A 72,089-nucleotide genomic window follows, 5' to 3' on the forward strand; every position below is an offset into this window, starting at 1 on the left:
AGTGAAAATAAAAGAAGAAACAGAAAGCCCTTGGAAATCCAAATCAGCACCTAGGCAGGAGCTCTAATTTAGTTTACTAGAATAAGCCTTCAAATACAAGTCTTGCTTTTCTCACCCATGTGGTCCTTGGTGTTACTGGAGAAAGACATAAATCATGCAAATACAACCCTTGCTCTTTATAGTCAGGTTATTCTGGAGTGTACATTTCTAGCGAATTTGGACATTTTAAGACTTCTTTTGGGCTAAAGTTGGGGATACGGTTCTTACCAGCTAATCCAGTACTTTTATAGTCCCATTTGGAACACAATTTAATCCATATCAAAGTCATTAACATAATAATATCTTTTTTTTTTTTTACTAATTTACTTAAATTACTTCATTGAATTCTCTTAAAAAGTTGATAGCCTTACACACATGACATGAAAAGCTCAGGGCAGATTAATTGTTTACTCAAGGTAACACACAGTGATAGAGCCAATTTTGAAATGAAGAATCTGTTGGTATTTATTTTACTTAATTTACAGTCTCTGCTGTTTCAAGCAACTGTAAGTATAGGATAAGCTCTTCTAAAGAAAATCTGAGATCTCTGTAGTCACACAGATTAGATCCAAACCCTAATGCCACTTCATTCTAGGTGTGGGTACTATGAACAAGCTTACATATTCATCCATTCGTTCATTATTTGCTTATGTCTTCACTCATTTATATATCTATTCCTTCATTCATATATTAAATAATATTTATTGAGCACCTACTATTTGTTTAAACATTTAAGCATCAGTTGATCATTCCAGTCAAAAAAATGGGGATGTTATTACCCATTTCACAATGTTTTCTTTTAAGAATTAAACAATCCAACATAAAATATTACATCTAATATTGTATCTTGCCAATAGTATACACTCAATAAATTATAAATATTTTATATGTATTTTTATTATACTCTGCACCCCTTTGCATTATTACGTGTATCTGATGAAGTGACTGGAGATAACAGTTTTAAGTCTAGTTGGGAAATGTCTTTACTCAGATAAATTGGAAAGAATGCAAGAAACTATGTATAACAATTGCCAGAAGAAAATACCAAATGGAGGATGAAAATGTAAATATCAGTCTGCTTTGCACACATATAAAGTAAATATTAGGTATCAATAAAAAGTATTTTTCTCAGATCCATAGGTATATATTATCTTCAAAACCAAGGATCAAAGTTTCAGAAAATTCTCTGTGAGAGAAAAGTCAATAGTTTAGAAAAAACTCTTTATGCAAAATAAATGTTAGGGAATCATTTCGTTATAGAATATTTGAAAAAGCGTACAAAATATATATATTTATATGTTTTTCCAAATAATAAAGATTAATATTGTGTGAATGACAATTTACGTATTTTATATTAAAACTAATCGGTGTGTTAAAATATACGGCCAGCTCTCTATATCCATGGGTTCTGCATTCACAGATTCAACCAAACACAGGTCTAAAATATATGGAAAAAAATTCCAGAAAGTTTCAAAAGCAGAACTTGAATTTGCCACACACTGGCAACCATTTACATAGCACTTACATTGTATGAGGTATTATAACTAATCTAGAGATAATTTAAAGTATATGGGAGAATGTGCATAGATTATATGCAAATACTACATACACCATTTTATATAAGGGACTTGGGGAATCCTTGGATTTTGGAATCTGCAGAAGGTTCTGAAACCAATCCCCAGTGGATACTAAGGGACAACTATTTCTATCTAGCTTCTCATGTGTAAACTCTTCAGAAATAAGTACCACTACCTTTTTTTAAGTATACAGTTTATCCTTGAAAAACACAGGAGTTAGACCACCTCAAGTTGAAAATCCACTTATAAATTTATAGTTGGCCCTCTGTATCTATGGTTTCATATCCTCTGATTCAACCAATCTCAGATTATGTAGAACTGTAATAGTATGTATTTATTGAAAAATATCCAGGTACAAATGGACCCATGCAGTTCAATCCCTTGTTGTTCAAGGGTCAAATGTATATAAAAGTTATAAACTATTTTCTCAGTTCTTCTTGATTGTGTACATTTCTCAGTTACATAATTAGGAACTTTTGACTTTTTAACTCAAGTTCCCTTAGTTATTCTTTCCATCATGACTCAGAGTGACTTTTTACCAGAAACCAGAGGAGCGCTATCCAAATAGTCCCATTACAAGTAATAATATGCCATGCAATACCTTTATATAAGAATGTCATGAATGAGAATTATGTGGCGGGGGGAGAATTAATATTTTTGGTCTAAATTAACCAGTACAATGTTTATATTAGTTTGAGCAAAATAGAAGCTCTATGGATTGTAGAGTCAGTCATCCAGTAAGCAATAATATCAATGAATATACTAATTGTCAGCTGAATATAAATATCAGAAGCAATCTCTTTACAACTTTGATTTTGTCACCCATGAGGTTATTTGTATATTCTGGAATTTTGTCAATAACTCTTGATCCAGGGGCTATAGATCTTGTAATATATAAATAAGCAAACACTTGCCTTGAAAATCCATTGACTTTTTCGTTCTTTTCAGTACATTGGTGTGCATGTCTTGGGGGCTGCAAATAAAGTTCAGGGATCAGTTTGACTTACTCTATTGTTTATTACAAAAAATATATTATTTGCTTTGTACCTCACTACAAACAATACCACCCTCTAGCTAGTCCTCCCCCTCTTCACATGAAAAATACTTTTGATTGAATATTAAAAGGTTTGGGGTTATAAACATCTATGATTCCTTATTTAATTATTTATTGTTTAAAAAATTATAAAAGGTCATGCAAAAATCAGGTTTTCTTATCTCCAAAGACAAGAGTTTATTTTTATTTTTTTTACACTCTAAACAAGAAGCTTTCTATCTGTCACTTATGAATATTCTTAGATACTGGAAATTCTGTGTGTTTTTCATATTTTATAATACATTATGTACAATAAAAACTTCCCTTCAAATATTCTAAAGAACAACATATTTAAATTAACACCATTCTAATTGTTTTTCAGTGTTCAACACTCAATACTATGATGATAACTGATTCCAAGAATACTTGTACACAAACCTCATAGCCTACAATGTATATGTTGCAAATAATGGTTCAAACAATTAAAATTAAACTCTCCAGTTCAATTATTGAAACCTCCTGTGCAGGGATAACTTTGACAATAATTGGCACTTGTCATGCCACCAATCCTCTCTGCTATTGAATGAATAATTACTGAGTGTCTGTCCATAGCAAGAGAAAAAAAATGTTGGATTCCTATGAGATATTCCTTTTTCAAAAAGCAATATAGAGGGCTTCCCTGGTGGCGCAGTGGTTGAGAGTCCGCCTGCCGATGCAGGGGACATGGGTTCGTGCCCCGGTCCGGGAAGATCCCACGTGCCGCGGAGCGGCTGGGCCCGTGAGCCATGGCCGCTGAGCCTGCGCGTCCGGAGCCTGTGCTCCGCAACGGGAGAGGCCACAACAGTGAGAGGTCCGCGTACCACAAAAACAAAAAAAACAATATAGAAATGCCACCTGAAATATATCTATAAAGTTGTGTTTGACTCTAACACCGGTGCTTGGAAAAGGAGGATAACATATGTTTAGCTTTAAATATTTCAGGGAAAGGAGTACTTGGATAGAGTGAGCTTGATTGGAAATGCTATGTTATCAACCATGACCCAGTGAAGTGTTTTACAAGAGGAATTTTTATTGTAGTAAGACTCTAGAGTGTTGAACCTTAACAGTAAATTGAATCGCTTACAAAGCCATGCCAGATGTTATTCATATCAGTTGCTAATTAAGCATACACTTCATTTAGAAGAACTTAATATTGAGTTATTAAAATGGGATGCTGTCAGTTTCAGAAATGATTGATGGCTAGAATTAGAAAGATTTAAGAGTTAGGTTTGAAGCAGTACCTAGAACATTTCTAGTGTGGATTTTTCAAGTTGGAAAATTATCAATAATCTTTTTTCATCATTCTACTAAACTTGCAGTAGGTACCTACTATATCCAAGACCTGATATAGGTATTATGATCTGAGATGGGTACTGATTCATGACTGAGTTATGGATCATGCTCTCAAAAAATCCAGATAAAAATTACATATATATCCACATGAAAATGCTGAGGCTGAATAAAATAAATACTATAAGAAAAGTGAACTACTGAGAAAAATCACTTGCTATTGAAACAAATGAACTTAATAATTTTGGTGTCAGTATCCATTTGGTTAGTCTTATAACATTTGGTCTTTTAAGATCTAGTCACATAAACCCAATGCAGGAAAAGTATTACTAAACATAGGATGATATTGAATAAAGGAAATGAGCTGGCCTGCAATAGAATCCCAGTACATTGTTTAAGATTTCCCGTATGTGAAATGTGTAAAGCTTGGGCTTGGAGAATAAGATGGTTAGATGAGATGATGAAGCCAGTCAGAAATGGATCTAAGTGACAAACTCAAATTTCAGATTTTACTTCATTGACGGTGTGGAACACTTAAGTTTTCTGAACAGAGGATGATACCTAAGGATCTAAGTTTTTCTCAATGAGCACTGGAAAATCCACTGTAGAAAAACTGATACAGTCCCATTATTGCAAAGATGGCCTTGAGTTTTGTGACAGCCACTAAGGGTATGCATTCCAATTAATTTCCAAGCTAACGATCTTCACCTCTTTAATACTAGGCTGTTATAGTATTAAAGTAAAGGGCTAGAGTATCCAAATTTTCAATAGAACCATTAGGACTTGACTAATACTTTTGGATCAAATTACAAATGAGTTGACCTAGAATCGCAGAACTCTTCTGTGGGATTTTATTTTTTTAAATAAGATCTTAATAAGACTTTGGTACCGAGGTAATGTCTCTAGATATAATAGAGCTTATTTTCATTTGCATTCAAATGAGAAATTTATACACTGCATATGCAACTTTTGAAATACTGACTTTTAAAAATTTAAGGAAGAAAGACAAAAAAAATCAGACCACAATTCAGTTTGCATTTCAGTGTATAAGCTCTAAGTGGTTTAAGTATCTCAGTTGAGAAGTCAAAGTTGACATGAAATAATAAAACGTTTCCTTATTTTCCCAGAGTTCTGAAGTGAAACTATAATTCATGGCTTTAAACTGAGAAGGCAATGTCCAGTTTTCCTTCTACTGTAACTAAAATGCTCTTAGCTTCAGCTCAGCCAATTTCCTGCTTCCTGGCATTGGAAATAAGGGCCAGATGGCCACCCAGAATTATCAACCCCCCATGGTGATGAATAAGTGACAGATTTGCTGAGTGATCAAACATAATTTAAAGTCTTTTAACCATTGAAATCCACAATATCATAGTGACAGACTCAATCATTAAAAAAAAATGCCAATAATTATCTGCTCTGTCCCCCACCTTCTCTCCACTGGACTAAATAAATGCTCAAACTTCCATTTGCTTAGGTATAAAACCTCTTTGCAAGTTTCAGGTATAAAATTCTTTATCACCTATCCAAAATGAGAAAGATACCATCCAGACCATAGGCAGGTAAATAAAATAGAGACTTGTGTGTCTTCCTGGAGGAGGCTAGATATCCCCACAGAGAGAAGTATCAAGAAATTGTGAATTCCCTACATAGTTAATAGAGTTTTGCACAAGATGCCAAGAGAACTCAAGGGGAAAATGTAATCTTTTAAAAAATGGTGTTGACAATGTTCATTGCAGCTCTATTTACAATAGCCAGGACATGGAAGCAACCTAAGTGTCCATCAATGGATGAATGGATAAAGAAGATGTGGCACATATATACAATGGAATATTACTCAGCCATAAAAAGAAATTGAGTTATTTGTAGTGAGGTGGATGGACCTAGAGTCTGTCATTCTGTCATACAGAGTGAAGTAAGTCAGAAAGAGAAAACCAAATACTGTATGCTAACACATATATATGGAATCTGAAAAAAAAAAAAAAAAGGTTCTGAAGAACCTAGGTGCAGGACAGGAATAAAGACACAGACATAGAGAATGGACTTGAGGACATGAGGGGGGGGGAAGGGTAAACTACGACGAAGTGAGAGCGTGGCACTGACGTATATACACTACCAAATGTAAAATAGCTAGCTAGTGGGAAGCAGCTACATAGCACAGGGAGATCAGCTCTGTGCTTTGTGACCACCTAGAGGGGTGGGATAGGGAGGGTGGGAGGGAGACACAAGAAGAAGGAGATATGGAGATATATGTATATAGCTGATTCACTTTGTTATACAGCAGAAACTAACACACCATTGTAAAGCAATTATACTCCAATAACGATGTTAAAAAATAAAAAAGGTGTTGAAACGATTGGATACCCATACGCAAAAAAATCTTGACCTTTTATTTTCTCTCTCTCTATATATATAATATATGTATATATATATAAGTATTTAAAAATTTATTAACATTTAATTTAAAAAGGTTTACACCTGTGACACACTAAGATATAGGAGTGCTACTTCTTAAAGAAGTTATTGTTGGGGCTTCCCTGGTGGCGCAGTGGTTGGGAGTCCGCCTGCCGATGCAGGGGACGCGGGTTCGTGCCCCGGTCCAGGAGGATCCCACATGCCGCGGAGCGGCTGGGCCTGTGAGCCATGGCCGCTGGGCCTGCGCGTCGGGAGCCTGTGCTCCACAGTGGGAGAGGCCACAGTGGGGAGGGACCTGCGTACCACAAAAAAAAAAAGAAAAGTTATCTTTTAGGGTTTGGTCTTTGTTTTAGAAGTTGTGGAGTTTGGGTATTTTTTGTTCAGTGCTATGAGAATTTGTATATTATACAAATGAAATAGATCATATACCTAAAATTAACAGTTAAACTATACAACTTCTAGAAGAGAATATAGGAGAAAACCCTTGTGACGTTTTAGACAAAAATTTCGTAGGACGCAAAAAGCAATAACCATAAAAACAAACAAACAAAAAATGTGGGTCCAGTTGCCTACAGGTTTATTTGTTTTTCTAGGACAATTTCTTCAGAGATTCATTACAGTTAATTTTAGTCTACAATATAGTTTTGACAAAACTTTCTATTTTGCTAAACTATGAAATCCCTGAGGGCAGAAACCAGTTTTTAGACATCTTGGTTGTTTTGGGACATCTAATACAGTGTCCATCGCTTTAAAAATAATAAATGTATACTAGAAAAAAAAACAGTAGACTAAGATTTCCTCCATTTATTTTATTGCAATTACTATAAAACATTAAATATTTATATATCTTTATACATATTAATAGATAATAACATATGTGTGTATTTATTTATATACCTGGAACCATACATCTTGTCATTGGAGTTCCATGGAACCAAGCCAGGACATTAGTTTCCTTTTATGGGAACTAGGGAGATCTCTTCTCAACCATAGATTTGCGCATCCATGGTTTTATATTAATATAGCAAAATCTTTAGTATGCAGCCTTTAATCCATATGATATTGAATATGTCTCTTCTTTTCTTCATGAGCAAATACTCAGAAAGATTTATTTACTCTACCACCTCATATATGTAGCGACTTACTGTGGCTAGAAAAGCACGACCTTCCACAGCAAGATCATCCATTCTTATGAATTCTAGATGGGTTGAAGCTGTAAGACTGTGAGAAAATCTGCTTTCTTGTAGGAGTTATTTATGATAATCCTCTTCCCATTTGATCCATTTACCCATAACAGTAAAGTTTATCATTGCCCTCATTTCTTGGACTGACCTTAAAGGCAGCAAGAAATGCACATATTCCTGAGACAAGAAAGGTTACCACGAACCCCACACTTCTATTCCCTTCTGGAGAGAATCATAGCAAACACCCTTCCTACTCTCTGCACAGGATCGTCTTGGGACATGTTTTAACTTTAAAATAATGATACATTTTCGGATAGTCCCTCAGGAGATGTCAGGAAAAGAGAAAGATAGAACTCTAGAGATAAGTACATTATTTCTTTACAAAGTTCTTAAATTATTAAAGTTTCATGGTGTGCTATTGCAAGAACAAACTTATCTCTGTAAACTGGATTAAAAGGATGTCACCTTCAAGCTTCCTCTCATTATTATTTGATGTGTGTTGAACACCGACAGGGAGCTTTGATAGCTTTAGAATCACCCTAAATTGTCAACATTACAGTTGAAGGGGGGAAAAAAAAGCAGTTCCTCTGGTTCTTAGTGGAGCTGGATTGGTTCTATGGAGGATTTGAAGGAATTTTGCTGTATACTACATAAAAAAGCTTTCTTGAGTGCCCTAATCTTGAACTAACCTATGATACTAACAATCTATATATAGTGCTTATTCAAAGATAATGCCCATTTTATATAACTGTGTGCCCACAATATTGTCTCTTCCTACATCCAGCTCTGCATCACCCTCCTCCCTACAGCTAAAGCCATGTGCTCCCATATCAAGGCTATCCCTAGGGTTCTTCCTAGTGTTGGGTACCTGCCACCTAATGAGAGGAAGAAGTTGCTTCCTCTTCTCTGTTAACTTGATGTTTTACTGTACTACGGTATCATGCTTATTACTGTATTGTCTATTTTGCACATTCTGTCTGTGATGCTGAAAGCCCAGTAGCATCACTTCCTTTACAGGAAAAAAAAAAAAAAAAAATATATATGTATATATATATATATATATATATATATATATATATATATACACATACATACATACATACGTATATCTCACCTTCACATCCACTAGTCTTCTTTCTTTTCCTCAAACGTACCATGCTTATTTTCACAGTTTCCTTTTCTTAGAATCCTCTTTTTTCAAAATGTTGAATATCTCATTCCTCTTTATTTTACAGGTCTTTTCCTCAGATAAGATACCCACACAGTATCTAACAGTAGATACCCAGCTAGTCACTATCTATAGCATAACGTCAATTATTTCTCGTTATAATACATATAAATGCTGGATGTTATGTATATATGTACAATTTTCATTTCCATACCAAGACCCAGTCACCACAATGTCATCTATGAAAGTAGAGACCTCATCAGTCTGTTCATACCTATTAAATCTAATGTTTAGGATAATGCCTAATATCCTATGGATATTTTATAAACGTTGATTAAATAAGAAAAGGAATAAGGAAAGAGTCTATAGAAATAGGCTTTCATTTTGATAATCCCACTATTGGTAGGAAGGGCATCCACAGTGTTGGTATCACTTCTCTCAGAGCAAACCTTATTTACTTCCCTCATAAAATAAGCAATTAGGACCCATTTACTCTTCACAAGGCACTGTGGAGCTTAAATTCTGCCCTTCTTAGGATCACACAGTCTAATCAAAGAAACAATACATGTTAATAACTGACTACTGCATAATATGTTAAAAGAGAAATACAAGTAAAGTCCATGGGATTTCATAGGTGGATGAATCTACCTCTGGTTGGGTGAATCAAAGAGGGTTTGTACAAGAAAGCATCCAAAATGCACTTAAAAACATGTAAAGGTGATTATGGCAATGATCCAGACAGAGAAAAGAGAGTACCTGAATGTCAGATCGGCAAACTATGATTGAAAGGGAAGTATTTAGGAGTGTAGGAAGAGCATGAATGTTATTGAAAGAAAGGATTAAAAAGTCAAGCTGTAATCTGCAGACCAAAGTTTCTTAAAATGGAATACCTGTATCCCTGAATTTATTGGGTATAAAATGACCCAAATGTTATATATTTCACATAAGCTTCAATTCATATTTTTTTCTATATCATAATTAATTTTAAATATATATTGGAAAGAAATGCAATGTGCATTTAAACATATATTAAATATGAAAATAAAACATGAGATTAAAAAAAAATGTCTAGACCATAGCAAGTTACTTTAGGATATTTTGGTGGAAAAAAAAATTTACAGTAATGCCAAGCAGCAGTCAGCACACTTGCTCACAGATCAAATCCATCTTTCTTGATTTTGTGAAAAAAACGTATTGGAATATATGCAAGCCCATTAATTTAGATATAGTCTATGACTGCTTTTGCATCACAATTGCAGATTTGAGCAGCTGTAATGGAGACCAGATTATATACTGCAAAACTTAAAGTATTTACTATCAGGCACTCTAAAGAAAAATTTTACTGTCCCTTGCTATTACCATTTAATGTTTTTCAGAAAGTAAAATGTAATTATAATAGTGATGTGGAACTTAATTGCATAGAAACATGGAATATGAGAGAAAAATAAATGCATTCCAGAAGCAAAGCAATAGATTAGCAAAAAATCGGAGTCCAAGATAATGTTACAAGGATCTGCAAAAAAAGTCATGGTAACAAAGTGGAACGGAAGGAATCAATACAAAAGAAAAACTTTAGCAATTGTAGAACCTCATACCAAATAAATAATGGCATGAAGAAAATGAAAATTGATTAAGTTCTAGAGCCTAAATTACTGATGGAAGCCAAAGTAGGAAACCCAGAATGATATGTTTGGAGAAAAAAAGCATGTAATAAAAATGTTTGATTGGAAATTTAAAAAGGGCCTTATTGTGGACAAATCCAATGGGCTTCCATTTGAGCTGAAAAATAAAAATCAGAAACAGATATGGAAAAACAACAATAGTTTACTTTGTTGTATGAATTATAACTCTGAGAGTTGCTAAGAAATAACTTGCAGAAAAATAGGGTGAAGGTAGAAAGTAACACTCAATTTAAGAGTAGGGAAAGAAGAAAATGTTGAGATAGATGTCTACATTCTTTTTGACTCTCTATTTTACCATCTAAAGAATGGGTCTTTTCTTTCATCAACATGCTTCTAGTAAGTGAGGTATCTCACACCATGGTGGGCATAAACTACTAAAATGAAAATCAATCCAAGACATTTTGCTATCAAGAGCTACTATTTTGGTGCTAAAAATTCAAGGGACAATTTTTCATCTTCGAATGAAATGAGGAGGTGACTCTTTTGGACTCAAAGACCAGAATATATTTTATCTCAACATAGCATAGAAATGGAAGGAAGAGGCTGAACAAAGCACTGAAAAAAAGAGAAAAACCTCTTTCCATATTTAGCAAATAACCATTAGTCATTTTACAGAGCATATTGAAGAGAGAAGGTCTTCATAGAAATTTACAATAATAAAAGAATGAGTGCCTTCTTCAAATAGAATAAGGGCCCTGAGGAAAGAGGACAATCCATTCTGGTGTGGACTGAATGGTTCAAGAACAATCTGGAGCAGAAATAAGTGGAACCCCAAAGAAACAAACACTGAAACAGAGAAGCAACATGTAACCAAAATAATCTCCCTTTAACAACTCTGGTAATGTTGAAAAGGGACTAGAACTTTATATTAGAAGCCATGTAGTATTTACAATTTGTTAAATATATTTAGAATCAATTCTAGAATTACATGTGTGTGGTTCTCATTCCTTGGTATGGATTTAGTTGTCATCAGTGAAGCTTTTAATTATCTTATAGAGTTATAATTAAAGAAACCCTCTATTCAGTGAAATATAGTTAACTGGAATGAATCCAAACTGACAAGTTGGGTGAAGGCTATAATTCTATGAGTGGGAACCACGTAAGTAGTATTTTCTCGGAACATAGACTCCATGAGGATCATTCCCCCCTGTGTATGTTAGAGGTTGCATTGGCACAATCCTTCTTTCTCACTACTTAATTACACAAAGAATTATTCCACGAAGAGTGTTTAGGGATTGGGGTGTTAGAAACTGCAAAAAAGATAGTTGTGTGCAATACAATAATCATTAACAGCCACAAGAAAATGCATTTGCTGAATTTGTTACCCTTTGTAGACATGTTTCAGTTAATCCTTATACCAACATAGCAAGGCATGTGTGGAATGATTACTTTTCTATTTGAGAAAAAAGAATGTTAGAAGGGAAAGACCATGCCAAAATCTACACACAGGTAGAAACCTAAATTTCTGTTTCTATACACTTTGAAGTGTGTTTGGGTGGTCAGTTGGTTTTCTCATGTTTTCATACATTCCATAACCATCTGTGGCACATTTCTCTAATACATATGACAATATATATATATATATACCCATCAGTGATGTTGATTCTCTGGAAAAAAAAAACTGAAAGTAGTATTCAGTTTAAGCATTGATCTCAAATTTAGGAGCCTAAATGCTTAAGCTGGCAAAGATCAGGTGATAATTTTAATTCTGACATGAAAAATAGGCCCTTACATAGTATAATTGACCATAATTAGCTCAAAGTAGAAAGATGTTGACAACCTACTAGATGTGGTCCATGAAAAATCGGTGTCCAGAAATTTAGTCCTGTCAGTAGAATATTCTGACCTGCTACTAGTCTTGACGTGAAGGCATTTAAAAGGATATATCCACCAGAATTGTTAATACTAGTTGTGAAACTATTGTGAAAGTAGTAGCCTTTGGAGAAAGAGAAAAATGAAGGAAGGGTAAAAGGAAGGAGAGAAACATGTACACTTCTAATTGTGGATATTTTCAAGGCAAGTAAAACCATCGGTCCTTCTCTTCCATTTCATAACTCAGCCCAAATGCCATCAAGCTAAGTTGGGTGGGAATTGTATACAGGAATGAAATAACCATGGCAAGCAGCTTAAAAATTTGTTCCCCTGCTGAGAATTTAGCTCACAGGATAATACTTTGTTTTTACCTTTCTAAGAAACTAAATGGAAGGTAATTCTGGAAACATGCATAAGCCATCTCTAGGTTCAATCTATTACTTGAGTTAGTTTTCCCAGAGGTAAAGTATATTAACAATTTTGTGTTCCTGATAAAATAAAATACAGAATTTGAAGGAGCTAGAAATTAATCAATTAGAATCTTTAAGTCACCAATATCCAGACAATATCCCAGGTGCTGTTTGGTCATATATGGAAAATCTCAGTTTTCAAGGATCAAGGCACAAGGTGGAGACAAAAACACAACTTATCATGATATCAGAGAGAATAAGATGGCCTTCTGTTTCCAATGATGTGGTAGAGTAGACACCTTGTCCCAGCTGCTAACTATAGCCATCTAAAACATTGGGAAAATATTAAAAATAACACATTTAAAAATGCATTGGTGTATATTTAAATATTAATACCACTGTAACAACTAACAAAAACCCCCAAAAATACATAAATAAAATGCTTATATTTTAAAGATTTCAGAGAACTGTGGACATAAGGGCATATAAGAAACTAAATTGCAGAGAACAATGTTGATCCCTTCCTGGAAGGAACAGAGGTCTGTCACCATGGCTGCGGGAAGTGGGGGGGGGAGTAGGGGTGGAGAACATTTGTTACGTCTATGCATTAATGGAGGAGTGAGCCTGCCATAGGCAGAGGGATTCTGCTAGTCAAAATGTGGGCTTTTAATGGTGCTAGAGCAACTTGGTGTACATACCATACACATGAACAAAAATCTATGAAATGAATCATAGACCTAAATGTAAAAGTTAAATTTCTAAAGCTTCTAGAAGAAAACTAATTTTATGATCTATAGGTAAAAAAAAACTTCTAAGGATACAAAAGCACAAACCATAAAAGAAAAATAATTAACTGAATCCAACAGCATTAAGAATTTATTAAAAAAATAAATAAATAAAAAGACAAGTACAGGCTGAAAGAAACACACTTGTACTACATACATCTGATCCAAAAACAAGAAAAAAAATGATCCTTCTCCTTAGAAACCACTGTGTGCAGGCATGTATAAAATCTACAAATCAGTTTAAAAAATGCAAAAACAACTGAATAAAAATGGGTGCAACACACTTGAACAGACACTTTACAAAAGAAGATAGGCAAAATGCCAATGACAATATGACAGCTACTCAGTATCATTATAGATCAGGGAAATGTAAGTTTGGTATTGATTATATTGAGAAACTGTGTTTCACTTGTCTTAAGCCAAATATTTTAAGATGTGTGATGGATTTATAAGTATGACTTATCTCGTTGGTTTTTTTTTTTTTTTTCCTATTTTTAAGTGATAAGGTGTTAAGGACTTTCCTGAAATCATAGCACATACAAGGCAAGGTATTTTGTCTTCTTTTAGACTATACTGAGTCAATTTCTCTTTTCACCTTGTATATGGAGAGAGATCCAAATGGTTATGGACTAAGCTCTACTTGATAGCTCATATCAAATAATTTATAGGTTTATGAAGATTCTTCATACTCCATTTCACTTAATATTACTTTTGAATACTATCTTTTAAGATGAGCATTATTTTTATATTGTAGATGTAGAAATCGTGGCTTCAGAATACCAAGAAACTTGCCCAAAGCAGTACTGTTAGTAAACGTTAGAGGTATAAACCTTGAGCTTCTGATTTTAAATTTGTATAATTTTCACAGAAAGTACACAAAATATTTGCAAATAAAGATTCATCAGGAGAGAATCTCATTCTACAGTCTAAGATCCTTCCTTATTATAATAGTTTAAGTGAGTTGTACTTGGAACTGAGAAGGAAAAGAAACTTTTCCTTTGTGAAAAAAGGAAACATAACAGGGTGTATTAGGGCAAAAGCCCTGAAGCTATTTGTATCTGGGCTTGATTCTATCTCTACAACTTAACTGCTAGGGGACTGTGGACAAGTTACTAAGCCTAAGTTTCAGTCTCCTCAACTATAAACTAGGTATAATAATAATATGTATAACACAGTGTTTCATATGAATTTAGATGATGCATGAAAGTACTAGCTTACCGTAGATAAAATGCTTGCTATTGTTTACCTTATTAAGAATTGACATAAGGAGTCAAAGGGTCATGGGAAGAGAAACTCTTGAAACTACAGTTTCATAGAAATCTGGGTTCTCATAAGCTATCACTCTGAGAAGCTTCCTCAGCAGAGGCTGAATTGTTCTTTAGCACTTGGGGAAACCTCCCCGCTACTTACTGTTATCACCTAGATTCATGCTCTTGTGCTTGTTTGTTTTCCTTTCCTGACATTTTGGCACTTCTCATGTTTGATGCATCTCACACCAGCAATGCACTTGACTGCTTTGTCTTATTTAACAGGGAAGGATATTATAACTTCTCATCTTTGTTTTGGTACATCTGAAGTCAGAAGTCTCATGTGTCCCAGCATACTGATAGATATATAAAGTTTCTTCCATACTTTACCTGGATAATTTAAGTAAATTGAAAGTGGAGGGTATTTCTCATAAATATTATCAAGATAATAGCTACCCTAGACTGTAGTGTTTTGACTTTGCAGAAGTAGTCTAGATACCTAATTGCATTTCCCTTTCTCTAAGAAGAAACTTGAGAATTTACTTTTGTGTATTTCTCTGATAAAGCCTAACCTCCAATAGTAACCCTGAAATTGCTATATTTTAATTACAAAATAAATTATTTTCTAAGTAACAAAACAGTTTATTTTACATTGCTGTAGCTTTAACTTGTCTTCAAAATATAGAATATTTCATTCAGTTCTATAGAATAGAAATTAATTAGATACAGTATTTAATAAATGCTGAGTGATTTAACTGATGGCCTAATTATCTGATTAGACTGATGATTCTTCTCTGAGCTAAAGATACTGACTTAAATTGATTTATCTCAGTATCATTTAAAACAAATATGGGGGCTTCCCTGGTGGCGCAGTGGTTGAGAGTCCGCCTGCCGATGCAGGGGAAATGGGTTCGTGCCCCGGTCTGGGAAGATCCCACATGCCGCGGAGCGGCTGGGCCCGTGAGCCATGGCCGCTGAGCCTGTGCGTCCGGAGCCTATGCTCCGCAATGGGAGAGGCCACAACGGTGAGAGGCCCGTGTACCAAAAAAAAAAAAAAAAAAACAAAAAAAACAAATATGAACTAGAAAGAATAAACAAAATATGTCACACTTTTAGATTTTCTGGTTCTTAATACACCTCAGTGACTTCTAGATTGTATATATAAATATAAGTATTTAAAGTAAATATATAAATTATATATTTATAAAAATAGTTTATATATAAATATATGAAATATATATATATTACAAAGCATCTGAAAATATAAGTATTTAAAATAAATATATAAATTGTATATTTATAAAAATATTTTATATATAAATATATAATATATATATATTACAAAGCATCTGAAAAAAAACACTAATTCAAAAAGGTACATGCACCCCAATGTGCATAGCAGCATTATTTACAATAGCCAAGACATGGAATCAACCTAACTGTCCATCAACAGATGAATGGATAAAGATGTGGTATATATATACAATGGAATACTATTCAGTCATAAAAAAGAACAAAATTTTGCTATTTGCAAAACATGGATGGTCTCGGAGGACATTATGCTAAGTGAAATAACACAGAGACAGAGAAAGACAAATATTGCATGATATCACTTACATGTAGAATCTAAAAAATACAACAAACCAGTGAATATAACAAAAAAGTAGCAGACTCACAGATACAGAGAACAAACTAGTGGTTACCAATGGGGAGAGGGAGAGGGGGCAATATAGGAATGGGGGAGTAGGAGATTCAAACTACTGGGTATAAGATAGGCTGCCAGAATGTATTGTACACCAGAGGGAATATAGCCAATATTTTGTAATAGCTGTAAATGGAGTGTAACTATTAAAAATTGTATTTAAAAAATTTTTTTTAGAGATAATATTAGTACCAAGTAATGTTTACAATGAGTGTGAATAACTAGCAGCTTTTTAACAAAAGAGAAACTGTTTTACTAACTGCTTTTCTCATTAGTAGTCTACACCATAATTACACATAATTAATAATAAAAATTTTAGAGCTACAGTTACATTTTAAATTTGAAAATTTTTACTTCAGATGTGATCTTCTGTCAAAGTTTTCTTACATGAGTACAACTCTTCAAAGAAGAAAAGATAATGGAAGTAATAGTCTTGAAATTCGGGTATCAGTAGAAGGATAATAAAGTTTATTTCCTTGTTCTCTCCCGCTGCAGTACTTAATTGGTATTTGGTCTTATACAAATGGCAAAGCTTCTTTAATTTATATATAAATATATATAAATTTATATATATATATAATATATAGTGTGTATATATTATATATATATATACAAAATCTTAAAGATGCAATTATAGTCAACTGAATATATAAATTATAATTTATATTAAATTTACTATATTATGTTATATACAACTCAAAACCACATTCCTTAAAGTTTGTATTCAATTTTTAAAAAAAATTTATTTAGTTAGTTACTTATTTAGTTTTGGCTACGCTGTGTGGCATGTGGAATTTTAGTTCCCCGACCAGAGATCGAACCTGTGCCCCTGCAGTAGAAGTGTGGAGTCTTAATCACTGGACCACCAGGAAAGCCTCAAATTTTTTAAAATGTTGGAGTAATTTTAGACTTACAGAAAAGTTGCACAAATAGTACAGAGAGCTCAAGTATACTTTTCCCCCAGCTTTTCCTAATGTTAACAGCTTATGTGACCAGAGCACAATGATCAAAACGAGGAAAATTAACATTGGTACAATACTGTTAATTAAACTACAGACCTTATTTGAATCTCACCGGTTTTTCCTGTAATGTCCTTTACCACCTTCAAGACGCAATCCAGGATCAGACAGCATTTAGCATGTGTCTCCCTAGTCTCTTCTGATCTGTGATAGTCTTTTCTCATCTTCCATCACCTTCATGCTTGTGATGAGTGTGGTCAGTTAATTCGTAGAATGTCTCTCAACTTTGGTTTGTCTGATGTTTTCTCATAGTTAGATTGAGGTTGTACATTTTTGGCAGGAATACTAGAGAAGTGATGCTGAGTCCTACTCAACGGGTCACATCACAGGATGCAGGGTGTCGGTATATCCGATTAGAGGTGATGTTGACTCTCATTAAGGTCATGTCTGTTAAATTTCTCTGCTTGTAAAGTTACTGTTTCTCTTTGTAATTACTGGATATCTTGGGGGAGATTCTTTGAAACTGTGCAGAAATTCTGTTCTCAAACTTTTGCCCACTCATTGCAGCATCCTTTGGTAGTTCTTGCTTGTAATAATTATTATAGTAGTGTTCACCTGATGGTTATTTTATATTTTTCTCATTTCCCTCTACACTTATTAATTGGAATTCTTCTATAACGGAGAACTGTCCCTTCTGCATATTTGTTTATTCGGTAATTTGTTTGTATCAGTGTTGAGTCATAGATATTTGTTTTACTCTATGGTTTATAATCTAATTCTATCATTATTTATTTTATCACTCATATTGTTCCACTTTCAGGTTGGCTCTTTTTTTTTTTAAACAATTTTATTGGAGTATAATTGTTTACAATAATGTGTTAGTTTCTGCTTTATAACAAAGTGAATCTGCTATACATATACATATATCCCCATATCTCCTCCCTCTTGCGTCTCCCTCCCACCCACCCTATCCCACCCCTCTAGGTGGTCACAAAGCACAGAGCTGATCTCCCTGTGTTATGCGGCTGCTTCCCACTAGCTGTCTATTTTACATTTGGTAGTGTATATAAGTCCATGTCACTATTTTATTGTTTTCATTTTCTCTCAACAGATTCAAACATTTACTTTCCTATTTAACTTATTAAGAACATTCTTAGATAAATTATGTCCCTAGGTACTTATTCCCAGTTAATTTATTTGCCAGCTTTATATCTGCACAACCTCTACTGAAGTGTCAAATCACTATCATTTGGTTTAAACTCTGTTGATGATACAAGGGCATATGTACAACAGAGAGAAGGAATATTAACAAAAATTCTAAACTAAATGTTAGCTCCACACTTATCAATACAAATGACTCTTAACATATCCTAAAATCAAGACACTACTCAACAGTTCCCATGGATTTCCATTATTCAGTAATCTGGAAAATGAGTTAGAAAATTACTAATAAAAGATTTTGGGAAACAGAGAAACAATGAATGACCAAATAAGCATATAAAAGAGTATCCTTTAAAAAGAGCATATTCTTCAACTTCTCATTTTCATACTAGAATAAAATAAAGATTCCCAATGCACTTTTTTGCGGTTTAACCTTTTTTGCGGTTTAACCTGAAGACTTTCAGTTAGATAATCCATAAAAAATTCTCTGAACATCTTACTATATACTACCCCCCCATTATATAGTAATTTAAAAAATGGTAATACATTATTGTTGAAATGACTACTTCTCTGAGAATTCTTTAGAGAAGGTATGCAAGTTTCCTGCCTGTCATATTTATAAACAAACACTAAACTGAATTAATTTTACAATATTTCAGCACTGGGTGACATTTATTCCTACTTGAGATTTCAAATGAGCTCAAGGAACGACTTCAGACTCAAGCCGTGACCATATAAGTATAAGCTCTAAGACAAACAAGCAGATTTCCTTTCTCTGTCACAGGATTATATATTTTGCCATTGCCAAGCAAAAAGACTTTGTATATGTCAGTAGAATCTCTTTTTGTAATGGTGACCTTATGTGCTCTTGACATTCCCTTTCTGTTTGATGAAGGGAGGCACTCAAGTCAGCTTTGGAAGAAAAAAAAAAACGCATGAATAAATAGTTTGACACAAGAACTTCAGATTTAGCATATTATTCTGTGATAAGCAAATCTCCCTGGATCTGCATCATTCTTTGATATGAAGTAGAGCCTACACACCAGAGAGAAGACCAAACTCTAGCACATGTTATTCATCAAATTTTTTGTCTTCTACACGTTCCTTGCATAAAGTGACGATTTGCTATCAAATTTAAAATTCTCTGCATTTTTCCATTAACTGGTACAGATTTAACCATATTATATGTTATATTCTGCACTAAATGTGTTTTCTTTCACCATTATTGGTAATGCTCTTAACTAAGTATTACAAACCTGATTTCATAGATGAGGAAACTCAGTCCCAAGCTGCATCCTTCCTGGGAGCTCTCTCATTTCCCTTTTGGGAAACTCCCATTTTATGTAACCTCGGTGGAAAGTAGAGATTCTTTAATCTCATGCTGTAGGTGGGCAACACATAAGAAGTCTCTAGGAACTCTAAGTCTTGTGCAAGATCACGGGGAGAATTGACCGTCACTGCAGTGGTATGCCACTACGCAGACTAGATTCTCTCTGACTTTTGAGTCTTGCTACCCAGGACTTCCAGTCTCCCTTTTACCTTCCTCCTATTTAGACTGTAACTTCTTGGTCTCTTGACTGCTAAAGAGAAAGTTAATTTCTGAACTTGGAAACAAAGTACGATGGATGAAGCTAAGGTTCTAAGAGAGGTATAATTGTTCCTGTCCTGTGCAGCTGGGAATGGCCGAACGAAATTACGCAGTTAGATCTGTTCTAACACCAAGGTTAGTTCTCTTTCTCCTATACAAAAATTTCATTCCCGAGATACCTAGATTCTGTGTCAACATGCTTTTTAACTCAATAACTCCTTAACAGAGAAGAACATGTCTCCTTACAGGAATATTGAAACCATGTCTTTTTTTTTTTTTTTTGCGGTACGCGGGCCTCTCACTGTTGTGGCCTCTCCCGTTGCGGAGCACAGGCTCCGGACGCGCAGGCTCAGCGGCCACGGCTCACGGGCTTAGTTGCTCCGCGGCACGTGGGATCTTCCCGGACCGGGGCACGAACCCGTGTCTCCTGCATCGGCAGGCGGATTCTCAACCACTGCGCCACCAGGGAAGCCCGAAACCATGTCTTTTTATTCTGATATTTTCACTAAGAAAACAAATGGAATTGATTGATATGGTATGTTTTATTTTTTACTGATTTTCACTTATTAGGCCAAGAACCACAACTGATGATCTTTACGTCATTAATGTATATAAAGCTGAGAGAAGGTTTATCACAAAAGTAAGTAAAATTTTAGTAATAAATAAGTAAATTTTCACAATGTAGAGACAGACAAACTAATGGATAACATACAGACTAAACAGCATAGCTCTTTTTTATTTGGTGTATTTAACATGTACAAAGTGGAATACTATTTTTATTATGTGATCAAAGAAAATGGGGACACATTTTTTGTATTCTTGAATTTTGGTTATATCTTTAGAAGACATAAATCAAAATTCCTGAAGGAAATATTTGGACTTAAACACCTTTACCCTCGGGGCTTCCCTGGTGGCGCAGTGTTTGAGAATCCGACTGCCGATTCAGGGGACGCGGGTTCGTGCCCCGGTCCGGGAGGATCCCACATGCCGCGGAGCGGCTGGGCCCGTGAGCCGTGGCCGCTGAGCCTGTGTGTCCAGAGCCTGTGCTCCGCAACGGGAGAGGCCACAATAGTGAGAGGCCCGCGTACCACAAAACAAACAAACAAACAAAAAACCTTTACCCTAAGGAATACAGAATGAAGGGTTTTTTTTGTTTAAATAGATACATAAATATAAAAACTTATAAATTCTACAATTTTAATGATGCAAAATGGCTTTTATTTAGAGGTTTATGTTTCTTTCAGCTGCAATAGTTCTAACATTTTGGGTACATACAAATTTTAGCATCTTAAATGTATTTCATTTCCTTTCCACTAAGTATTAATTTGATCATATCACAATCTCATAGTTCATTAAATAATTCAGCTACATTATTCCTTCCACACCATATTTCTTGATTTAAATAAATTCCTTTAAGGTAGGGATTTCCAGGTCTTTGATCTCTCACAAAAAGAAACGTGGAGGCTTAATCTAGTACACACTTCCTAAGATTTTTGAATGAATAAATGAATGAATAAAAAAGTAAATATCAGAGCCTCAAAGATCTGTAAGAATAAATCTGAAATAATCTTTTAAAATGACAATATTCTTGATTCCAACTTCTCTTGGAAGTCTAGGCTATATGATTACAAAAAAACCTCTGCCCTGATTATAGAAGATTTGGAAGTGAATTAAATCTAAGCTGAACACTTAACCTATGTTTGAGACAAAGCCTAGGTATTATTGAATTATTGGAAAAAAATTCTAAGAGCAAACTTGTAAAAAATTGAATATAATAAATAAATCAAATTTTCATTAGAAGGCTGCATATTTCCAACTGACATAGTAACTATTTAGTTTTTCAGAAACTACTTATTTAGTGCTATTACCAGTAAACATCTCACTTTAATTCCATCATCTTCCAAAAAATTACTTTGAAGTTTTATTTTTTTATATGTCTGAAGTCTACCTTTACCTGAAGTTTTAATGCCATAAAAAATGACACACTTTCCTCAAACATAAATCCACAAATATTTTTTGGAATCAATCTATGCAGAAGATGACTTGGATCCTATATCAGTCCAGTTACTGCCCTTGTGGTCAAGAATAGTTAAATGGGGCTCTTTTTGTGAAGAATTTAAGAAGTCTAAACAGTTATGAATCTCCTCAGAATTTCTTTTAATGTATGAAAACTTTGTTTTCACCGCAAGTTAAAGATTATTAAATACATTATAATTTGTTGGTCAATGTCAATCTTAAATAATCTTTGTTTTATTTCTTTGGATTAAAGTTTCATCAGATTTACCTAAGTCACCTGAATTTCTCTAAAGCCGATTTGCCTTTTTTTAACAGCTAACTCATTTTATCACCATTAAATATATCCATGCGGACTAAAATTCCAGGTCTTCATAAGTTTCACAAAGTTTTCGCGTCAGTACGAGCTATCACTGCCATTTAATTGCTCCAAAATACATTGCTGCTCCTAGGGTGATGTTTATTTATAGGTTCAAGAAGTGGCATGGGGCTTCCCTGGTGGCGCAGTGGTTGAGAATCCGCCTGCCGATGCAGGGGACACGGGTTCGTGCCCCAGTCCGGGAGGATCCCACGTGCCGCGGAGCGGCTGGGCCCGTGAGCCATGGCCGCTGAGCCTGCGCGTCCGGAGCCTGTGCTCCGCAACGGGAGAGGCCACAACCGTGAGGCCCGCATACCACAAACAAACAAACAAACAAACAAACAAACAAAAAAGAAGTGGCATGGAATGATGTAAGCTGTGAAGCAAAATAGTTTGAAAACGTGTATATTTGTGTTAAGATGACAGCTTATTTGGAAGAGTGAGCTAGCAATAATGTCTAGTTTGCAAATTGAATCAATAAACTTTCTTGGATGAGTAATAAAGGAGCAAGAGGACACAAACCATTCAAATTTTTTTTTCAAAACACTTGATTCAAGTTTCTCATGCTTGTACTTGCATGCTTAACCTTCTTCAATTTAGTACAACTCGTGAATGATGTGTGATATACTAACAAGTGTAAATGTTTCTCAGTCTTCTTCCAAAGACCTAACTAAGATCTCTGGGTTAACTATGTGCTGGCTATACACCACCTAACAAGATGTCCCAATCCATACAACTGATTTTTTCCTCTAAATGCTAAGCAACACTTTTCTCTGCAAGACTGGAATTTCTTACGGAATTCAACAGACAAGGCAAGGTCCACACCCTGCATCCATTCTCCTGTCTTTAACTGGTAACAAGAAATAAAAGAATAATCAGTCATAATGTTTATACAATCACTTGTTTTAAGTTCTAGTTTCAAGTATTACCTGCAAATTAAACCCCCAAAATTGAAATGAATAAGAGTTGTTTTCTGCAGCACAGAAGAGAGAGCATAAGATAAGAACTCTTAGTTACTCATTTTAGCGAATGGAGTTTGGAGCAATGATAGCTAATCAGTTTAAGTTTTCTTCTTTTTCCCTTTCCTTTCCTTTCCTTTCCTTTCCTTTCCTTTCCTTTCCTTTCTTTTCTTCTAGTTGTCCTCCAAGTATTCTAGATCCTTTGTGAAATTTGTGAAATCCACATAACCTTTTGTTATGTATTTGGAAGAAATGAACATGGAAGATACAATGCTGCTTTAGAGCAAAGCATATGGAAATGGCTGGAGGAGTAGGTGGCAAGATGTTGGGGAAGAGAGAGTGAATAGAGGAAACACCGAGCACAGCTATTCAGAATAAAAAGTGGCAAGTGGCACATAAGATACATTGACACTTTTCATGAAAGCTTTGAAAATATCTGAGAGGGGCTAGATTTCAGTTGCATGAGTATCTAAGCACACGCAGTCTTTAGAACACTGCTTGGCACCAGATAATACATATGCATGTGTTAGCTGTTACTAATATTACTGTTATTATTATTATATTTATTCCTGCCCTCACCTAGAATGCTGGATTTGAGCTTTGGCTTGTTTGTTTGTCTTATTTTTTGGATATTTAAGAAGAGAGTTACCACAGAAAATCAGAAAACTTAAAAAAACTCAGGTTACACATACTATACGGTATCACAGTTTCCCCCGCTAAGGTGCCAAATTCTCCATTTAAACCGATTAAAAATATGTATCTCAATTAGGGATACAATTATGTAAGAAAAATCATCACGGTTAGAGCTGTTATCATAGCTTTAACCCTCATGAGATCTGTGCCTTGTCAAAAATAAATAAATACATAAATAAATAAATAAGTTCTCAGAACCTCAGTTTCTGTCTCAGAGGTCGATTGTGAAAGTTAATTAGATTGAATTTATAAAATCATTTAATCCATTTATTCATTAAAAAGTAATTATTATATGGAGGGTGTTGTTCTAGGTGCAGGAGATAAAATTACAAAAATGATAGACATTGTCTACCCCCATGGAGCTTTCATTCTTGTGTTTAGGAGATAGAGAATAAATAAATAGGCATAAATAAATAATGTAATTACAAACTGTGGCAATGCTAAGAAGAAAATAAACAGGTTTACCTGATAAAGACAGTCACAGAAAGCATCTCTGACGAGGTGTCATTTGAGCTGGGACTTGAAAAATGAGCAAATGCTATCCAAGGAGGAAAATAGAAAGTGCAGAGACTCAACGTGGAACAATTCGACATACTGAAAATCAACAAAGAAATAAATATGGCTGAAATGAAGAGAGTAGCAAAGGAGATAAGACAGGAGATGTAACCAGAAGGTACAGCATATGTGAGCCTTGTATAGAGCTTGGCATTTATTCTAAGTTCAAGGGGAGCCATTGAATGGCTTTAGGCAAACAGTGGTGAATGGCATATTTTATTTTCTTTCTTAAAGTCACTGACTACTATGAGGAGATGTATTGTTAAGAAACAAGCACAGGGCTTCCCTGGTGGCGCAGTGGTTGAGAATCCGCCTGCCGATGCAGGAGACACGGGTTCGTGCCCTGGTCCGGGAAGATCCCACATGCCGCGGAGCGACTGGGCCCGTGAGCCATGGCCGCTGGGCCTGTGCGTCCGGAGCCTGTGCTCCGCAACGGGAGAGGCCACAACAGTGAGAGGCCCGCATACCGCAAAAAAAAAAAAAAACAAACAAACAACAAAAAAAAAAGAAACAAGCACAGAAGCAAGGAGCCTGATTAAGAGTCTGGTACTAACCAGCCGTATAGTAGCACTAGAGATAGAGAAAAGTAAAGGGAGTCTATATTTGGGAAGTAGAAGCAACAGGGATATATGGATTGCATGTGAAAGATGAGAAAAGGGAAATAATAAAGGTGACTTCAAGTTTTTTAACTTAATGATCTTGATGGATGGTGGAGTCATTTACAAACGTGGAGAAACCTATGGAAGGAACATGCTTTATTTTATGTATTTCATTTTACTGGGTGTTTGTGGTTTTGAAGACATAGACAATTTATATTTATATGTTATTATACTTCAAAGAGAAGATGCCTATGGCACTCTGGGAGATCTCAGGATCGATGATATAGATTTGAGATTCAGTAGTAAATTGCTAATATTCTAAATCTGTAACAAATGAGATTGACTGAGGAGATTATATAGACAGAGTGATTAAAACTGAACTCTGGAGCATTCTGAAATTAATGACCAACCACAGAAAGGAAGGGAAAATAAAGTAATAAAGAAGGACTATCTGATTTTAAAAAGTCAATGTTGTTTCGTGCCAGAAACCAGGAGAAGAAAGTGTATCTAGAAAGTTAGTATAAGGTAAATGAAAGGAAAATGCAACATAGAGATTAAAAGGACAGAATGCAACCCCAAATGCCTGGGCTCCAATCCAATCTCCACCAACAAAGTGGATAGTCATGAGAAAGTTACTCTCTTTGTGATACTCAATTATTTTTCTGTAAAAGGTGATCATAATCTTACCAACCGCAGAGTGGTTTTATATTAAATTAATATATTTAGAGTTCTTAGAACATGTTTGGTACACAGGAATTTTGATATAAAAATTTGCTTCTAAAGAAAATATAAACAACTATTTTAAGTATTCCTGAAAGGTTGAGTAAAAGGAGGATCTGATTATTAAATTGACTATTTGCTTGTCAGCTTGGTAGTTGTTGCATTAATGAGGTGATTTTAATTGAGTAGTAAGGATATAAGTCAAATTGGGGTGGGTTAAAAAGTGATTAAGAGGATACGAATTGAAGAAGCTATACATATACAACTCTATTGAGAAGATGTGTGTGTGTGTGTGTGTGTGTGTGTGTGTGTGTAGAAACAAACAACTGGAGGATGGCTGGAAATGGGTTTAGAGATAGGATTAAAGGAGAATTTGTTAGATGATAGACATGAAAACAAAATGTGAATTCTGGAGTAAAGTCCTAAAAAAGAAAACAAAACGCCCATTATACATAGTGGACGTTTGGTAAAGCAGACCTAGTTTTCTCATCAATATATTTTATTATCATTAATCACCAAAACATCATTGATGAAGTCAGTATACTTCCCAGTGTGAACACGAGAACTGAATACGTACCATCTCAAGTTGAATGAAAAACAATAAATCTGCTCGCATAACTGAGTTCTCTGAGTAGGACTAGCTTAGGTATGACTAAAAGGTCACAAATAATGGCACCAGATCCCTGTCTCTTTTTCCATTGCTCATACACATAGTCTCCAAGTGGCTAGTATAATGGTGAACCATAGTCTAACATGCCCCTGCCTTAGAGAACCTGGAGAGGAAAAAAAAAAAAAATAGTTGTCTTTGTTAATAGTTCAGGTAAAGGCCTTTGGACACCTCTGACTTCCCTGGCTTAAGTTATGCACCAACCCTTGAATGCAGCCTAGGATGCAGAGAGTTTAAACTGGTCAGAACTGTATCGACTTGGGGGGTTTAGGAGAGGTGGAATCAACCCCAAACTAAATGAATAGGAAAAAACTTTTATTTTAGAAGGGAGAAGAGTAGTTTACAGAAGGTACTGGCAGACCAAACAAAGCAAAACAAATGAAAATGTATCTATTCTAATCAGCCAATAAAAAAGGGTTTAGTTCATTATCTCAGTCGTACTCTCATGTCCTCTTTAACTTGGTCTGTGACCGTTTTTGTCTTTTCTTTTGGTGATTATAGGACATATTACCATACTCTGCACTTACTCTATTCCAGTTACAGGTTACTAGGGCTTTCCTCCCTTGACTGCAAATCGTTACACACTTGAATTCTGTTTGTCTTTCCTAAACAATATTTTTTCTTTCGTCCATTATCCTCTTTCCTTCTGTTACACTATGGCTTTTGTTGCTGCATTACCCTCTTTTGGGCTCCATCCCAATGGTGTTATGGAGCCCATGTGCATACATTTCCTATGGAATACTTACTTCTAAGAAGAGGTACCAGATCATATCCTGTCATTTCCTGGATCAATAATTTTCCTGGATCAGAGGAGATGCCTCTCTACTCAAGATACAAGTTTATATTTCTGCTCCCAAAGAAATTAGGCATTTTGAAAATGATGATCCTGGCTTCTCTGTTAAAGGGCTTCAATGGAAGGAAAACTAAACACCCAGTTTTAAGGGAATCTCTTAAGTAGAAAAATATATATACTTTAAATAACACTTCTTATTTTCCTCATTTGTATATGTTCTGCTGTAACAGTATATAAAATAGGGAATCTGTTGTGCTTTCAAGGCCCAGCCAGGAAATGCTTATCTTCTTTGTGCTGACTATGCAATGGATTTTTTTATCTCCTCTCACTTCTGCAATGTTTCAGTTTATTCTTCCTGTGAGAGGAATAATGGTGACTACAAATGGACACAGGCTAAATATTCAACTTTTAACTTCCAGTCTCTGCCTAGTGATTCAGATCTGTTCTGTTAAAAGGTCAAAGCACAACCACTGTAAAACAAAATGCTCACAAATATATTAAATACATATTTCAGAAAATACACAAACTGTGAGAAAGATATTCAGCCTATTTCTGGGTCATGTTTATATTCATTCACAGGTAACCACATACGTTTTTGTGTTTATAAGTTGTGCTCATTTCTGATTTGTAATGCAATGGTCTTCCCACGGCACATGTGTCAGAATTATTGAACAGGCCTTTACTGGTTTCTCAGTGGAGGTCTTTTTTAAATATGTAAGGCTGGCTTCATACAATCCTGAGACTAGGAGTTTATTCAACTAATGAAATACTATACCTCCAAAACGTCTTTAGGTTCTTAATGAGAGGACAGGAAAATAAGATATTATTTTAAAATACTTCTGTGGAAGGGAGGTGAGCAAGAAAGACGAAAAACCACCTGGTGATTCCCATCTCTTCTAAGGCCCCTGACAAAGGTACTTTCTCTTATCCTCTGAATGTTCCTGCAAAACTTCTGCTTATTGTCATGTATAAGATAATGATTTACATGAACAAAAAATCATTCAAGCACACTTATTACTGCTTCTTCCTACCTCTTCGTAGTTCCTGACTGTTACAGGAACTGTGGTAGATTAGAGTACAACACACTTTTATTTCAGCTCTCAAGAGTTAACAGAAGATTAGTGGTAGGAGGGAATAAAACACAGACCTACTAGAGCATGGACTTGAGGATATGGGGAGGGGGAAGGGTAAGCTGTGACGATGTGAGAGAGTGGCAGGGACATATACACACTACCAAATGTAAATTAGATAGCTAGTGGGAAGCTACAGCATAGCACAGGGAGTTCACCTCTGTACTTAGTGACAACCTAGAGGGGTGGGATAGGGAGGGTGGGAGGGAGGGTGACAAAAGAGGGAAGAGTTATGGGAACATATGTATATGTATAACTGATTCACTTTGTTGTAAAGGAGAAACTAACCCACTATTGTAAAACAGTTATACTCAAATAAAGATGTTAAAAAAAAAAAAAAAAAAAAAGAGTTAACAGAATAAAGGCAGCACGGTGGGCTAGACCAGCCTCTCAATTCTGAGAGTTCTGGGCAAATTCTTCCGTGAAAGACTTTAGAGGACTTGGCCACTCCCCCATCAGGAATTCTTCAACAAGACCTCCCTGTCCCAGACTCAAAGCTCTGTCCATGTGACTGAGTCTCTTCGATTGAAGAAAAGCAGATCTCTTCTGGGGGCTTTTATAACTGATGTCTTATCCCTAAGAGACTGATTGGCAACTGGGAGTTTCGGGGAGACTATTCTTCACATCTAAGAGACACGTTATTTATATTTTTCTGTATCTAAAAACTCGGTGCACCAATGTAAAGGGACTTAAGAATACATTAAGCTATTTACTTCACTTAGTAAATTAGCAAACTCTTAGTAGGGTCTTGAACAGGGGGGCAATGGAGGTTTTAGGATGTGGTTGTAGGTAAGGGCTTGATCAGGATTGGGGAGATTAGTGAATAAGAGTTAAGGATTAGTGGGCAGAATTTGGAAGTGAGTCTTGAAGAATAAATGGTTTTTAATACTCACTATTGTCCTGGGAAGGGGATATTTATGCTAGCAAGAGTAAATTGAGTTGTATGGTGTTCAAATAAATGGATTTTTGAAAAGTTCCTGAAATGAACAACAAATTCATTTCCCATTAGTAGAACGATCCCAGAATACCTACATGGATTAGTATTATCACATGCCCAAGAGGTGCCTTCTCAAATTTTCCATTTATGCTGCTTAAACAGAAGACGAACAAAACAAATGAGCAAAAACAAAAACATGATTAACAACAATAAAATGTCTCATCTTTTCTAACCTAACTAAACAATCCTGCTAATGAATAGCCAAAGGTTGAAGGGAAGTGCAATTTTTATTACAATTTAGGCTTAGCTACCATCAAGGGAGAGAATATAGAATCTGTATTATATAATTTCCCACATCTCTACCAACCCCAATTTTGTGTTAGAAAAGTGTAGATAAAATATTTGTTAATGGTGCAGGCTTTGGGGGTCATATACTTCCAGTTACACTCATTTAGTGATGCTTTGGCTTGTAGGACTAAAAGACAGCAAGCAAGACATAATTTCAGAAAATATTCTTACAGCTTTGGAAGTTTTATAATTTCTTCCTATTATGGCACTATAAGTGTTGAAGGGGAGTAGATTCTGCTACTCCCAAATATGCCTCCAATATGTCTCCTTGGCATAAGGTTTATTTTGAGCTGATTATTTTTTAAAAACAGTGGACACAGGAGAAGCTCTGAAAACCAACTAGAAGTCACCTTTTGTAAAAGAAAATTACACTAAGAGAAATTTCCTTTGTAAGGGTGTCTCTCTCTGCACCAGGAAGAGAAGGATGACTAAATCTCTAGAAGCTCTTATCAATGGAGAAGGCAACAACCTAAATCTGCACAACCTTACCCTTGTTTACTGTGCTTTTCCTGATAGTCTTACATAACTGGCTTCCCTATCCCCCATATTCTTTTATCTTTAAAAGGTGATGGCATCTAAGGTGATGGTTGGTCCATTTTGGAATTACTCAGTTTTCCTGGGTATCCCTCATGTATACGAGGTGTATATATATATTCTTAAATTTCTGTTTATTTTTCTCTTGTTAATCTGTCATTTTTATTACAGGAGGTTTCTCAGCCAAGAATGTAGAAAGTTAGAGGGAAAGTTTTTTTTTTTTACTCCGTAGTGTTGTTAAATAAGTGTCTACTCTTGGAAAATATCAAGTTATTGAAACTCTGAATCTGGAGCTGAGGATTTAGATATCTCCTTGATTTCCCCTTTCAAGACATACTTGAGGGTTGGGCACCCATGGAAGTCATGTGTCCAAGTAATTTTTCATTTGACACTCAGAACAAGCGTGCCAATCTCTTTAATTTAAAATATGGAGCCTATTAAACATTAGGAATAGCAGCATGGAATCCTTAAGACTTAAAGGCAAGCCCAAATGTCAGCTTCATAATAGAAGTGCAAATTCTCTAGGATGAAGGTAGGGGAATTGAGAAGCAGAAAGGAGACAGAGATTGTCTTTTTTTATGAGACACACAATTACTATTAAGCAAAATTGAAAACTTCTTTCATTTAACAGATATTTATTGAGCTATTATGTGTTAAGCATAATTTTATGCAAGAACTTTACATTAGGGTACAAAATAAGCTAATTCCCTGTTCATGGAGGTTATATCATAACTGAGCCATAGAGAAAATAAACCAATAATCAGATTACTACATAAAATCACAGATGGTGATTAATGCTATAGAGCAAAGAAAAATAAAAGGAAGATTGAAGGCAAGAAGAGGAATAGAATGAAACCAAAGGAAATTTCTTTTATTATTCTGTATTTCTTCCCCTATAAGTTCTCTGTTCTCTAATCTCTCTTTCTCAATGTCCAAATAGATTAATTGTTCTTCCTCAATTAACCCATCAGTTGTCTGAGTTTTGGGGTTTTATTCTCCAGAGCTATGTCAATTCACTTTATGTTTTGGGAAATTTCCTAACATGTTTTCCCAATTCCTTCATCATTGTTTGATTGTCGTATTTTTGTTAATAAAGACACCTTTTCAATTTGTGATCATTTCTTTTTCTTTTCAGTCTATTCTTATTTTATGATGCTAATATCTCAAATACTTTGTGAGAGCATCAATGATATATATTAATTATAATATTTTAAGTTGTGCTTCCTGAATGATTACTGTTTCCTTTGGCATCAGTTGTTTCATTTGTTGATTTTACCTTGATATTTTTGCTCTTTTGTCCAAAAGAATCTTGATTGTTAATTCATATTTGTGGACAAAGTACTTGGTTGATTTATACATTTAACTTTTGAAGTAGGTAGAATAATGGCTTCTGGAAAATGTCTGTGTACTAATCCATGCGACCTTGAATAAGTGACAGCACATGGTAAAGGGAAATGAAAGTAACAAAGAGAATTAAGGTTGTTAATCAACTGAGTTTAAAACAAAGGTAATCTTGAATTATCTGGGGGGTCAGATGTAATTACATGGGTCCTTAAATGTAGAAGAGGAGGAAGAAGAGTGTGTCAGAGTGATACAGTGTGAGAAAAATTCTACTAGCCATTGATGACTTTAAAAATGCAAGGGGTTCATAAACCAAGGAATGCAGGTGACCTCTAGAAGCCAGGAAAATGACAGCAGCAGCAACAAAAAAACAAGGAACCAAATTCTTCTCTAGAGCGTCCAGAAGAAATGCAGCCCTGTTTACATCTTGATTTTAGAACATCATAACTCACTTTGGACTTTTGACCTCTAGAATTGTATGATAATAATCAATTTGTGTTATTTCAAGCCACTGAGTTTGTGGTAAGTTGTCCGAGAAGCAATAGGAACCTAATACAGCATTCCACTGGGTTTTCTTTCTGGGTTTTCTCCACGGACCTGTATACATTTTATTTGAAAGTATTAATTGTCAATATTAATTTTCAGATGCAAGGATGAAGCAGGTAAACAAAAATGTGAGTGATTTTATTCTCAGAAGTTTAAGTCTATACTAGAAAGTGTTGCCTGATCAAGATAGATCATTCAAATTTTAGAGTTTATTGCTTTTCTTAAACTGATGGTGAATGCTGCTATTGCAATTACAGAAGTGAAAATAGGACAAAGGCCATTTGACATGAATATTCTGTAGATGCTGGCTAGCAGTAACTTTTGTTTAATCTTTGATATATTTCATCCGCCTATTATTTTCAGGAGTCACCAAAATTTCCAATATTCTGATGTTTCCTCATCCAATTCATATCTTTAAGGTTTTGTTCCTGTGTGTACATTTTTACTGTTATTCAATGGGATTTACAAGTGGAGAGATCTAATGTAAAGCCATATGCCCAGCCATCCAACTTGAAGTAGAAACAAAATTTAGTTCTTATATTCTTTTTTTCCCCTAGAAGTCACCACCACTAGAATGAAAAGTAATAGTTGGCAGCAAGAGCTCAAGAGTTGTTAGAGCCTTTTGGACCAAATACTATTCAATGCTAAGAAAATTAGGTGAGGTACTTCTCTAGGCTCATCAATCTAAAGAAATTGTTTTTATTACAGAATGTTAGCATCAGGGAAACAATTGTGCCTAAGTAACTGGCCATAAAATGCAGGGCTGAAGAACTTGGTTTTGCTTCTCCTGCCCTAGAAACTCTTAGAGTGACACTTACAATCTCTCTACACTTACAGTCTCTGTATATGTGCAACTACCTGTGGACCATGGATTTCTCTGCGGTGACAACTTTCCAGTCCCAATTCCTTCCATATTCCTGTAGATTTTATAGCATCTATCTTACAGCAAGATCTACACATCTTTAACTTGCACATGCCACCTGGCTTCATGATGACTGACCTGGCTTGCCCTCTATTTTTCTGTTTTATATTATGATACTTAACCCTTCACAAAGAGAAGTGGTAATCCTCTTAAAGAGTTATTAGCTGGCTGACATCATCACACCACCAATAACTAATCAATAGGTTGGGGGTACATATGAATACAGACATTCCTAAGAAACTCCAATAAAACCTTATTCTCAAAATTTGTCCTGATAGGGGAGACTGATCCTTACCCCTGTGAATACTATATTTTAATTTTAATGGTGGCAGGAAAAGAGTATTTCTCTTGAAAGGGAGGCCACTCTAATAGAACTGATCCAGATTTGACATATGTAAGCAAAACCTGATTTAGATTTGGTTGACCACTGCAGTAACTGCAGTTCAAATTAAAACTTCATTGATTTTCCTTGTTTCCACCATTTTAACGGACTGAGTAATATTTACACTTGCCTTAGAATATTATTTGCCAAAGGCAAATTAATCTCCCAGAAGTCCATAATGTTAAATTCTAGAATGAATTTTCATCCATGTGCCTTGGGTGTTCCGAAACCAATCATTCCTATGAACACATCCGGCTAACTTGACTGTACTGGGCAAAAGAATACATTTATCTCACTTAATCAGATGGGTACAAATAATTATAAGCAGCTAAGATCTACCCTCAAAATTAACCAGCACCTTCGGCCAATTCAAGCATTCAAAGAGCCAAATTCCAGATTTTCAACCATGTTAAACCCAACACATTAAGTCTGCCTGCCTGTCAGAGATGGACCTGAAATGTCAGAACAACACTTCAGAGATATGCCTTACATGGTGGGACAAGAGTGTGTTGCTATTCAAGCCAGTTAATAAAATAACAGATATGCTAATTCCTACATAAATAGCATTGCTAATTAGTCTTTTAAACCAGACCACTTTAAATGTAAAAATGCACGTGCATCTTTCCTGCAAAGGCTTTGTAGAATGGAAGATCGTTATCTACTGACCCCCCCAACATATGGTGAAGGTACAAACAATATGTTGAAGCTACCTTTTAGAATGGTGAAGAGTGAGAGATCACTGCATACATAATAACTCTAAGTTTTAAAGGAATAGTAATTGGGTAAAGAGCTAATGAAGGGTACTTGACTGGTAGCAGCAGGGAAGGTTGTCCCTGCTGTTCAAACGTATAACCTAGTAACAGAGTTGTCTCTTCCATCAAGAGCCTCTAAGGAAAAAAAAACAAAAAGAAGAGAAAAGAAAGTCCCTCTGATAACCTACTGTAAGCTCTTTCTTCACTCCCAAATTTGCTCGAAATAGGTATCTACACACATAATAAAAATTCAACATAAGTAATAGCTTTCAAAGCTTTGTAACAAGAGTTCCCAGCTCGGTGGCTTGTCTTCCTTCTGAATTGATATTTGAGCCCTAATTTGGTGCTCCACTCAGTCAATCAATCAAAATAATGAAGACATTTTTGTTAAATCACTGAAGCTCTAGAGAAATATCAAGAAAAATATATTTAATAGTTCTTGCTGCCATTTGTTTACCATTAGCACTAAACTTTTACTTTTGAGTAGAGAATGGACTATAATTATCATCCTTGAAAAGCCATACCCAAGTACCTAGCAGTGCTATTCACTATGGCCAAAAAGTGAAAGCAATCCAAATGTCCATCAACATATAAATGGATAAACAAATTGTAGTATATACATACAACAGAATATTATTCCACAGTAGAAAGAAGTGGAGTACTGATGCATGCTACAATATGGATGAACCTTGAAAATACTGTTCTAACTGAAAGGAGCCAGACAGAAAATATCACGTATTGTATGATTATTTTTACATGAAATATCCAGAATAGGTAAATCCACTGTCACAGAAAACAGATTGGAGGTCACAAGGGGCTGGAGAAATGGGTGAGTGTGGAGTAACTGTTTCATGACTGCAGGGTTTCATTTTGCAGGGATGAAAATGTTTTGCAACTAAACACAGGTGTTAATTGCACAACTTTGTGAATGTACTAAATGTCACTGACTTGTATACTTTGAAAGGCTTAACTCTTTGTTACGTATATTTCACTTCAATTTAAAAAATGAAGACCAAGAAAAGAAAAGTAAAAGAAAAACACCTAAGTAGGCTATTTCTTTTTCAATGTGCATGATTCTCAAAAGATAGACAACTCAAAAACAGCAAAATCCAAGCCAAGTATTTTAGATGCCCTTCCCTTCAAGTATACTGATTTACAACTCTGAGAGGCTTTAACCCAGGAAAGTTGAGCGTATCTTGATCCTAAAAGTGGATCCCAGAATTAAAAACTCTAACATGTTCAGGACTTTTAAATTACTTATCAAATGTTCAGTTTGGTGCCCTTAGGACCATGACCTCCTATCTCTAAATCCATTTCATCCATTCTTGTCTGGGAAACTCAAATTGTTCTTTTTAATTCACAAGTAATAATCATTTTATATTGATGAATTTATTCACCAGATTTTTAATAAATGTACTGTGTGCTGGTTCTGAACTAGTTAACAAAAGAGTCTCTGCTCTCCCAGTTTTAATATTACACTGGAGAAACCAGAAAATAAACAAGAAACAAGTAAATCAGTTATTTTCAGAAAACCATCTGTATTATGAAGAAATTAAAACTTGATAATAGAAGAGAGAATGTGTGACAGACAACATGAAACAGGGTGTTTAGCCAAGTTTCTTTGGAGAGATCATATCTGAACAATGATGGGAATGAATGACTCAAAGAATCAAATGCACAAGGATGCAGGGGAAGAGCGTTCTGGGCAGCCAGAATAGAAAACCTAAGTGTTGTAAGACAAGAATGAGCTTGGCAGGTCCCGGAAACAGATAGGAGGCCAGAGAGACTGAAAGTTAAGTAAAGAAAAAAAAATACTGTAGAAGACAAGGAGAGAGAATAAATAGAAGCCAAATCTTACAGGCCAGGCTTAGAAGGGATACTTTACTTGAAGTGTTACTGTTTCCATGAAAACTGGGTATAGGACTGGGGAATAATTACTAAACCTTATAGTTCTTCTGTGCTCTCTAGGGTCTAGAGAAAAAATAAAATGAGGCAAGGAATAGCATATTTTAAACAGCTGCTATATGCAAAAACAGAATTTGACTTACGATTGGCTCTAGATAAATCGGGGAGGATCAATATAAACTAATTTAGTTATCAAAGATTTCCTTCTTCTTTCATATGGCTTTCTTCTATTGTATCCTACCTTTGGCTGGTCACATTCATTCCACTTAATTTTTCATTTTGGGGTTCCAGGCTACACTTCAGTCAAACGTCCCAGAAACGAGCATTGGATAGCTATTGTTTCATTCAGACAATGAATTTCAGAAAATGAAAGGTGGTTGATTTAAGAGAGCAGCTGCTAAATTTTCCACTGTCTAAAAGGGCTGTTTTTGCAGAGTGGGTGCTCTTATCAGAAAGTTCTAGTCCTCTGTTTTCAGCCAGCTCAATGAAATGAGGACTATTACATGAAGGACCATTCCTATCACTTCTCCATTGCACATTTTACTCTCAACCCACATCACCAGAAATCCCCATTTCAGCCAAGCTCAGTAAGTAAACACCAAAAGAATCAGGATAAGTCGCCTATGTTGTGATGCAGGAAGGATACGTTCAAAAGGAAATTAACAGTCTGAAAAAACACTAACGACAACTCCGATTTGGGGCCACTGGATCATTTCTCTCAAACCGGGGAAGATGACATATTTATTTTTGAAAACAGAAGATCATGGTGTTTCAAAATGGACTTGAAAGTGACTATGTGGGTGACTATCTTGAAAATATGTGACAGATAAGACATTGTCAATTTGAGGTTTTATTTCAATATAGGCGGCTCTTCTTTCTTTGTACTAATATTTTAGAAAATCATATACCATCTGTGGGGGTTAATTCTTATCCATTGTTTTTATAACACATATACTGCATAACTGTTTGCTTACTATGAAATAACTTAAACAAATTCTTTGATGCAAATGAATTAATTTAAGAATTAAAGCCCATTTTCCTTTCCACGTTGGTCACCCACCAATCCTAGTCTCTTCTGTAGCAATACCCATTAATTACATTTGATGTTTCTTTCTAAATCTTTTCATGTACACCCACAAAGGCATTTAAGTACACACATCCTCACACATATACACTTTTTAACGTTATTATTTTTGAACATCAGTTGGAACGGTGGTCTGCTTCATAAGAACATACTGTAAAGATTGTCTATGAAAGTAAATATAAACCTACTTTCTCCTTTTAAAACTGTGCTTGAAATTTCAGGTGTGGGTTCCCCATAATTTAACTGGCCAGTTAAATAATCTTCCACTGATAGATATAAAAATTGTTCAAATTTTCCTTCTGACAATATTTCTTACATCATGCTTTTATATACTTTTTGTCCCTAAATAAAGTTTAAAACTTGGAACCAAAATTTATCATCATAACCATACCTAAGATTTCACTCTAAATTTCTAATTCAATGGAATAAAAACAATTCTATAACTCATACAAATTTCACATAACAAATATGCAAAAAATACATTATCCATTATTAAAATATGTTCAAATATAAAAATCCTATTGTAGAAATTCTACTTTTAGATTATTTTAATTTTTAATAAATATCCTTATTACAAATACTTTTTTATATATAAATGTTTCATGAATAAAATGACTTGGGTGAAAAGAATGTGTACTAATCATTTACTTGAGAATTATTTTGCATATATTACTAGAATATCCAGGTGATGGGAGATACTGGGTAATTCAATAAAATGAGGGAAATTTTGTTCAGTTTAGCAGCAAATGAGAAAGTTAAATCTCCAAATATTTGGCAGATAGATGCTGGGTCATCTATTAAAAATAAAACAAATTAATTATGAAAATAATAAGTATAAACAATTAATACTATAGAATGGAGAATAAAAAGCTCACACAGTGCACTATCCCAGCCACCAGAAGACTAGTGTTAGGGGTTTTCTTTGCAAATACCTGGTACATAAGAACCAGATTTGTACAAAGCAAAGGCAACAATGCATTGTCCTCTAATAATAAAAATGACTATAATAATAATTTTAATAATAAATTTAAATAGAAAAATTATAATATGTTTTGTAACTTTTATTAGGTATTTAAATTATAGAAAAGTTTAAAATGTATAAAAAGGTGAAAATGTTCTATAAGTACTCTTCCCAGATTTTTTGGTTATTATTTTTAAAAATTAAAGATTAGAAATACATTTGGGTTATAAAAAAATACATTGCATAAGCCACAATGAGATATCACCTCACACTGGTCAGAATGGCCATCATCAAAATATCTACAAACAATAAATGCTGGAGAGTGTGTGGAAAAAAGGGAACCCTCCTATAGTGTTGGGGGGAATATAAATTGATACAGTCACTGTGGGAGAACAGTAAGGAGGTTCCTTAAAAAACTAACAATAAAACTACCATATGACCCAGGAATCCCACTACTGACATCTACCCAGAGAAAACCGTAATTCAAAAAGATACATGCACCCCAATGTTCACAGCAGCACTATTTACAATAGCCAGGACATGGAAGCAACCATCAACAGAGGAAAAGATAAAGAAGATGTGGTACTTATATACCATGGAATATTGTTCAGCCATAAAAAAGGAACAAAATTTGCAGAGACATGGATAGACCTAGAGACTGTCATACAGAATGAAGCAAGTCAGAAAGAGAAAAGCAAATATCGTATAATATTACTTATATGTGGAATCTAGAAAAATGATACAGTTAAACTTATTTGCAAAGCAGAAATAGAGACACAGACATAGAGAACAGATGCATGGATACCAGGGGGTGGGGAGAGGGGGTGGGATGAACAGGGAGACTGGGATTAATCTAGTACGTATAAACTAGATAACTAATGAGAACCTACTGTATAGCACAGAGAACTCTATTCAATGCTGTGTGGTGACCTAAATGGGAAGGAAATCCAAAAAAAGAGGGGACATATGTATACATATAGCTGATTCACTTTGCTGTATAGCAGAAACTAATACAACATGGTAAATCAACTACACTCCTATAAAAAATTAATTTAAAAAAATAAATAAAAACAACAACAACAAAAATGAATCTATCTGCTTCAGGAATACATGTTTTAGTAATCCCTCTCTGAGAGAAACTTACTAGAAATTTCCTGAATCCTTGTGTTTCTCAAATGAGAAAGAAACATAATTCTAAAGCTCTCATTTTTTTCTCAGTAAATGTAATACTAAAAATTAGTAAGACATAACTGCCATGCATGTATCTGACAGAGAATTTGTAGAAAGAAAATATAAGAAAAATACCTGCGACTAAATATAAAAATAGAAACACCCAATTTTCAAAAAGGGGCAAAAGATGAGTGTGAGTTATACACACGTTTAATAAGAAAATAAAAAGATCATCAACATTAACTTAAAACCACAGTGTGATAATAATCCACACCCAATTTTATATTCCCACCTGCAGTGTATCTCATCCAATGTTGGGAAGAATGTAGAGCAAGTGGATTTTTATACCCTGCAGGTGAGAATATAAAATTCTACCTCCACTTTGCAAAGTAGTTCAAAAGGTTCTCAGATAGTTGAACATACACTTACCAAAGGATCCAGTGTTCCCCATTCAGAAGAATGAAAACACATTCCCACACAAGAACATGAAGTTGAAGATTCCTAGCAGCTTAATTCTTGGTACTGAAAATTTGAAAACAATCTAAATACTCATAAATAGGTAAAATAGCTTAACAAAATGGTCAGTGGTCATACAATAGAATGTTAGCAAGCAGTTTAACAGGGAACAAACTCCTGACACACACAACATCATGGGGAAATACCAAAATCTTCACACTGAGAAAATAAAGCCATAACCAACGAGCACATATTGTATAAGTGCATTATTCTGTAAAATGCAAACTGTTCTGTAGTGACGTAAAGTGACTCAGGGGTTTCTGCAAAGATGGGCTGGAGGATGTGATGACTGCAAAAAGACACAGGAAAACTGTCAGAGGTGATAGAAATGTCTTGTATCTTGATAGTGGAAGTAGCTTCACAAGTATATACATTCATCAGAACTCAAGGAATTGCATGCTTTAAAGCATCCAGTGTATTGTATGCAAATTATACTTCAATAAAGTAGGGAGAGAAAAGAGGTTGGGAAGAAGACATTGCATTAACATATGACATACAGATGCAGGGATACCATTGAGATTTTCCTTTCAAATCATGAAAAAATATTAGAATATAATTTATATTAATAAATTTTAAAACCTCAATGATGTGAGCTATTTTCTAGAAAAATATAGATGGCCCAATCAGCCCAGATATATTAGAAAAAATGATCACTGTTAACCATTAAGGAGACTGAGAACACTGACATAAATACATTCAAAAGCCACAAAAGTCAGTCAGTTTTACAAATGAGTGGACTAGTATTCAAGGGTGAAAAGTACCCATTCTATACAAAGTCTTCTAGAACACAGAAATATGTAGAATGTTGAAAAAAACATGGTTCAAAATAAATGCATTTCATTAGAATAACAGAAAAGAAAAATCATGATCAACAGAGAGATGTCAAAAACTCTTCTGTAAAATTATCATATGTTTATAATAAATATTACTCAACATACTAATATAGAATTACTTTAACTTAATAAATATTAATAAAACATACCCCAAACATCCAGCTTAATGATGAAATAAGTGTTCTTCATAAGACTGAAAAATATAACAAGGTTCACTATCACTGCATATATTTGATTTTATAATGAGAATTCTATTGATAGCAAATAAATAAAAGTATTATGATCGGACAGCTTGACAAAATAGAATGACAAAATTGTTATTTATGTAAGACTCAGTTATTCATTTAGAAAATAAAGCAGAGCCAACTGAGAAGCTATTAGCCCTAAGAGTTTAGCAGAATAAAAAGATTTTAAAAATTACAAAAATCCCTCTCTTATACACCAACAGTAGTAAGTTGAAAATCTTGTCAGATCACTATGAAGCTTATTAGAAATACAGTGTTGAGTGCTATCCAGACCTAGAATCATAATCTGTATTTTACCAGGTTCCCAGGTGATTTCTGTGCACTAATATTGAAGAAGTACTGCCTGCAGCAGTGGTTTACAACGTTAGCTACACATTAGAATCAGTGGTGAACTTTTAAAACCCCGATACCCAGACCACTTTCCACTTTTATTAAAATATTTACTGCTGGAACCCAGACATACATATTTTTAAACTTCAGAAGTGATTCCAATGTGCAGCAAAGTTTTACAAAGAGCTAGGCCCAATCGTGTTTATTAAAGCAATTATAGACTATTATAGAGCAGCAAAAAGGAAAACATTATATATTGCATGTTGTATGTGCATACAATAGCATTATTAGTTTAAAACACAATGTGTTCTTATTTGCACAGTGAACAGATATTTATTAGTCACCCGCCATTAACAATATAGCAAATTACAGAATAATATGCATAGAAATTAGCAACGAGTCATTATCAACTTGCTTCAAACCATTTGTGTAAAAAGAATATGATTATCTACAAATTGATGACAAATATTTTTATGTGAAAATATAAAAATGGTCTTGAAGAATACAATCAAACTCATACTCATATCTCTCTCTGGAAATGGAGGAGGTGTAAGCTTTGGCGAAGGGATAATATTTGCACTGTGTACCATTTTATTGTTTAGAGGAAAACAGGCAGGAAACTAACATATTAAATATTATCAATATTATTTTTTTCTTTTAGAATTTTATTTTATTTATTATTTTATACAGCAGGTTCTTATTAGTTATCTATTTTATTTTTTAGTGTATATATGTTAATCCCAATCTCCCAGTTCATCCCACCACTACCAATCCCCCTCCGCCACTTTCCCCCCTTGATGTCCATACGTTTGTCCTCTACATCTGTGTCTCTATTTCTGCCCTGAAAACCAGTTCATCTGTACCATTTTTCTAGGTTCCACATATATGCATTAATATATGATATTTGCCTTTCCCTTTCTGACTTACTTCGGTCTGTATGACAATCTCTAGATCCATCCACACCTCTAAAAAAGACCCAATTTCGCTCCTTTCTATGTCTGAAAAACATTCCATTGTATATATGTACCACATCTTCTTTATGCATTCATCTGTCGATGGGCATTTAGGTTGCTTCCATGATCTGGCTATTGTAAATAGTGCTGCAATGAACATTGGGGTGCATGTGTCTTTTTGAATTATGGTTTTCTCTGGGTATAAGCCCAGTAGTGGGATTGCTGTCTCATATGGTATTTCTATTTTTCGTTTTTAAGGGACCTCCATACTGTTCTCCATGGTGGCTGTGTCAATTTACATTCCCACCAACAGTGCAAGAGGGTTCCCTTTTCTCCACACCCTCTCCAGCATTTGTTGTTTGAAGATTTTCTGATGAGGCCCATTCTAACTGATGTGAGGTGATACCTCATTGTAGTTCTGATTTGCATTTCTCTAATAATTAGTGATTTTGAGCAGCTTTTCATATGCTTCCTGGCCATCTGTGTGTCTTCTTTGGAGAAATATCTATTTAGGTCTTCTGTCCATTTTATGATTGGGTTGTTTGCTTTTTAATATTGAGCTGCATGAGCTATTTATATATTTTGGAGATCAATCCTTTTGGTTGATTTGTGCGCAAATATTTTCTCCCACTCTGAGGGTTGTCTTTTCATTGTTTATAGTTTCCTTTGCTGTGAAAAAGATTTTAAGTTTCATTAGGTCCCATTTGTTTATTTTTGTTTTTATTTCCATCACTCTAGGAGGTGGATCAAAAAAGATCTTGCTGTCATTTATGTCAAAGAGTGTTCTTCCTATGTTTTCCTCTAAAAGTTTTATAGTGTCCGGTCTTACATATAGGTCTCTAATCCATTTTGAGTTTATTTTTGTGTAGGGTGTTAGGAAGTGCTCTAATTTTATTCTTTTATATGTAGCTCTCCACTTTTCCCAACATCATTTATTGAAGAGACTGTCTTTTCTCCATTGTATATCCTTGCCTCCTTTGTCATACATTAGTTGACCATAGGTGTGTGTGGATTTATCTCTTGGCCTTCTATCCTGTTCCATTTATCTATATTTCTGTTTTTGTGCCAATACCATACTGTCTTGATTACTGTAGCTTTGCAGTATAGCCTGAAGTCAGGGAGTCTGATTTCTCCAGCTCCATATTTTTCCCTCCAGACTGCTTTTGTTATTCGGGGTCTTTTGTGTCTCCATACAAATTTTAAGTTTTTTTTGTTGTTGTTCTAGTTCTGTAAAAAATGCCACTGGTAATTTGATAGGGATTGCATTGTATATGTAGATTGCTTTGGGTAGTATAGTCATTTTCACAATATTGATTCTTCCATTTCAAGAACACAGTATACCTCTCCATCTGTTTGTGTCATCTTTGATTTCTTTCATCAGTGTCTTATAGTTTTCTGAGTATAGGTCTTTTACCATCTTTCGTAGGTTTATTCCTGGGTATTTTCTTCTTTTTGTTACAATGGTAAAAGGGATTGTTTCTTTAATTTCTCTTTCTGATATTTTGTTGTTAGTGTATAGGAATGCAAGCAATTTCTGTGCATTACTTTTGTATCCTGCAATTTTACCAAATTCATTGATTAGCTCTAGTAGTTTTCTGGTGGCATTTTTAGGTTATTCTATGTGTACTATCATGTCATCTGCAAGCAGTGACAGTTTTACTTCTTCTTTTCCAATTTGCATTCATTTTATTTCTTTTTTTTTCTCTGATTGCCATGGCTAGGACTTCCAAAACTATGTTGAATAATAGTGGTGAGAGTGGACATCCTTCTCTTGTTCCTGATCTCAGAGGAAATGCTTTCAGTTTTTCACCATTGAGAATGATGTTTGCTGTGGGTTTGTCATTTATGGCCTTTATTATGTTGAGGTAGGCTCCCTCTATGCCCACTTTCTGGAGAGTTTTTATCATAAACGGGTATTGAATTTTGTCAAAAGCTTTTTCTGCATCTATTGAGATGATCACATGGTTTTTATTCTTCAATTTGTTACTATGATGTATCACATTGATTTGCATATATTGAAGAATACTTGCATTCCTGGGATAAATCCTACTTGATCATGGTGTATGATCCTTTTAATGTGTTGTTGGATTCTGTTTGCTAGTATTTTGTTGAGGATTTTTGCATCTATATTCATCTGTGATATTGGTCAGTAATTTTCTTTTTTGGTAGTATCTTTGTCTGGTTTTGGTATCAGCGTGATGGTGGCCTCATAGAATGAGTTTGGGAGTGTTCCACCCTCTGCTATCTTTTGGAAGATTTTGAGGATAGGCGTTAGCTCTTCTCTAAATGTTTGATAGAATTCACCTGTGAAGCCATCTGGTCCTGGACTTTTGTTTGTTGGAAGATTTTTAATCACAGTCTCAATTTCAGTGCTTGTGATTGGTCTGTTTATATTTTCTATTTCTTCCTGGTTCAGTCTCGGAAGTTTGTGCATTTCTAAGAATTTGTCCATTTCTTCCAGATTGTCCATTTTATTGCCATATATTTGCTTGTAGTAATCCCTCATGATCCTTTGTATTTCTGCAGTGTTAGTTGTTACTTCTCCTTTTTCATTTCTAATTTTATTGATTTGAGTCCTCTCCCTCTTTTTCTTGATGAGTCTGGCTAAAGGTTTATCAATTTTGTTTATCTTCTCAAAGAACCAGCTTTTCGTTTTATTGATCTTTGCTATTGTTTTCTTTGTTTCTATTTATTTCTGCTCTGAACTTTATGATTTCTTTCCATCTACTAAATTTGGGTTTTGTTTCTTCTTCTTTCTCTAGTTCCTTTAGGTGTAAGGTTAGATTGTTTATTTGAGATTTTTCTTGTTTCTTGAGGAAGGATTGTATTGCTATAAACTTCCCTCTTAGAACTACTTTTGCTGCATCCCATAGGTTTTGGATTATAGTGTTTTCATTGGAATATGTCTCTAGGTATTTTTTGATTTCCTCTTTGATTTCTTTAGTGATCTCTTAGTTATTTAGTAACGTACTGTTTAGCCTCCATGTTTTTGTATTTTTTATGTTTTTTTTTCACTGTAATTGTTTTCTAATCTCCTAATGCTGTGGTCAGAAAAGATGGTTGATATGATTTCTATTTTCTTAAATTTACTGAGGCTTGATGTTTGACCCAAGATGTGATCTATCCTGGAGAATGTTTCATGCACACTTGAGAAGAAAGTGTAATCTGCTGTTTTTGGATGGAATGCCCTATAAATATCAATTAAATCTCTCTGGTCTATTGTGTCATTTAAAGATTGTGTTTCCTTATTAATTTTCTGTTTGGATGATCTGCCCTGAGGTTTTAAAGTCCCCCACTATTATTGTGTTACTGTCGATTTTCTCTTTTATAGTTGTTAGCAATTGCCTTATGTATTGAGGTGCTCCTATGTTGGGTGCATATATATTTATAATTGTTGTATCTTCTTCTTGGATTGATCCTCTGATCATTATGTAGTGTCCTTCCTTGTCACTTGTAATATTCTTTATTTTGAAGTCTATATTATCTGATATGAGTATTGCTACTCCAGCTTTCTTTTGATTTCCATTTGCATGGAATATCTTTTTCCATCCCTTCTCTTTCAGTCTGTATGTTTCCCTAAGTCTGAGTGGGTCTCTTGTGGATCGCATATATATGGGTCTTGTTTTTATATCCATTCAGTGAGCTTGTGTCTTTTGGTTGGAGCTTTTAATCCATAACGTTTAAGGTAATTATCAATATGTATGTTCCTATTACCATTTTTTAAATTGTTTTGGGTTTGGTTTTGTAGGTCCTTTTCTTCTCTTGTGTTTCCTACTTAGAGAAGTTTCTTTAGCATTTGTTGTAGAGCTTGTTTGGTGGTGCTGAATTCTCTTAGCTTTTGCTTGTCTGTAAAGCTTTTGATTTCTCCATTGAATCTGAATGAGATCCTTGCTGAGTAGAGTAATCTTTGTTGTAGGTTCTTCCCTTTCATTACTTTAAAGGAGTATATCATGCCACTCCCTTCTGGCTTGTAGTTTCTGCTGAGAAATCAGCTCTTAACCTATGGGAGTTCCCTTGTATGTTATTTGTCATTTTTCCCTTGTTGCTTTCAATAATTTTTCTTTGCCTTTAATTTTTGTCAGTTAGATTACTATGTGTCTCGGCATGTTTCTCCTTGAGTTTAACCTGCCTGGGACTCTGTGCTTCCTGGACTTGGGTGGCTATTTCCTTTCATATGTTAGGGAAGTTTTCAACTATAATGTCTTCAAATATTTTCTCAGGTACTTTCTCTCTGTCTTCCCTTTCTGGGACCCCTATAATGTGAATATTAGTGCATTTAATGTTGTCCCAGTTTTCTCTTAGGCTGTCCTCATTTCTTTTCATTCTTTTTTCTTTATTCTGTTCCATGGCAGTGAATTCACCATTCTGTCTTCCAGGTTACTTATTCTTTCTTCTGCCTCAGTTATTCTGGCATCATCTTGATCTTTGCCTCCATTTTTTTCCCAAGGTCCTAGATCATCTTCACTATCATTAATCTGAATTCTTTTTTCTGGAAGGTTGCCTGTTTCCACTTCATTTAGTTGTTTTTCTGGGTTTTTATCTTGTTCCTTCATCTGGTGTATAGGCCTCTGCCTTTTCATTTTGTCTATGTTTCTCTGAATGTGGTTTTTGTTCCACAGGCTGCAGGATTGTAGTTCTTCTTGCTTATGCTGTCTGCCCTCTGGTGGATGAGGCTATCCAAGAGGTTTGTGCAAGCTTCCTAATTGGAAGGACTAGTGGTTGGTAGAGCTGGCTGTTGCTCTTTTGGGCAGAGCTCAGTAAAACTTTAATCCACTTTTCTGCTAATGGGTGGGGCTGGGTTCCCCTCCTGCTGGTTTTTTGGCCTGAGGTGACCCAGCCCTGAAGCCTACCTGGCTCTTTTGTGGGGCTAATGGCAGAGGAGTCTGGGAGGGCTCACACCAAGTAGTACTTCTGCTGCCAGTGTTCTTGTCCCCACTGTAAGCAACAGCCACTCCCCACCTCTGCAGGAGACCCTCCAACACTAGCACGTAGGTCTGGTTCAGTCTCCTATGAGGTCACTGCTCCTTGCCCTGGGTCCCAATGTGCACACTACTTTGTGTGTGTCCTCCAAGAGTGAGGTCTCTGTTTTCCCCAGTCCTGTTGAAGTCCTGCAATCAAATACTGCTAACCTTCAAATCTGATTGTCTAGGAATTCCTCCTCCTGTTGCTGGACCCCCAGGTTGGGAAGCCTGACATGGGCCTCAAAATCTTCACTCCAGTGGGAGGACCTCTGTGGCATAAGTGTTCTCCAGTTTGTGACTCACCCACCCAGAAGTTATGGGATTTGATTTTATTGTGATTGTGCCCCTCTACTGTCTCACTGTGGCTTCTTCTTTGTCTTTGGATGTGAGGTATCTTTTCTGACGAGTTCCAGTGTCTTCGTATTGATGATTGTTCAGCAATTAGTTGTGTTTCTGGTGCTCTCACAAGAGGGAGTGTGCACACGTTCTTCTACTCTGCCATCTTGAACCAATCTCCATCAAAATTATTTCCTTATGGTGAATCTTTGAATTACTTTTCTTGTTTGCAATTTTCCATATTTTTATAAAAATGAGATTCTATTCAACTGTATCAGTTTAGGTTCTGTCAGGAAAACGGAAAACTATGAATTTTAGGCAGGAAGAAGTTTAATTCTGGGTTTTGTGGCTTACACTTTCACACTTTCATTGGAGAGGCTGGAGGAGCATACATCTGGCATAGCCATTGATCTGAGGAAATCTGGCAGTAGTAGAAATCATATGAAACTATTACTTACTCACTAAAGTAAGTGAGTCATAGGAGAAATTTCCAGAGCCACTGGAAAACCAGGCATCAGCTCTCTGCAAAATTACCTGCCAGACAATGACAGAGAAGTTACGTTGGCTTCTACTTCACCACTCTTCTCCAGATCTCACAGGAGCTTATCTCCCTGACAGATTCTAAATCTGAACTCCACTGGCAAGAGATTCTGGGAAATGTAGTTTCCAGGTTTCTATCCCTAACAAAACAGGGAGAAAAACAGAGGAAGGATTCTTTCATGCCCAAACACAAACTACCAAGTGAACAAATCAAAATAAACAAATGAAATAATATACAGCATGCCATACAGTCCTTTTCATCTTTACAGAGATGAAAGAGTAAAAGCACAAATAGACTGCCTTCAGAAAAATGTATGAGGCCATTTTGAAGCACACATTTCAGCTGGGATTGACCATAATACTGACTTTATATAGTTAGTGATTCCTATCATTAAAAAGCAGAATCCTGGGAAAATGTACACATGGAGGATAAGAATAATAGCATCTCAATTTACTGAGTATTTATCATGTTGTGGGCACTTGAATGTCATTTTCTTTAATCCTCGTAGCAACCCGGTAAGATGGATGTTATTAACCTCATTTCTTAGATAAGGAAAATGAATTAGAAAGAGAATATTATACTTGCCCCAAATAACCTGGGTAGCTAGAGGAAATACTAAAATGAGACTGCAATTCAGTCTGATTCCTAATCAAAATTTCACATCTACTCCCCTATAGCAAATTGCCACTTGGCTTAAAAACCTTAATTTGCAGTGGATACAATTGTAATTGAGAACTGAATTAAACAAACAAATAAAACAACAAAAAACTACAAAGCAAACAGTAACAGACTGATAGATGAAAATAAACTGGAAGAGACAAACACAGAAATAAACCTTTAGTCATAGTAGTATAAATAGTGCTAGCGAGAAACTATTGGAATTACTTTTGAATATATATGTATCTGTGTGTATATCATTGCTAAGATTTATTTTTTCAACAGCTCTTCATCATCTCATTCAATCTTCACAGCGACTCTGTGTATTAGTTTCCTAGGGCTGCTATAACAAAGTACTACAATCTGAGTGGCTTAAAGCCACTCACAGCTCTAAAGGCTTGCAGTCTAAAATCAAGTTTCCAGAAGGGTCTTACATACTCTGGGGCTACAGGGAAGAATACGTTCTTTGCCTTTCTCAGCTCATGTAGTTGGTCCTCATTCCTTGACTCACAGCCCCATCACTCCAATTTCTGCTTCTGTGGTCATATTGCCTCTCCCTCTTTTCTTTGTATCAGATCTCTCTTTGCCACTCTCTTTTTTTTTGAATTTTATTTTATTTCTTTTTTTATACAGCAGGTTCTTATTAGTCATCAATTTTAAACACATCAGTGTATACATATCAATGTCAATTGCCCAATTCAGCACACCACCATCCCCACTCCCCGTGGCTTTCCCCCCTTACTGTCCATATGTTTGTTCTCTACATCTGCGTCTCAACTTCTGCACTGCAAACCAGTTCATCTGTACCATTTTTCTAGGTTCCACATACATGCGTTAATATATGATATTTGTTTTTGTCTTTCTGACTTACTTCATGCTGTATGACAGTCTCTAGATCCATCCATGTCTCTACAAATGACCCAGTTTTGTTTCTTCTTATGGCTGAGTAATATTCCATTGTGTATATGTGCCACATCTTTATCCATTCATCTGTTGATGGGCATTTAGGTTGCTTCCATGACCTGGCTATTGTAAATAGTGTTGCAATGAACATTGGGGTGCACGTATCTTTTTGAATTATCGTTTTCTCTGGGTATAAGCCCAGTAGTGGGATTGCTGGATCATATGGTAATTCTAGTTTTAGTTTTTAAGGAACCTCCATACTGTTCTCCATAGTGGCTGTATCAAATTACACTCCCACCAACAGTGCAAGAGGGTACCCTTTTCTCCACACCCTTTCCAGCATTTGTTGTTTGTAGATTTTCTGATGATGCCCATTCTAACTGGGGTGAGGTGATACCTCATTGTAGTTTTGATTTGCATTTCTCTAATAATTTGTGTTGTTGAGCAGCTTTTCATGTGCTTCTTGGCCATCTCTATGTCTTCTTTGGAGAAACGTCTATTTAGGTCTTCTGCCCATTTTTGGATTGGGTTCTGTGTTTTTTTAATATTGAGCTGCATGAGCTGTTTATATATTTTGGAGATTAATCCTTTGTCTGTTGATTCATTTGCACATATTTTCTCCCATTCTGAACATTGTCTTTTCGTATTGTTTATGGTTTCCTTTGCTGTACAAAAGCTTTTAATTTTCATTAGGTCCCATTTTTTTTTTTAATTTCCATTACTCTAGGAGGTGGATCAAAAAAGATTTTGCTGTGATTTATGTCAAAGAATGTTCTTCCTATGTTTTCCTCTAAGAGTTTTATAGTGTCTGATCTTACACTTAAGTCTCTAATCCATTTTGAGTTTATTTTTGTGTATGGTGTTAAGGAGTGTTCTAATTTCATTCTTTTACATGTAGCTGTCCAGTTTTCCCAGCAGCACTCTTTGAAGAGACTGTCTTTTCTCCATTGCATATCCTTGCCTCCTTTGTCATAGATTAGTTGACCAGAGGTACATGGGTTTATCTCTGGGCTTTCTATCTTGCTCCATTGATCTATGTTTCTGTTTTTGTGCCAGTACCATATTGTCTTCATTACTGTAGCTTTATAGTATAGTCTGAAGTCAGGGAGTCTGATTCCTCCAGCTCTGATTTTTTTCCCTCAAGCCTGCTTTGGCTATTCGGGGTCTTTTGTGTCTCCATACAAATGTTAAGATTTTTTGTTCTAGTTCCATAAAAAATGCCATTGCCAGTTTGATAGGGATTGCATTGAATCTATAAATTGTTTGGGGCAGTATAGTCATTTTCACAATATTGATTCTTCCGATCCAAGACCATGGTATTTCTCTCCATCTGTTGGTATCATCTTTAATTTCTTTCATCAGTGTCTTATAGTTTTCTGCATACAGGTCTTTTGTCTCCTTAGGTAGGTTTATTCCTAGGTATTTTATTCTTTTTGTTGCAGTGGTAAATGGGAGTGTTTCCTTAATTTCTGTTTCAGATTTTTCATCATTAGTGTATAGGAATGCAAGAGATTTCTGTGCATTAATTTTGTATCCTGCAACTTTACCAAATTCATTGATTAGCTCTAGTAGTTTACTGGTGGAATTTTTAGGATTCTCTATGTATACTATCATGTCATCTGCAAACAGTGACAGTTTTACTTCTTTTTTTCCAATTTGTATTACTTTTATTAAATTTTCTTCTCTGATTGCCATGGCTAGGCCTTCTGAAACTATGTTGAATAATAGTGGTGAGAGTGGACATCCTTGTCTTGTTCCTGATCTTAGAGGAAATGCTTTCAGTTTTTCACCATTGAGAATGATGTTTGCTGTGAGTTTTTCTTATATGGCCTTTCTTATGTTGAGGTAGCTTCCCTCTATGCCCACTTTCTCTGGAGAGTTTTTATCATAAATGGGTGTTGAATTTTGTCAAAAGCTTCTTCTGCATCTATTGAGATGATCATATGGTTTTTATTCTTCAATTTGTTAATATGATGTATTACATTGATTGATTTGTGTATATTGAAGAATCCTTGCATCACTGGGATAAATCCCACTTGATCATGGTGTATGATCCTTTTAATGTGCTGTTGAATTCTGTTTGCTAGTATTTTGTTGAGGATTTTTGCATCTATATTCATCAGTGATATTGGTCTGTAATTGTCTTTTTTGGACTACCTTTGTCTTGTTTTGTATCAGGGTGATAGTGGCCTCATAGAATGAGTTTGGGAGTATTCCTTCCTCTGCAATTTTTTTGCAAGAGTTTGAGAAGGATGGGTGGTAGCTCTTCTCTCTCTTCTCTAAATGTTTGGTAGAATTCACATGTGAAGTCATCTGGTCCTGGACTTTTGTTTGTTGGAAGATTTTTAATCACAGTTTCAATTTCTTTACTTGTGATTGGTCTGTTCATATTTACTTTTTCTTCCTGTTTCATTCTTGGAAGGTTATACGTTTCTAAGAATTTGTCCATTTCTTCTAGGTTGTCCATTTTATTGGCATAGCGTTGCTTGTAGTAGTCTCTTAGGATGCTTTGTATTTCTGCGGTGTGTGTTGTAACTTCTCCTTTTTAATTTCTAATTTTATTGATTTGAGTCCTCTCCCTCTTTTTCTTGATGAGTCTGGCTAATGGTTTAACCATTTTGTTTATCTTCTCAAAGAACCAGTTTTTCGTTTTATTGATCTTTGCTATTGTTTTCTTTGTTTCTATTTCATTTATTTCTGCTCTGAACTTTATGATTTCTTTCCTTCTCCTAACTTTGGGTTTTGTTTGTTCTTCTTTCTCTAGTTCCTTAGGTGTAAGGTTAGATTGTTTGTTTGACATTTTTCTTGTTTCTTGAGGTAGACTTGTATAGCTATAAACTTCCCTTTTAGAACTGCTTTTGCTGCATCCCATAGATTTTGGATCATGGCGTTTTCATTGCCATTTGTCTCTAGGTATTTTTTTAATTTTCTCTTTGATTTCTTCAGTGATCTCTTGGTTATTTAGTAATGTATTCTTTAGCCTCCATGTGTTTGTGTTTTTTACGTTTTTTTTCCCTGTAATTGATTTCTAATCTTATAGCGCTGTGGTCAGAAAAGTTGCTTGATATGATTTCTATTTTCTTAAAGTTACTGTGGCTTGATTTGTGACCCCAGATGTGATCTATCCTGGAGAATGTTCCGTGCGCACTTGAGAAGAAAGTGTAATCTGCTGTTTTTGGATGGAATGTCCTATATATATCAACTTAATCTATGTGGTCTATTGTGTCATTTAAAGCTTCTGTTTCCTTATTTATTTTCATTTTGGATGATCTGTCCATTGGTGTAAGTGAGGTGTTAAAGTCCCCCACTATTACTGTGTAACTGTCAATTTCCTCTTTTATAGCTGTTAGCAGTTGCCTTATGTATTGAGGTGTTCCTATGTTGGGTGCATATATATTTATAATTGTTGTATCTTGGATTCATCCCTTAATCATTATGTAGTGTCCTTCCTTGTCTCTTGTAACATTATTTATTTTAAAGTCCATTTTATCTGATATGAGTATTGCTACTCCATCTTTCTTTTGATTTCCATTTGCATGGAATATCTTTTTCCAACCCCTCACTTTCAGTCTGTATCTGTCCCTAGGTCTGAAGTGGGTCTCTTGTAGACAGCATATAGATGGATCTTGTTTTCGTATCCATTCAGCTAGCCCGTGTCTTTTGGTTGGAGCATTTAATCCATTCACGTGTAAGGTAATTATCGATATCTATGTTCATATGACCATTTTCTTAATTGTTTTGGGTTTGTTTTTGTAGGTCCTTTTCTTCTCTTGTGTTTCCCACGTTGATAAGTTCCTTTAGCACTTGTTGTAGAGCTGGTTTGGTGGTGCTGAATTCTCTTAGCTTTTGCTTCTCTGTAAAGCTTTTGATTTCTCCATCGAATCTGAATGAGATTCTTGCTGGGTGGAGTAATCTTGGTTGTAGGTTCTTCCTTTTCATCTCTTTAAGTATATCATGCCTCTACCTTCTGGCATGTAGAGTTTTTGCTGAGAAGTCAGCTGTTAACCTTATGGGAGTTCCCTTGTATGTTATTTATCATTTTTCCATTGTTGCTTTCTATAATTTTTCATTGTTTTTAATTTTTGCCAATTTGATTACTATGTGTCTAGATGTTTTTCTCCTTGGGTTTATCCTGTATGGGACTTGCTGCACTTCCTGGACTTGGGTGGCTCTTTCCTTTCCCATGTTAAGGATGTTTTCAACTATAATCTCTTCAAATATTTTCTCGGGTCCTTTCTCTCTCTCTTCTCCTTCTGGGACCCCTATAATGTGAATGCTGTTGTGTTTAATGTTGTCCCAGAGGTCTCTTAGGCTGTCTTCATTTCTTTTCATTCCTTTTGTTTTATTCTGTTCCACATCAGTGAATTCCACCATTCTGTCTTCTAGGTCAGAAGGTCCGTCTTCTGCCTCAGTTCTTCTGCCTCAGTTCTTCTGCTATTGATTCTTCTAGTGTAGTTTTCATTTCAGTCATTGTATTGTTTATCTCTGTTTGTTTGTTCTTTAATTCTTCTAGGTCTTTGTTAAACGTTTCTTGCTTCTTCTTGATCTTTGCCTCCATTCTTTTTCCAAGTTCCTGGATCATGTTCACTATCATTATTCTGATTTCTTTTTCTGGAAGGTTGTCTATCTCCACTTCATTTAGTTGTTTTTCTGTGGTTTTGTCTTTGTCCTTCATCTGGTACATAGCCCTTTGCCTTTTCATCTTGTCTATCTTTCTGTGAATGTGGTTTTTGTTCCACAGGCTGCAGGATTGTAGTTCTTGCTTCTGCTGTCTGCCCTCTCTCTTTGCCACTCTCTTATAAGGACATTTGTCATTGGATTTAGGGCTCACTCAATGAATCCAGGATGATCTCATCTCAACAGTCTTACTTTAATTACATCTGCCAAGACTTTTTTCAGATAAGGTAAATTTCACAGGCTCTAGATGGTGGACATATATTTTGGAGGACTATTCATCTCCTTATCCTCTGGAAGGTAGGTACCATTATCACTATTTTATTAAGGATGAAACTGAAGCATTTCATGGTTGACATAAAAAATATATATATCATAGCTTTTCTGTGTCAAAATCAGGTTTAAATCCTGCTTTTTTCAAACTCCAAAGCTTATTACATGAAATCCTTTTTAATGGTTCTGATCACCAATCAATTTCAGTGTGTGTTGTGTTTAGATTTGGGAGGAAGTCTCCACACCTCTGACATCAGCTAGGTATCCTAAAATTCTTCTCAATTCTGACATTATCTACCTGGATGTAGCATCCAATACCGCAGGTTAAGGGCTCAGTCCTACAAGACTGCCATCCCCCAACACTCTTCAGATGCCAATCACGAGTCCAGGTTGTTAACTGTGCTTCTCATTGACCTAGTATAGATTGGAGTTCTAATGAACCCCTCCTTGGGTTTCATTAATTTCTAGAGCAACTCACAGAATTCCGAGAAACATTTTACCTACTAGATTACTGGTGTATTGTAAAAGCATATAACTCGGGAAAAGAAAGAGTTTCATAAGGCATGGTGTGTGGAAAGAGTCATGGAGTTTCAGTGCCCTCTCCAGAAGGACCACTCTCTCTGTATCTGTGTATATTCACCAACCCAGAAGCTCTCTGAACCCTGTCCTTTTGAGTTTCTTATGGAGGCTTCATTGTATAAGCATGATTGATTAATTCATTGGTCTCTGATGATTGATTTAACCTCTAGCCCATTTCCCCTCCTTGGAAGTCAGGGAGTGGGGGAGGTAGGACTGAAAGTCCCTGTCTCTGGTGATAAGGATGCCTTCTACCCTCTTTTTCAAGGAAGGGTACCCTTCACATGAGAGATTTATCTCTTGTTTCAGGAGGAAAAAAGGAGAGTCAGTGTCCTTCTTATGCTGGCTTTTTCTCAAGTACCTTTATTTCAAAATAATCAATATGCAAAAGTAGCATACTTGGGATGATATATTCTAAAGCCCTATAGTCACAATACAAAATTATTATTTTACTAAACAGAAGAAAGCTCAGAATGTACTGTTTACCTTATTCACTTGAGTAAATAAGAATTTTATTATTATTTGTATGTTTTTTCTTTGACTATGTATCCTCTGAAATTTTGTAATTCTGAGTGATTCTTTTCTTTTGTAATTCACATTTAAATCTAGGTACTTATTTCCAAAACACTGATATTCAAAGGAGTCAGTCTGAAAGACTGATTCTGTCATTGTTTAAAAGTCTTTCTTCAACAATTTTGGTTTAACGGATAGAAAAATATATGAACTGGAAAAAGAAGGGGAAGAAATGGAGCAGGGAAAGAAACACAGGGTTAATAGTGGTCAGCAAATTAAAGCTTGTCATGTGATAAGTACATGAAATGCAGTCAGCAAATTACATTCTAAAAAGAGTGTAATTTTAGATATGTTATCAACATATCAATAACTGGATGATGGGTACAAAAATAGTGTACTGTGTAATCAACAAAGCAAAGCATTTTTCTTGTCATTGTTTTAAAACTCTACCTTTTCACAAGACTTTAGGATATAAGAAAGCTTCCCAAAGATGAGAGAAATCTACTCCATTCTTGTCCCTTTTTCCCATAAATGTGTTTCCATTTACAAATAATATAGCAGGTATAATAAATCTCATGCCACAAATCAGTTGTACAAATAAAATTATTTCCCCCATAATAAAACTTAATTTCTATTTTAAACCCCAATTCCAGCAGGATTGGAAAATTTAGGTTTGGCCAATTCAAGGACTCAGTGATTTGGGAGTTCTGCCTCTTGACTTACCCTGTGTTTTATTCTAAGACCTCTTGGGAGCTATTTGATTGCTAAGGTATTGGATAGGAAGATATCTACCTGGCCCTCAGTCACCGCTCCCTTCTCCATACTGAAATATGCACTGTTTCTTTAATAAACATTTTGTCTATCCATGTACATAACAGACAACCTAAGTTCCATCTGTTGTTTGGTCACTGATCCATAGCTACATCCTTGACCACTGGCTTCTCAGCTCTGGCTCTCTCTCAAGTATGGCTTTTCTTGGGCATTCAGGTAGCACATCACTATTTTCATACTCCATTGGAGTTCAGGGATTGCTGATATGTCACAGATCCATTTCCTGTGTATCTAATGTGGCCATCTTTCTTTTCTTGCTCTTAAACCATGTTGTGCATATAGGTATTTTATGAAGCTGGCTATCTTCCTGGTTCTTCCAGGGTGTCCCCTGCTCTTATAGCCTCTGATATTACATGGAGTTCCTGTCATCCCTCTCAATGTCTCACCCTACCGTGGTTGGAAGGCAGGCACAGGGTCCATTCTCTGATTATTTTTACTCCCATAGTTAGCCTAACAAATGTTTATCTACCATGGGCCAGATGGTCTTTGATAACTGTTATGAAGGGTAAAAATATAATGTTCTGAATCTTGTAGGATTTAGGAAGGCGAATCCCAGTTGTTCAAATTTGTACATTTCAAATTATTTTTCCACTAAACACTATTGTCATGCCATTGGTTTCAAAACTCCAAAACCTTTGTCAAAACTCATTGGACTACACATTTAAAAAGAGGATGTTATATTTTATGTAAATAATACCTCAATAACGTTAATTTTAAAAAGACAACAAACACTCAAATTTAGTAAATAAATCTCCTTATTTATTAGTTATTTTTCTCTCAGGCAATTAGTAGAGAATGCCCTTATCACTGCCTTATTTGTGGAATGTAATATTTGAGATAAGAGGATGCAGGAGAAGGGAAATCTCAAAATAATATCTTATGCTATAATATTAATAACAGTAATAATAGTGGGGTGAAAACTAACACTCATAGGTTTCTACTGTGTGCCAGAAAACAGTTTCTATTAGTTAATCTTCACTATAATTCCATTAAATATGTGTATGATTGGCTAGGTTTAGAAGATTAAGAAGGGTATGTAAGATCATTAAGCTTTTTTGTGGTGAGGAGCGATTTAAAAGCAGAAAGTCTAACTTCTGAGCCTTCACTCTTAACCACTACTCTATACCAATATTTAAAGCTATTTTTTCAGGTCAAAGCTACAATGATAATGCAAATGAAAATAACGATGATGAAAACATGATGATATTGTCAATTTTTAACATTGATGCCCCTCATTTTAGTGTCTAATATTCATTTTATCCAATTATTGCTCACAAAAATCTTCTGACAAAGTTATTGTTATTATCTCAATATTTAAAATGAGAAAACTGAGGCTCAGGAAGATAAAATAATACACTAAATATACCGCTGAAAAGTATTACAGGTTAGATAGGAATCTAGGTTTGATTGGCATCAGAGCTCACTCAACCACTTTGATGTAATTCTCTCAATAGCTAGTTTTTCCTCTCTTTTTGAAATAAGCACATATTTCTAGTGTTACCATGTTTGGATCCCCATACTGAGTAAGTTAACAATATTCCATTATTGTTTTTCATTTGTGATTGTTAACTAAATAATAAGTGTCATTGCTTTTTCAAGAAAAATACATGCTGTCATCTTGTACAAAGATGGGGGCTGAGAAAATGGAAAAAAAATAAAGAACTCAGCCCTTTCTGAACTATGGTTTGTATCAATGTATTCAACTCTATATGTATGTTTATCTATCCGTCTCTACCTCATACCTATCTCTATCAGTAGAGCTGTTCAACGTCTGCATAATTGTGTTGTGTTAAGACGCATGAAGATCAAAGGAGAAGCAAGTAAAGTGATCACTTTTATAGCTCTCTTTTTTTCCTCCTTACTACCAGTTGATAAGTAATGTTTTATAAATACTTCTGGAATCCACAAATGCACGTAAACTCACAAGCAATTATTTGCTAGTCTCCCACGGGTTCTTAGTCCTTAGTGTGAAAACACATTGCTCTACAAATTCAAGAGTCTCAGGGAAAAAGGGAAATGTGAGGCTTATGAAATAACTCCAGTCATGCTGTTCAGACCCTTGCAGGGGATCCATGCTGGTAGCAAAGAAATGTTGGCCAGTGGTTGAAGGTCATAAGAATGTCAGGTAAACAGGAACCAACAACTGGATCTTTAGGTTGGACATGTATATTTGGGACTAAGAAATAGAAAGCCCTTAAGGGTAGAATAGGGGAAAAAAAGGAAAACCTGAGAAATCCAAGTTGAGCTTCGATGCTCTTCAGGCAGGCATGAAGCTAGAGGCAGTAGCAAAGCTTAATTTAAAAGTTGTATTTTCAGAGTTATTTTCTTTAATACTGCTTAACACTATAATTTTATTAGCCACTGGACAGAGACAAAGATGATTTCAACAGCTCAGTGTAAACTGAACATGTTTTAGCAACTCCCATGAAAAGTCACTGCATTGTAATGGCACGCTGCCACAGACATCATCAGAGAGAAAAATAGTTTTGTTTTAGGAAGAAAATCATGCTTACACAAGAATATTTCATATGTACCTATTATTGGAAAGATCTTTATAGCCTCAAAGCTAAGATCCTTTTATCCCTCCAGTAGTGTTCTAAAAATTTGTAACCCTGAAAATGTTTCAACAATTTAACTTTACTTCAAAATGTGAAAACCTACAGGGATAAATGGTTTTTCCAGGGGCTGCTATTAGTATAAAAATATGTCCAGTATATAAAGAGCTTATGTCCACATGTTTAACATTATTTATTTTATATAAGTTTTATATATGAAAAACAAATTCTATTCCAGAACCCAAGTGAAGCAGTGATTTTTAAAAGGGACTTTTTTAATAAGTTCAAATTAAAGGTTTATCAGAGTTGTTATACTTTTTCTACTTTATCAGGCTACATCACTGTGTAAGGAAACAATTAGGATACAGCAACTGTAAGAGTAACCAGGAGAACTGGTTGGGGAAGTCTGAGAAATACTGAGAAGGTGGTAAACTCCTGTTTCTATTTACTAAGTAAAACTTTGACTGCCCAGTAGGTCCATGTATTTGACCAATAGCGGCTAGGATATATGGTTGGAACATTTAGATGAAACTGCATCAGTTTAGCATTTTTGCAACTACCAATCGAGCCATCAAATTCAACAGTGCATCCAATATGCCATTGCACAGGTGTATGTCAGTGATAAAAAAAATGTTGATAACATGACTCACCTCGGTTATGGAACATTAAACTTATGAGACCCTAGAGGCCATGGAAAAAAACTGCACTTTATTGCTCTCTCTTGTGAGGTTTTCTTTTTTTTATACCTTTGTTTTCTTGCAGAATGGGGGAAAAAAAGGTGAAAGTCAACAGTCAACCAGAATGGTTTCAGGTCTGTGGAACCCCCATACCTCCTTTAAGCCTTTATAAATAAAAAAATAATATGAGTAGTTCTCAAATAAAAATAGCACTTCAATTAATATTCATTAAGAAAATAGAAATATGTACCCCCATCAAATTATTGTCCTAGGGGCTTCCCTGGTGGCACAGTGGTTGAGAGTCCGCCTGCCGATGCAGAGGACGCGGGTTTGTGCCCCGGTCCGGGAGGATCCCACGTGCCGCGGAGCGGCTGGGCCCGTGAGCCATGGCCGCTGAGCCTGCGCGTCCGGAGCCTGTGCTCCGCAATGGGAGAGACCACAGCAGTGAGAGGCCCGCGTACCGCAAAAAACAACAACAACAACAACAACAAAAATTGTTGTCCTAAATTTAAGTGGCATTTTCTTCTCTGTGGAGTTGCCTTTAATCGTACAACGAAAATATAGCAAATGGCATCTGGTTGCCACAGAAGCATTTTTTTTTTTCTTACATATAGTTAGACAATTTGTTTTTCATTTCCTTGGCTTTGTTTTAATAGGATAAAAGTCTCTCTAATAAGTGCAATTTTGCAATTTCACTATCCCAGTTTCTGGGTTTGCTACATTACAATGAATACATTTTGAAAAATGATATACATCCCAATAATGGAATATGTTCATACTTAATTACTTGGTGGTGTTATTTTGAAGACGTAATGCTGCTGACAAATATAGTGGTTTCCTGCTTCATGAGGTAATTAATAGTGTTATTTATTGTTCTATAAGTTTTCTCTTTTGTCAGACATAATTCATTAAGTAAATTAGATGTTAAAATGCATTTGGACTTAACAGATACCAAATAATAAAGTATTATCAAGGATTTAATGGTATAGAAATAGCTCTGGGAAAAAATAGTACTCGGATGCAAATAGTTGCCATGGTGAGAACTTGAAATCACTGTGTGATTTTTTAAAAATATATATTTTAAGAACATGTGAATTTTACTAACATTGAAAAAACCTAGACTACACTAGATTTTTTAAAAAGCACTTAGATTTAATTTTCAGATTTTTCATATGTTTCTGTTTCATATCAAGCATTTGAATATTGACTTGTAGAAATGTTTACCTACACATATGATAACTATATCAAAAGCAATTCATGTGTTGCTTGGGGAATTGGACTAAATGAACTTTGTATCATTACAAAAACCAAGGCTCTATGACATATAAATATATAATTATATGATATGATTATATAATTTAATAGATCACAAGCAGGAAAATTAACAGTGTCAAAATCAAGATTAATCATTAGAAATACCTAGAGAAATTATAAAACAATTAAAAGTTTATCGAAAGACTCAGCGTCGAAAATACAGTAGACACTCAAGAATTTGTTACATGAGAAAATAAATGCTCTAATAATGCTATTTACCAATCCTCATTCCAGAATATATGTTGAATTCCTATAATGTGTAAGTTTTTAGTAATGTTTCCCTTCAATATGTAAACTTTAAAATAGTAGAAGATATCTTATCTAAACCTAATGAATTAGTATACCTGAGGGGATACAAATCCTAGTGTTAAAAAGCAACCATTACCTATAAAGAATAATAATAGACAATGGATGGCCACCAATTACTTTCACAATGCAAGGCAATACTTCCTAAATCAAATGGAAACTTTGGAAAAAGTCATCTAAGAATACTGCCTTATATAGAGGAATGATTCAACGACTATGTCAAATGGGTTAAATTAAAATAAGGCCATGGATATGCTCTCATATATTGGCACTTAGAAGGTCCTGCATATTAACTTTTTAAAAGAATCAACAGATGAGAGAAAATTCTACCTCCACACTCTCTCACATTTATTTATAAACTATTCTCTGTTTTCACTGACTAATAGATTGCTCTCAAATAATCTTGAATTACTAGTGATTGGTTCAGATACAGACAGACAGACACACACACACAGTTTAGCTAATCTTTTAAGTAATAATGCTATTTGGTTAAAATTTTCTTACTGTTTAAAATTTACCTTTCACATTCTTGTCAATTAATTCATTTGATATCTATAGCAATCCTGAAAAATATCATAATTTCAATTTTACAGATTGATTGAGACTAAGAAGCAAAGTAGTTAAGTGTCTGAACCAAGGTAACTAAGACTCAAACACAGGTCTTTTGATTAGAGACCCCATATGCTTGCAAATCTAGCCTTTTCTTTCATGTCACATAGGTTCACATACTGTATTTTATGAACTCTGAATGGAGAGAGGTTTGCTTTAAATTTACATATAAAATCCAGTGACCACACAAGGAGACCTGAAGAATTGGTGAAACAGTTCTTGCAGGTACCTGGGCAGATAATTTTTTTCCAAGTAGAAGAAACAGCAAATGCAAAACCCCTGGGAAACGAAGAAACAGAGCACTGTGAAATGGACTGCTTCTGAGTTTTAGGAGAATGAATCAGACAGGTTTTTGTGGGAGAGGCAGATTTTATAGAACATCATATGCTGTGTATTCAAGTTTAATCTAAGTGAGGTGAAAAGACAATGGGGTGTTTTGAGCAGAAGTATGTCATCTGACATGTTTTAAAAGATTCACTCTGGCTAGTGTGTTAAAGAAATTAAACAAATAATTCATTTGAGAGATGAAAGAGGCTTGAATAATGATGATAGGGTAGAAGTTGTGGAAAGGGTCTGGAATCTAAATATGTCATAAAGGTAGAGATGGTAGGGTTTATTGATTCATAAAATGTAGGATACTTGAGTAAAAGAAGAATCAAGAATAAGTCCAAGATATCTGGCCTGAGCAAATCTAAAAATGTATTGGCTATTTATTGATACAAAAAATAAGGTGGCAGAGGCAGATTGTGATGGAATTGAGGGCAGATTGGGGCTTAGTTTTTAACATGTTAAGTCTGAGACACAAGTTATATATCAAAGTGGACAGTAGAGCAGGCAGCCAGATATATGAATCTGAAGTTCAGGGAACAAGTCAGAGCTGGAAATGTAAATTTGGGTTTGTCAGTGTATTGATGGCATATAAAACTATGAGATTAGATCAAATTGCCGAGGAAATAAATTTTGATTTTAAAAAATGAGAAAAAAGTTCAAGGATTAAGCCTTATAGAGATTTGGGAGATGATGATGAACAAAGGTTTGTGACAAGGAGAAGTCATTAATAGAAAATCCTGGGGAATGTATTGCCTTGGAAATCTAGTGAAGAAACTATTTCATGGGAGGAGTGATCAAGTATGCCAAATGCTACTGACAGATCAAATAGGGAAAGAGCTGAGAACTGATCATTGGATTGACATTCAAGGACATCGCTGGAGACCTTGAAAATAGAAGTTTGTTTAAAGTGGGCATTAAAATCTGACTGGACTGGCTTCAGAAAAGAGTGAGAGGACGAAAACTTTGAGACAACACGTATAGAAAAAATTTTTGAGATTTGCTCTAAAAGGAAGGCAATAAATGAAGTTGAAGGTGAAGATGGTAAGTAAAATCAAGAGGTTTTATAGATATGAAAGGTATTGCAGTTGAGCATATTTGTATGACCATCGTAAAGATTGCATTGAATGAGAAAATTGATGCTGTAGAATAAAGAGAAAGAGGAATTAATAATGCAACACCCACTCACATAAGAGTTTTGCCTATGACACGACCATACAAATTACTACTTATAGTTTCCAAATACACTGAGCTTTTTCACGTTTTAACATTTTTCACTCACAGTGTATTTTTTTCTCATTTTTTTTTCACTTGGTAAACATGTATCCACATTTCAAGACTTAGACTAAGCATACTCTCTTTTTTGTGTGCCAAGTGTGTTCAATATGCTCGATAACTCCCTATGTGTATTTCTATTAATAGTACTTATAATACTTTATTGCATTGTTTACATATTTATCTCCCTCTACGAAACAATATGCTCTTGAGAGATAATCTTAACCATCCTAATTTTCTCCCTACTCTGTCAGACTACATTAAACATAGTAGTTGTAGAACAAATATACTTTGATTAGATGAACTGAGACATAAAGCTATGAATTGATTATTAAATAAATAAAATTCTCAAACCTCATAAACCTATAATCACGATAAATATATATTTACCCACTAAATTGCTGTAATATTGAGAGACATCTTTTTGGTATCATAGAGATAAGATTTTAGTTATATATGTTTAAATAAGACAGAAATTTAATAAAGTGCGCATGATTTAATCAATACATAGATACCAGATAAATTTGTGCTAATTACTGGTATTTCAAGTTCAAGTTTACATCATCTTCCCATTTATGATTTTCTAAACCATCCTAGACTACAGTGATCTCTTTCTCCTCCAGACTTGGCAAGTACTTATTGTCTGTTTTACTCACTTGACTATTAATCATGTACTGCCTTGTGATCTTTCTTATATTGTTATATTAAATAAATTGAATTAGTTTTTTCCTTTAGTATTTTGCATGGTTGTTCTGTGTATCCTAAACCAATTATAATATCATAGAGAATTTTAATTTATGAATCCTGTCGGCATATACTTATTGAATGCCTGTGCTATGCCAGGAACCCTTCTAAGTATTGAGATAAAGGTTATAAAAACAAACAAACAAACAAACAAAAAACTGAACTTTTCCAAGAGTTACATCCAACGGGAGATTAATCCAATAAATATACATAGCAAATGCTAAGAAAATCCAGGGAACTCATCCAAGGAAACCCTCACAGGAAAGGTAGGATATGATTTTTGTCTTAAAGGGCAAGATAAAATTTTTTCAGTTGAAGAATGAAAATAGGACGATTATTGGCCAAGAGATAGAATATACAACATGAGTGGATATTTGAGTAACTAGGAATATTTCAATATGACTAGAGCAATGTAACATTAAGCTGATTTTATTTTAATTCTCAATTTAAATTAGGTTCAATTTATCAATCCACTGCCACCATTCCCCTACCTCTGCCATGACACACAAAAAATAGAAAATTGTAGAGGTACTTGACCTAGTTTGAGAGAAATACTTGACCTTTTAAGTAATATTCTGAAAGATTTTCTCTCACTCATAAGCAAAAATCATCACATTAGTATATTAAAATATGATATTAAAGGATTTAACTGATAGAGTTCTCCCTCATTTTGAGAAGAGAACCTCTTCTTTGCTGGAGTAAAGAAGAAATAATATATGCAATAGGGGAAAAAATCAGAAAACCCCACTCCTTTTCCAAGCCCAAGGCATTTGAATGAAAATTTTAAAAGTAAGTAGGTAAAGTTGTCAAAATTCAACTACTGATTTCTGCTCTCTGAACAATTATTTGGAGGATATGGATAAGTACACTAGCTAGTTAAGCATTTTCAGGCAACACGTTGTGATGGAAGTTAATTACAAAGGTTTGAGGATAGAGGTGGTTAGCTTCTGTGGCTTAGGAGTGAATTATCAGACCACTGGACTGCATAGCTAACTTGGCCAGGATCTGGAAGCCTGTAGACCCTCCATGGTAAGGTGAAGTGGGAAGAGCAAGCTAGGGAGAACTAACTAGCCACGAGAGATTAGATGAAAAACCATCCCAGCCACAAATGCCAATAGAACAAGGAACACACAGGTGGACATGGAATCAAGCCTCAGAGATCCCAGGAGTAACAAATGATTCTTTTTATTTATTTTTTCTTCTCTGATTGCTGTGGCAGGACTTCCAAAACTATGTTGAACAGAAGTGGCAAAGAGTGGACATTCTTGTCTTGTTCCTGATCTTAGAGGAAATGTTTTTAGTTTTTCACCATTGAGAATGATGTTTGCTATGGGTTTGTCATATATGACCTTTATTATGTTGAGGTAGGGTCTCTCTATGCCCACTTTCTGGAGAGTTTTTATCATAAATAGGTGTTGAATTTTGTCAAAAGCTTTTTCTGCATCTATTGAGATGATCATATGGTTTTTCTTCTTCAGTTTATTAATATTGTTTATCACATTGATTGATTTGTGTATATTGAAGAATCCTTGCATCCCTGGGATAAATCCCACTTGATCATGGTGTATGCTCCTTTTAATGTGTTGTTGGATTCTGTTTGCTAGTATTTTGTTGAAGATTTTTGCATCTGTGTTCATCAGTGATATTGGCCTGTGATATCTTTGTCTGGTTTTGGTATCAGGGTGATGGTTGCCTCATAGAATGAGCTTGAGTGTGTCCCTCCCTCTGGAATTTTTGAAAGAGTTTGAGAAGGATAGGTGTTAGCTATTCTTTAAATGTTTGATAGAATTCATCTGCGAAACCATCTGTTCCAGGACTTTTGTTTGCTGATACAGTGTATTTTTAAGTGGTCACATAACTAAGCATTCTCAGTGAGGGGTTAACCACCTACTAAAAATATCAAGCTAGCACAGACTCTAAAGAAGAGAGAATTTTATGTTTTTACATTAAATGGCATTATTGTAGGTAGGATTGTTCGTATTTATTAATTTGTTCTTTTTTCATTTTTGTTTTTGTCCAGCACCTAGTCCTGGAAATTCACATAGCAAGGGCTCCATAAATGTTCATTAACAGAGCCATCACCTCACAAATTTATTTTTTTTCTTTTTGGTAAGAACATTTAAGTTTTATTCTCTTAGAAAAATTCAATTATACAATACAGTGTTATCAGCTATAGTCACCATGTGTTTCATTAGATCCTCAGGCTGTATTCTTCTTACAGCTGAAAGTTTTTACCATTTAACCAACCTCTCCCTTTCTCCCCCACCCCTGTCCCTGGAAACCACTTTTCTACTCTCCATTTCTATGAGTTTTTCTTTTTTTGATTCCTCATATAAGTTATACCATGAAGTATTTGTCTTACTCTGACTTATTTCACTTAGCATAACGCCCTCAAGATCCACCATGTTGTCAAAAATTTCCTTCTATCTCATGGCTGGAAATATTTCATAATATACCAAAGGCATGAACTGTTGAGGAATACACATCTGGAAACAAACAAAAAGCCTTATTGCTTTTAGTGTATGTGTTTTTCTGTATGTGAGTTTGCTAACAAGAGCAGAACTAACTAATAGTTGTTGCTGTTTTAGTTTGTGTTTGTTTTAATTGTGACTGTTGCTTTGTCATTCCGGTGGTCATTCCGTCTTCCACACAGTTTGTTCCACAAGGACGGTTCTTGAAGTTCAACTTTCCCTGGTATTCTTTTTTTTTTTTTCTGTATGCGGGCCTCTCACTGCTGTGGCCTCTCCCGTTGCGGAGCACAGGCTCCGGACGCGCAGGCTCAGCGGCCATGGCTCACGGGCTTAGTTGCTCCGCGGCATGTGGGATCTTCCCGGACCAGGGCACGAACCCGTGACCCCTGCATCGGCAGGCGGATTCTCAACCACTGCGCCACCAGGGAAGCCCCCTGGTATTCTTTTGTGTGGAGTGTAATGCTTCTTTTTCCTTCAAATGGAAAAGAAAAACAAAATTTTCCCCTTTGATTGAAAAAAAAATTGTTGTACTTGAAAAAGGAGTGAAACAATTTCATTTTTGTCTTAGTTTAGACTGCTATAACAAAAATAACATAGACTTGGAGGCTTAAACAACAAAAATTCATTCTCACAGCTCTAGAGGTTGGAAAGTCCAAAATCAAGGCACTGGCAGATTTGGCGTCTGGTGAAGACCAGATTCCTGGTTCATAGATGGCCATCTCACTGTGCCCTCAGATGAAGGAAGGGGTGAGAGAGCTCTTTGGGGTCCCTCTCATAAGAGCACTAATCCCATTCATGAGGGCTGCCCTCATGACCCAATCTTCTCCCCAAACCTCACCTCTGAATACCATCACATTGAGGAATAGGTTTCAATACACAAATTGTAAGGGGCACAAAGATTAGGCATATGGCAATTTTGAAAACCAGATAAGCTAAAAACAAGTATCTTGTTAGCATGGTCCTCCGTAAACACTCACCTATTCCCCTGATGTACTCCGATGTTGTAGTGTCTGGGCTTTTCCAAAAATAAGAAATATATTTTCGACTTGACCAAGAAACTAAAAGTCTCTTAATAAAAGCATTCATTTTTGAAATGACAATTTGTACAACTTCCTGCATATCACTCACTTATACTACCAATTGGTTTTTTGTTGTTGTTGTTATTCCCTTGGGTAACAAAAATACACGACATTTTTGTATGCTATCCTCATAGCATTCCTTTTTAAAAACAATTACGGTAAGCCAACATGGATACGTGCTACATTCAGGTACAAAATACTAAATGCTATATCTCTTATGATCTATAACACTGGAGACAAATTAATAAACATAAATGTATTTGTGATTTTAATCATAGCTGTGATTTTCATTGTCATTTTCAGTTCTCAGAAGTGGTGGAGTTCTGCAATGGTATAATCTCCCACCCCAACCTCCCAGCATAAGATATATTACAGTAAGAAAATGATGTTCATTGCAATGAGAGAGAATTAAATATAATAGTAAGATTCAAGCTGGATGATGAATATGTTTAAACACTTTTTCTTTGTTTGAATTTAATTGCTTTTAATTACACTCTGCCTTGCTTTATTGATCAGTGGTCCTTTGAAGTGATACTTGTAAAGAGAATGCTGAATTATTCTTTCAAGAATATCCTGATGCATATATCAACCTCAGTGAATTTGGACTTTTTTCTCTCTCTTAGAATAATAGATGTCCCACTACATTGGAAATTCAATTAAATGACATATTAAATGCATACTGTAACTAACTGAATTTATCATGGTGTCTGATTTTTGTGAGTATCAAATAGCAAAATGAATCAAAGGTTGTTGAACAAAGGTGACATTTTTCAAAGTCTTTCCAGATGTTTCTAATTTCTTTTTGTGCTCAATTTTCACTTCAAGTTCTGATAAAAGTGCCTTATAGTAAGCTGCCTTGTTGAAAGTTTCTTGTCTTGGCACCTATTGTACTTAAGACCATGGTTTTTTTTTAAGGATAAAGATACACAATTTAATACTTGCAGTAGCATGAGAGTTGGAGCCCTTGTGATGGATAAGAGATTTGGATAAGAGATCTCTTTGGATAAGAGATTAGTCTTTGTCAAAGTGTCTCCACTGTCTGAGCCTCTACATTGTAGAGGGGGGGGGGCTCCTCTGAGTCTTTAGGTCCAAGAGCCATTACATGACAATCCATTTAATGAAAGATCACATCTTCTTCTACAACTTAACTGGGTCATAGTTATTAAACCTATATGGAATAAAATAAGTAAAACCTAAATTATCCTTTTAGTTAGTCCATTGATAGTGTCTTAATCACTGCTATATAACATACTTTTTGTAGGTTTGGGAAGGATACAGAAAACTTGTTCATGATAGAATATTTAGGAAATGCAGAAAACTAAAATTGAGGGATTTTTTTTCTTTATTAAATGTAATTCTCCCTCTTAGTGGTAATGTCTATAAACTAAATTGTTTGCATATGTCTTATTTATTAATGAGCAAATTTTTAAATATGATATTAATATCACATTATAATCCCATATTTTAACCTAATACATAAAGAATGTTTTCCAATGTCATTGAACAGTCTCATACAACATAATATTTAATAACTACACAGTATTACATGCTATGGTTTTATGATAATTTATTAAATCTTCCATAGGTATACATTCAATTGTTTCAAATTTTTCAGTGAATTAAATTCTTTTATAAACATTCTTACGGAGAAAACTTTCTGTCTTTTTAATTATTTCTTTAGAATGAATCCCTAACAGATGACTCTCTGAGACAAAGTATAGTTAAGATGTCCAATGCATTTTGCTAAACTATCCTCAAAAAGTATATTTTTCCAATATATACTCCCATTAGAAAAACTTGAGAGTATCAACTACTCAAAACCCTCACAATGTTGTATGAAATTTTGAAAATTCATAAATTATTAGTGGAAAATATTATCCTTATTTCCTTGACTGCTAAGGAAGTTGAATATATCTTGGCTAAAAAGTAGTTCTTATTATCTGTGATTTGGGACAATTGAGAAACACACCATGAGCAAATTTTATAGGTGAGAAATGGAGCCTGAGGAGTGATACAAGGTAAGGAGAGTGGAAATGTCCTGACATTATAATTTTCTAATATTTTTGTATGGAAATCTTTTGTCAACAACAGCAAAAATGTATGAAGAAGCATAAATCAATGGTGGTTCTGTTTGAAGTCTAAGTGATGATTCCGCAGTATCTTCCAGCACCATGGTTTCTGTTCTGCATCCCCCATCCTTGAGGAGGTTCTGGAGATGTCCCTGTAAAGCCCTCTCCTATGGATCAGCTGTTTTCCATGACTGAGACACTCACAACTCATTCTTGTGTGGGGCAGCAGAGGAGGAAAAAGCTTTTCAATCAAAACTATTTCCTGAGGAAGAAAGAGTAACTTTCAAATCAAAAGCCAACAACTCTGGACTTCCCTCATGGTGCAGTGGTTAAGAATCTGCCTGCCAATGCAGGGGACATGGGTTAGAGCCCTGGTCCGGGAAGAATCCACATGCCGTGGAGCAACTAAGCCCATGCGCCACAACTACTGAAGCTCGTGCACCTAGAGCCTGTGCTCTGCAACAAGAGAAGCAACCACAATGAGAAGCCCCCGCACCGCAACGAAAAGTAGTCCCTGCTTGCTGCAACTGGAGAAAGCCCACGCGCAGCAACAAAGACTCCAAACAGCCAAAAATAAAAATAAATAAATAAAATAAATTTATAAAAGAAAAACCCAACGACTCTGATGTTAGCATCTACACATGGCTGAAAGTACAGCCTTGGGAACATTTTTGCTGTAGTTTTGGAGAGGCTCCATTTTCTTCTTTAATAGTTTTAAGTTTTTAATAATGAAATAGCAATGAGAAAATTGAGTTGTAAGGAAAACTTCATCAAGTAGGAATTAAAGCAGTCAGATATGCCAAACAGTTAGGGAAACTAACCCACTGATCTGTCTTATTCAAACATGAACTTTACCAAATTAGCACTGTCTCTTGAGAATGTGTCATCAGAGATCATTTCAGGAGACACTGATCATATGACATAAGCAGAGAGAACTGTGTGTTTGCTTGGTTAAACCAGAGGCAAATCCCAGGGGTCTATGAGTCACATCTAAACCCACAGCCTAGTTCATGCAACCAAGTATTTGGTGGTGCAGTGTTTATGTGAAAATTAGTTCACACTACTCTAACAGATTTCACAGAAAAAAAAGATAGATTTCTGACTTCTTTTTTAAAGATTGATAATCAACTGGCTTGAATTTCCATGTAGCAAACATCAGTTGTTGCTGAGAAGGGTCTTTCAACTTTACACAGAGCATGCCGTTCCAGTTACCACAATCCCTACTACAATCTACTGCCTCCCTGACACTGAGACACAAGGTCAATTGCCATTTGTCATTTTACCCACGACTGATTTTACTTCCTTTATATTACTTCTCAGACCTTCTAGGCATCTGAGTTTATGATTCCAGGCAAATATGATTAGATCATTTACATGAATCTGGAAGGAAAATAATAGAGTGTCCCCAAACTTGAAATGATGTATTTTGAGAATGTACCAAGACATAGGAACATTTTTCATACATTCATTAATTAATTCATTTACTCTCTTATTTATTCATTCAATATTTATTGAAAACCAACTACATACCTGGGATTGAGCTGGTTGTTAGATAATTCAGTAAACAAGATGGCTATTGTTCTTCGAGCAGAGAGAAAAATTACAAACTTGATAACATATAGAAAGAAAAACACAGGATGCTATTAAATCATGTAAGAGACGACATGGACCTTTTAAAATAGGGAAGCAAGTCATCCAAGTACAAACAAGATAGCCAAATTATAATCATCTTACTAAAACATGATTGACGAAAAAGAGCTGTAACAAAATAAATTATAGTAATAGATCTGAAAAATAAGAGCTCCATTGCTATAAAAAAAAAGACCATTTACTAGAGACCAAAAAAGATACTGCAGAGCCAGAACTGAAGTAGAATATGTAATAATATATTCTATATATTCTATATATTCAATATATAACGGAAGTGCATATATATACATGTGTATATATATGTGTACCTATGTTTACACAATTATTATTTAGCAGGTGCTGGATTAAATGCTATGATATGCATCATCTCAGTTAATTTTTTTAAGAAATTTATGAGGTAGGCAGCATTATTAT

Source organism: Kogia breviceps, chromosome 7 (genome assembly GCF_026419965.1).
Source record: "Kogia breviceps isolate mKogBre1 chromosome 7, mKogBre1 haplotype 1, whole genome shotgun sequence".
Taxonomy (NCBI): Eukaryota; Metazoa; Chordata; class Mammalia; order Artiodactyla; family Physeteridae; genus Kogia; species Kogia breviceps.